Raw genomic sequence first — 72,089 nt, 5'->3', positions numbered from 1 at the left:
AAAACGTTTGAATTCGCATTGGCTTCAGGTACAACAATTGACAGCAGCCAGCAGGCAGAGCTGCAGAATGAGCGACAACGGTGGCACGACGTGCTTACAAGAATTTTGGATTGTGTAATGTTTCTTGCATTGCAAAATCTTGCATTTAGGGGAAGTGTGGATCGACTGTATCAAGAGAATAACGGGAACTTCCTAAAGCTTATAGAATTTCTCGCAAAATATCACGCGCCTTTAGGCAGACACCTCGCTCATGCGAAGACGACCCACTACCTTAGCAAAAACATCCAAAACGAGTTCATTGGACTCCTAGCTGAGGCAGTGTTGGGAAAAATAGTTCAGAGGGTCAAAACAGCTGGATACTACAGCATCATGATGGACTGCACACCAGACGTGTCACACAAGGAGCAGCTCTCCCTTGTTTTGAGATATGTCACAACAGACCAGAAGGTAGAGGTGCATGAGAGCTTTATTGAATTCATTGATGTGCAATGTACAACGGGTGAAGCTCTTGCAAATACTTTGCTTGACAGGCTGATTGAATATGGCATCAACATTGAAGATTGCAGGGGACAATGCTTCGATAATGGAGCAAACATGAGAGGTGTGCACAATGGTGTGCAAGCAAGGGTGAAGCAGGTGAATAAGCGGGCCTTCTTTGTGCCCTGTTGCCCTCACAACTTGAATCTGGCTATTGAGCATGCAGCCGAGTCTTCAAATGAAGCCAAAAACTTTTTTGGAATTATCAATCGGCTATACAAATTATTCGGAAAATCAACGAAGCGCTGGGCCATTCTCGAAAAACATGTACGGATCACACTGAAATCTCTCTCCGAGACCAGATGGAGTGCTCGGGCTGACGCAACAAGAACAGTGATTGAGCAGCTACCCGAAGTCATTGATGCGCTTTTTGCCGTCAGTGAGGACATCACCTGTGATTCTGAGACCAGCTCCAAAGTCACGAGCCTTGTGCAGGCAATTGAAACGTTTGACTTTTTGGTAAGCCTTGTTGTTTGGCACAAAGTGTTGAATACAGTCAATCAGGCCAGTGTTATCTTGCAGTCACGACACTTAAGCATTGGCGACGCAGTGAGAGTTGTCACCGCTGTTCAAGAAGAGATGGAACAATACCGATTGAATGGTTTCCAAGATGCTGTTGAAAAAGCAAAAGAACTTGCTGAGAAAATTGACATCCCACCCACTTTCCCAGAACATCGTACGCGACGCAGAAAACGGCTTCCCGGTGAAATGGCAATGGATGAGCCTTTGACAGGCGAGGAAAAGTTTCGCGTGTCCTTCTTCAACTGCCTGGTCGACACAGTAATTACAGAGACAGAAGAGCGCTTTTCATATTTGCGTGAGTGCAATCGTCTTTTTCACATTTTGGAAGACATTCGAAATGTACGAAATACTGACCACCACAGAGAGGCCTGTGAGGAGCTTGCGGAGTTTGTGGGGGATGTTGATGGTGGAGAACTGGACAGCGAATTTGGATTTTTGTCACACCTGCTGCCTGGGGATGTGAGAACTCCATCTGAAGTGTTGGATTTTTTAGTTGTCAGAGACATGAAATCGGCATTTCCGAACACAACAGCTGTTTGCCAGGTGTTTCTCACAATTCCATTCTCGGTCGCAAGTGCAGAGCGCTCTTTCAGCAAACTGAAATTGATCAAAACATATTTGAGATCGACGATGTCCCAAGAAAGACTGTCTGCGTTGGCCGTTTTGTCCATCGAAAACCGCACGGCAAGACAAGTGGACTACAGCGACATCATCTCCAGATTTGCAGCGGCCAAGACACGACGCATAAAGTTTTAAGGTAAGGCAATGGGGAATCAAGACAGTCCGCTGCGGCTGCATGCTTTCAGTTCAGTTGTGTTGATTTTGTGTAATTGGTCGGATTTAGACTAGGTTTTTTTTTTTTGCGGGGGGGGGGGGGGGGGGGGGGGGCTGGCTGTGCGATGTTGCACCCGGGCCCAGAATAGCGCCGGACCGGGCCTGAAGGCCGATGTGCCATGGGGGAGGCGGTGACAGGAGGCTAGAAAGTTCTTGCCCGTTCTTGAAAGGAGACTGATAGTAGGCCTACAATTTGTTGTAATAAAACGCAATTTGGTACACCATTTTAATATGGTGATATACCCTACTGTTTTTTGCAAAATGAAAGAAAGCATATAGGCTAGGTGCACGAAATACTCAGTGTGGGCTGTTTGTTTCCTGTTTAGCCAGGTGCATTTGAACCTGCCGCTATTCTGAATGTAATTAGTGTCTACACCATAGACATACATGTCTATACATCTATACATGTCTATGGTCTACACGTCCTCCTTTATCGTAATGCTGATTCACTAGGTGCAACACCCAACCAGGTCCGTGTAGACGCTAATTACATTCAGAATAGCGGCAGGTTCAAATGCACCTGGCTAAACAGGAAACAAACAGCCCACACTGAGTATTTCGTGCACCTAGCCTATTAGGAAACGCCGACTCGAGCCTATTAATTCCGAAATTTCACCACATATAGGCTATATAGCCTACTGTAACAACCCCAACACTTGCCTGCTTCCCTTGCAAATCAAAGTTTTCCGACTATTTTTCTTACCTTCTTTCTTAGCTGTTGATGTTTTCACATTTTGGAAGACATTCGAAATGTACGAAATACTGACCACCACAGAGAGGCCTGTGAGGAGCTTGCGGAGTTTGTGGGGGATGTTGATGGTGGAGAACTGGACAGCGAATTTGGAAGCTAGAATTTGGTGCTAGAAGTTTAACTTGTTCTGCATCTCGCGCTGCCAATGCCCAATGTCACTTCTGAGTCAAATCACTCCATCATCTCTTTGAAATTCCTTATTCCACGAGTGGTAGGCTACAATGACTGGCTGTTTTAAAATATAACTAATAGCCTAACGAAACAAAATAACCCAGGCAGTTTCATCTACGAGACGTTAAGGCTTCTTCCAATACTGACAGCTTACTCATAGCTTGCAGGTTTGCGGCGCTGCAGGGAGACGCGACATTTGAGGGATCGTCACTTAATTTAAACCTTTTTTGCTTCCGTTAGTGTGTGTGTGTGTGTGTGTGTGAGTGTGTGTGTGTGTGTGTGTGTGTGATAAGAGACAGAGAGGAATCAGTAAAACATCGGAAAACACCGTGTCTCGTAAGCCTTAAGCTATCAATCACCCCCACAATGAAATATGCCATTACAGTCGCGACAAACTTCTTGGCATTGTGGTGCGCCCAAAACGCAAGCTATAAACGTAGCCATCCTAATGTAACCAAAATATACCTCTGCTGATATGCCTAACCTTCGTTCTATTTAGAATTTGTCTTAGCACTATGCAGGAATAAAATAGCATCTATAGCTATGGCTTCTATAACGCGCCCTGCTGCACTGAAGGAGCGCTCACTCGCAGCACTTGTTGCTGGAACGCATATAATTCGTTTTGCAAGGTGCTGTAGTCGTGGGAACGACTGGCCTTGTTTCTCCCAAAAGGAAAGTAGATTTTCCTCTGCTGATCCCGCGTCTATATGGAAGTTTGTAGAGAGATTGCGGGGGAGTAAATGCTCCACGCCGAAGTAGATTACATGTTTTTAACTTCGGGGTTAATTCCCTTTCCTTACGTCTGCTGCTGGCTAGTAAATACAGACAGCCGGAAAGGTTAATAAACGGAACGAAATAGCTACACAATACACACGCTATGTTTTAATAAAACCCACGTTACTCACATACTGGTTAACACTGTTTTAGGGCTGCCGCGATTAGTCGATGTGGTCGACGAAGTCGACGGTAAAAATGCGTCGGCAACCATAATTTAAGTTGATGCATCTTTTTTTTTTATATGAATTGACCTTTTCACTTTCTAAAACGCCTCAGTTCGGTGTAACGAATGTGCGTCTTCCGTATCACTACGTAATTGCTGCGTGCCTGACGTCAGTCTTTTTTGGCACCAGTCATTGGTCGCGTTCAATCAACGCTTCAGTTTCTGAAAAATTATAGCGGTGGTCTCTAAGCACCTTTTTTCAGTGCTCCAAACTTTGCAACAGCGGAGGCAATTCATTCATTTATTTGTCCGTCTGTTTGTCTGTCTGTGGACAAGATTTCTCAAAAACTACTGGGCAGATCTTTCTGAAATTTTCACAAGAGGTGGATCTTGGTCCTGGGTCATCCCCATTACAATTTCAGTAATCACGTGCAGTGACAACGTATCACATACATTTAGTTAGTCACGCGAAGCACATGTCTCGGCCATGTTAGGATCAATATCGTATTGGGACATTGAGAGAAAGATCGTGTATTAGTCTTAACATCATTCCTTGTTTTGACAAATAACCTCATCGGGATTTTTCACGAACCAAAATCCTCACCCATACTACAATGTGTATCATTCGCCCCGAGAGATAGATCTTGCTTTACTATCAACGTCAACCCTTGCTGGAGGTCAGAAATCTCGGATTGCTCTTGCTCTTCTCCATAGTTTTGCACTTTAATATGTCAGCCTTTGTTTACATTTTGTTTTGTGCCGCATACACATCTCTAACACATCTCTGACATGTTATTAATATTTGAGTTACATTTTGAGCTGGACACACTTACACTTTAAACATGTTGCACTTTTACTTTTTTTAGGGGTTTAATAGAAACAACATTTCTTTTGGAGTTGCGCTGCTGACTTATAACAAGTCCTCTTTTTTTATCATGTTGGGAGTTGCTAGTTTAAACTTGCAGTTTTGCACTTTAATATGTCAGCCTTTGTTTACATTTTGTTTTGGGCTGCATTATGTACAAATAAAATGAATGAACTGAGCTAAAATGGTGAATTTTTTATTTATTTTTTATTTGGGAGGAAAATTAATCGTTTAGATTAATCGACTAATCGATAAAATAGTCTATAGATTAATCGATAGAAAAATAGTCGTTAGTGGCAGCCCTACACTGTTTGTTACAGCACATAAATGTTTGTAACTGCGTCCCGTTGTCCCTCCCTGTATCTGCTCAAGCCGCACCATTGTACTTGCAATGTGAATCATTTAATTTAAATATGCTTATTGGCATTTGTTGCACCTTAATCATTTTCTACAAACATGATATGCTATGTATGGTGTAGTAGACTGAGACTCTATTCACTACTGCACAAAAACTAGACACGTTTGCAAAACTAGACGTTTGCAATGAAGTAGGTGAAACAACTTTTGCCAATATCTCCGTAAGGGAGATGGGTTATGTGCTCAAATTTCCTGGGATCAAAGAAGACGTTAGTATTCATGTGCAAACTAAAAATCACGTCTCAGGATTGCTGCGCATGCAAGTTATTTCAGGTGTATCAACTGTAAAAAGTTTTAGAAAAAGTTCTACTTACTTAATTTTGTCAAGTTGATGTAACGTGTTCTTACTTTTGAGTAATTTTAACTAATATTTTTTGATTCACTAGAACTATTTCAACAAACCAATCACGCGCTAGCCAATCAGATCCGATCTAAAGATTGGGAACTAAAAAAAAAAAGATGGCGGCTCAAACTCCGTAGATGGACGTATTTGTACCTAAAAATTAGTTTGTTTTACTTTTTTTTGCTTATATTTTCATAAAGTTACAGAGAAATTCACATCGTACAATGTAAAAACCCCGTTATTGTAGCTGAAAAGTACGTCTGATAGGATTTACGAGTTTACTGAGACACCTAGCTAATGTTAGCATGCTTCTACTCACAAGGTAAACAGCTTGCTAGTGGCGTGATTGGTTTGTTGACCTGTCAGTCTCACTGACGTCTCCGTTACCAACACAAGAACCTATTTAGCAGTTGCTCTTCTTCTACAATGTATTCATTTTATTCATTTATTTTAATTCAATTAAAATTCAGTTTAATGTAGGGATAATTTTTTATTTCGAGTTAATCTCTGATTCGCTTTCCGTAGCAGAGGGCGGTGCTAATATAAGGAGGATACTCATCTGCCCTAGCTCTGGGGGGGGGGGAGTTTAAACGGTTGAGAGAGTTTGGCGCGAAGCAACAGAAGGCGACCTGCAGAAAGTGACTACCTACTACCTACACGACAACAGTCAGCATCACTGGACTACATGTAAGTTTTGAATGTTAATATTTATTCACTTTTATACATTTGAGGTGTTTGTCTCAGAGAGCAACCTTCTCCCAGCCCGCGCCCTTCACTGACTTATCACGGGAGTCTTGTAGGGCATTGGCAACTTGGTGAGTTAAGTCAGATATAGGTTAGCTGCTAAGGGACGAGCCACTTAGCAGACCTCTAACGTTACACACTCCAGTCACTAAACTATTACGTCTGCGGGCAACCATATTCTTCGTGAGTGGTCTTAAATGAATCCTGGTGACCCGAGCTGTGTTCGTCATGATTATATATGTTAAAGGGTTGGTGTAGATTTTTTTGCTAGTTCTACCCCCACCCCTCATTACGCTAGCGGCACAGCGTGTTTTGAGGGGCTTTCCCTTCATGATACAGGCTACATTTACTCTCAGTTAACTAATGATAGATGTATTTTGTATTGGGTAAAGTATTTTAACGTACTCAACGGAATTTGCACCTAATAGTTGGGAAGTGTCAATGTTAAGTTATAACTAAGTGTTAAGTTGAAACAATCTGCTTGGAACTCCGGGGCCATTTACATCCACCGTAGCCTAGTTTTTAAATGTTATATTAAAAGAGCATGAACGAGCATAATGGGGCCACTTTAAGCTCCAACTGAGTTCCTACACTGCAAGTCCATGTTCACTATAGCTTCTAGGGAAGCTTGTTTTAAATTCTGAGCAGTGAGCAGCACCGAGACAAGAGATTGCTGTTGAACACGAGTCAACTGCCCGCCATCTTGTACTGCGTCGGTTGAAAAAGAAATGGCAATATTGTTGATAAACCATGCAGTACAGTTGGATTCATTATAAATATTTTAACTTTACTGCATGTTTAATCAACAATATTGCCATTTCCTTTTCAACCGACACAGCACAAGATTGCGGGCAGTTGACTTGTGTAGTAAAGAGCTGCTGCTTTTCTTTTCTTTAGGCTAATGTTAATTTTGCTTGATGGCTTAAGTGGCTTGACACTTTGTGAATAAATGGAAAGATTATAAACAGGGAACATTTTTAAAATAAAATAAAATATTTATAATTTGACACGCTTTGAATGCTTTTAATTGTTCAGTTTCAGATCAGTTTATGCCTTTGTATCGCTCTGTTCCAGTTTTCAAGAAGTTAAGACCGAGTTAAGGAAGATAACTGGAGATGTAATAAAGGTAATCCAATGAATGTGAATTCCTCTATCAACCACCCCTCTTTCATTTAAGACATTTCATTCAAGATTTGTTAAAAAGTAATACGTTTATTTATGCTATTTTCCATCTATAGACATCATATAAAACAAATTGTTTTGAGTAAGACACGTCATTTTAAATCAGTGTTAGATGTAGTCCATGAACACGTTTTCGTAACTAATAGTGCAATTCACTTGTTATATTAAGTAGTAGGTATAAGCAATTCTGTTTTAAAGGTTTTAGATGGTGGTCTAAACTTTGTCATTTTTTTCTTTGCCTTTTAGGTTGCTGGTTCCAAAATGCTCTGGAAGTGTAAGTTGTGCGCAGCTTCTTACACCTCCAGAATACCGTTATTTAGACACTATAGGCTGCAGCACAGCCACTATTCCAGAATCAGCCCTCTTCCATGCCTCTACACTGATTGCATTTGCACATTTGAGACACTTAATGCACTGAGTACTCATTTGTCAAGATATCATACAGCACAACATAGCAGTTGTACAGAGCAGAGTCAGGGTCCTGTGTTATTTAAATGCCCTTTATGCACATTTCAGCAACCCTTTTCTAATTCTGCCATTTTCAGTCATCTCAGAAAGCATTTGAAAAATCATGAAACAGTGACGTGCCCATATAAGTATTGTAGCTACAGCACAAATGTATACTCCTCGTTCAATACTCATAAAAGTAGAGAACACCAAGCAGGTCTTGCATCTGACTTTCAAATTGATATTGTCAGTGAGGATCCCCAAGGACAGGATCCTTCAAGCCTCGAGCCGTTGAGGCAGACAATTGTTGATGAAGTAAAGAAGACCGAGAAGAACCTGCCCCTTATAAGAAAAAGGATGGAAACCACATTTCCCCTACGCCGTCAGACCATTGTGATGTCCTGCCCACCACACTGCAAAAATGCTTTTCTAACCTAGGGTGGCTTTACACGACAACGCTCCCGGGTGAAAACGACAAAATATTTTATCAGATGTGCCTTTCGTTTAGACGGCGACAGCGTTTTTGGGGCTTGAAAACGCAAAGAAATGAACCCACCCTCCAGAGTGGAAATCTTAAAAACGCTCCACCGTTGCGTTCCCGTCTAAAGGGTTGAAAACGCAAAAGTGTGCTCTGAGCTGCTCACGCTGGCTATCCTCGCATACGCGTTGACATCATATCCATGTGCAGTACAGCCAAACAACAACAAACATGTCGGATTATTTCCATTACTCGGAGATTCAAGCTGCCTTGATATCTATCCAGGAGTCATTTCAGCAAATAAGCCGAGTAATCACAGATAAAACAGAACAGAGAAGGCGCATTAATTACACTAGGTCTCGTAGCTAGACTGTTCTATCCCTTGTAGCCTACGTCGCTTTGGCCAAAGGCGTCTGCTAATTTAAATGACTAAATGTAAATGTACACGAACACTGCAAATGTAAGTGAATGAATACATAAATAAGCTCCCAATCGCGTTAAAATAGCCATAGTGGAATAGAATGGACACATATACATCCTGCAGTACCTCCACGTCTACACCGGTTAAGTTCAATTTCACACACTTTTGCGTCACCGTCTGCATGCAGATTTCCACCCAAAGACTCTCGTCTAAACGCGAAATTAAAAGTGGGAACGCAACGCCACTTTTGCGGTTTGTGTTCAGATCGTTGTCGTGTAAAGCTAGCCCTAGTGTTATTACTCTTATATTGAGATGAAAAAATCTAGTTGGTCTTGTTTCTAGCTAAATTGAACTTACCTAGTGCTCTTTGGTAAGGTTATTTTTGCCTATTTCAAGCAAATATTACTTATTTTAAGAAACCTTAACAAGCCAAATTTGCTTAACGCACTGGCAGCCAAATTTTCTTGTTTTAAGCAAAATCTGCTTTTTAAGTGTTGGTTTTTTTGTGATCAATTTTTTATTGTATTTTATATTTCATACAAGAAACAGTTACACATATACACAAGTAAGACAACATAACACATATAGTACTCAACCAAAAGTTAATATTTTTGGCTTGGGCGCCATGCATGCTGGCCACAGATCTCCCTAATTTAGCCAGATCTATGACTGTGTTCACCCAATGTTGGTAGGACAGGTCATGAGGAGCTTTCCATCTCTGTGCTACAAGCTTTTTAGCAGCAGTAAGGCCTACCAGAAACCAGCGTTGGTGCATCAGAGAAAGATCTAGACCCGTAAAATCACTCAGCAATAAGATAATTGGTAAGCAGGGGATGGTACGCCCAAGTACTAGACATCCTGTTGGATACCATACTCCAAAAGTCGCTCACCCCAGGGCACTCCCAGACCATGTGAACAAAGGTTCCTGTAGTACCTAAAGAGCATAGCTGGCAGTTAGGAGATGGATTTAATTTCATCAAGAATAATTTATGAGGAGTGCAGTAGAGTCTGTGTATGAAATTGTAGTGAATCATCTGATGGTTGGGATTACGCGAAGATAGGTCAAGCTTTGACCAGACTATGGACCAATTGATTGTAGTAGGTGCAATTGAGAGATCATGGCTCCAGCGACTATCCACTTGCAAAGGTTTTTCTGCATGTTTAGACATAAATGTGTATAGAGCAGAGACCAAGCCTTTGGTAGATGAACTACCACATATTTTGTCACCATGGCACCATGTTTTCACCCCAGGGGACTCCGTATGCCCGTAAGGCGCTGCGGAGTTGTAGGTAGAAGAAAAAAGAGGTGCCGGGTAAGTTGTAATGTGATTTCAAGTCCTGAAAAGATCTGAGCGCATTATCTGACATAATGTCGGAAAGGGTATTAATCCCTCTATCCCTCCACTGAGGGAAGGACATCGGGTGACCACCCAAACAAAGGGCAAAATGATTAAATAAATGAAGGTGAGGATGGAATTTAAAGTGAGTGCTGGAGTGTGATTCCACAGTTCTCCATATGGCAACAAGATGTGAGATTAAAGAGCCGAATTTGGATTTACACATTTTGAGAGGGATGTTTGAGTAAATAACATCCTGAAGCCTATGTGGTTTTACTAGATGTTCCTCTAATGAACGCCAGGCTACTTGAGCCTCTGGATCTAACCAGGTATGAAGAGGACGAAGGGTTGAGGACCAAAAATAGAACTGGAAATTTGGAAGTCCAAGGCCACCAGAGAGTTTGTGCCTCTGCAAAATGGACATTTAAATCCGTGGGCGTTTACCTTTCCAGACATACCTGGAAACAAATCAATGCAGTTTATCCCAGTGACCAGCTGGGGGGGATAATGGAAGCATAGAACTACAGAAGTTGACTCGCGGTAGGATGTTCATCTTTACGATAGAAGCTCTTGCTCGAAATGAGTTAGGAATGGACGACCAACGCTCCAAATCGGATTCCACCTGCCTGAGAGTCGAGTTATAATTAACCGATACTGTAGTTTGTATCGATGGAAAAATCGATAGACCTAGGTAGATAGGACCTTGTCTAGAGCTGCGGCCCACTGGAAACAACGAAGAACAGATATTGCCCGTCATTACCATGGCTGCAGGGGAGGCGTAGAGCGTTTTAATCATATTGATGAAATTAATGCCAAATCCCATATGCTGAAGGACAGCCCATAAATAGTGCCATTCAAGGCGATCAAAAGCTTTTTCTGTGTCCAGAGATAATACAGCACAGGGAGTTTGGACCTCAGCTGAAGCTTCGACAATGTGCAAAAGTCTGCGAACATTATCAGAGGATAAGCGAGATTTTACGAAGCCAGTTTGGTCAGGGTGAATGAGCTTAATCATAAGGGCCTAAAGCCTTAGTGCAAGCACTTTAGCAAAAAGGTTAACGTCAGCATTCAAGAGTGATAAAGGACGATAATTTGCACATTCATTTGGGTCTTTCCCTTTTTTATGGAGTAAGGTGATTGTAGCGGTATTAACATCCCTTGAAAAGGAACCACTTGAAATGGCATGATTGATCATGTTCAGCAATAGAGGACCAAGTTGAGACCAACACTGTAAATATAGTTCTGGAGGAATTCCGTCAAAACCTGCCGATTTGCCTTTATTAAGACTGCGTAAAGCTCTCTCCAATTCGAGCAGGGTAAATGGTTTGTCCAGAGACATGAGGAACTTCAGAACTATACAAGTTGGAATAAAATGAGCGGAATGTCTCATTAATTAATTTGGGGTCCGTTACTAGAGCGCCAGCTGGTGTTTTAATGTTTTAATTACATTTTTTAAGTGTTGTTGCTGTATTCTCCTCCTGTTACATTTCAATGTAGTTGTATGCAGAGTTCCAGCGAATTACAAATCAGAACCTGCCCAACACATTTTATGCTGAGCTTGACCGCTATATGCCACGACTGATGACCTTATTCAGACAGAATGCTTCAAAATCTGGGAAGACAGCAGATGCTCTGGCTGAAATTTTAAAAAGCCACGATGAACTGGTAAATAGATTAGAACACACTTCATAGGTTGAACCGCTTAAACTTCTAACAGTTACAATGACTCAAATGAGCTTTGTGAATTTTGCAAATATTCCACTTTGTGTTTGCCATTTGTCTTACTGCATTTAAGAGGTGAACAGGTTATTTGTGGACATATGTTCTGATTGAACTGTTTTAAAAAAATAAGCTTTATTCTGTAAACTCTTCAGTATGAACAATTCTGTTTTTATCTGAATAGGAAATACATGACATCCACACCAGGCGCACTACTGTTCTCCACGCTCTACCTGTGTATCTGCACGAGGACGTTTCTGGATTTTTCAGAACCTGCACAGTGAGTCTCCTTAAGTCACTAACAGATTCTACTTTGTATAATGTAAACAGTTCATCAAAATACTAATATATTTTAGGACTGACCTTTGTTTAGACTACCCATACAGTTTCAATGTATTGGCAAGTGATAAGATGTTACGTAAAACATTTTCCTGTAAATGTCCTTTAGCTTGGTTTCAGTCTATCTCACACCACTTAAGTTCTCTGGTAATTTGGCTGATTCGTTTGTGCAGAACATGGATCTTATGTTTTTCACCTCTTACAATGAGACCCATGACAAAGCGTACAGTAACACTGGAGATGAAAAGGCATAATATTCCTGATAAGGCCTAGCCTGGATACCAGCCTGAACTCCGCCCACAAATTTTTTGTTCTGGGAGATTCAGTCTGGAATCGAGTTAGTTGGGAGAGATTTAACGTTTCAAAAAGGTTGAAACGCAATCTAAACCAATCAAATTGTAAGGGCGGGCTTTATACGTTGATGGACAGATATAGATAGAATATACCGGAATATACATCGAACAAAGATGGCGCCGTCTCGGGAGCTTAGTGGGACATATTTTATATGATTTAAGCTATGTACACGACTTTTTTATGTCTACATTGACTCGGTTAGTTGTGTATACGCAAAACGAGTGTTGCCGAGGATTTTAGGTCCTAACTAAAGCACTCTAGACCATTATTGATCGGTTATGCTAACGCGTTGGTCAAAATAATCGTTGAAACTAATGGTAGCTTCTAGCCTTGAGTGCTAATTAAGTAACGTGAGCAGGCATTTCTCAGCAGATATTGACAGCGCATTCATTTTGAAAGAGGAACAGAGAAACGCGATCAAGGCATTTGTCGATTGAAAAGATGTTTTTGCCGTCCTTCCTACGGGAGCAGGTAAAAGTTTAATCTGTCAGATGGTAATACTACGTTGCGCTGATTGGTTCTAGGTATCCAATTCAGCGAAGAGGAATTTTCTTTCCTGGTTCGTTGAAACACGCCCCATAATCACAGCCCAATTGTCCGATCTCAGACTCATATTCTGACTAGAATTATGAGTATGACATCGTCAGGCTAGATAAGGCCTTCATAATAGTGTTTTCCCATTTCATAGTAGTGTTTTCCATTGAGCACATCAGTGTTCAATCAATGCTTAGAATGTCTACTCAAATAATGGTCTGTGTTTGTTGTTTGAAAACAAAATACCCTTTTGAGGTGACATAATAGTGTTTTGAAACCAAAGTGGCATTTTGCAGGAGATATAAAGGGTTTTTTATTTTGTGTGTGTGGTTTTGGGATTTGTGTTTAGAGCTAAGAGAAACCGAGGCATGCTTTGAAAAAAATTGTTTTAGGAACAGAGCAAAACTGTAAACAAGTTGTATGGCCCTGAACATTGTGCTTTCTATTTGGTACAGTAAGGGCTCAGATACACATACGCGTTTTTGTAAAAACGGGACGCGAGCAAATGCATTGATTCCTATGGTACGGCGCGTTTAAAGCGTGCGCCCCTTCTCCACCACGCGTTGCGTCTTTGAAGCGTTTTTTAGGTGCGCTTACAGTTTTTCTCAATCGCTTTGGCGAATTTTTCCATTCACTGTTTACTTTTTCAAAACAGCTCACACACAGCCCTTAACTGAAGCTGAAATGACCAAAACACTATATGATGGTTGCAGAATGACACTACCTTCTCAAAAACATATCACACACCCATCAAATCCAAACAATTCCTTCAAAACCTACAATTTGTGCTCAATTGAAAATGTATGTTTTCTCATTTATTTAACAATGGATAGCAAAACTCAAAATACAGCTTTCAATATCAACCTATGAAAGCATCACTTCAACTTTTGTGCAACACCCTCCCAGTATTGACTACTGTATTTTACCACTGACAACGTACTACAATTTGGGTTTTGTACTGAGCACTCTTGCTGAAGGAATACTCTCAGAAAGTATTCGAAACCTGAACATTTGTATACAGTCAAATTTTGATTTTTGTATTGCTAAACACTATACATGATGATATATATGACTACGTAACATTTGTTCTACTGTTTTTTACAGTATTGCAGTCCTTTTTCCACAATACATGTATATTCTGTACGTCAAAATGAGGTCAACTCTGTTCTGCAGTGAACAATCTCCCCCTGCCACCAGTTTGGACCAGTGTGTTGATTCTGTAAAAATAGTGCAATAGGCTGTAAATACTGTAAATTTACGTAAAGTATTCAGAATTCGACCGTATATGTTGTAAAAAACTTTAGTGAAACTACAGTATACATTGTATTGTGACAACATACTTTACAAAAGTATAGAAATTGTTGTTGCCAAGAGTGCAAATACAGTGAAACACAATACATTATATTGACTGTGAAGGCCAGCAAAGTGTCATTGTCATTGCTGAACGTACAAACAATTGATGCCACAGTATGACAGCTCAGGTTTGAAAGAACCCTTTGGCCAGCCTCTCTCATGGTGGTCATGATTCACTATAGATCAATGACTCTTGCCCTAATTTCATTTGAGCATCTTACACGAATGCCACATCCCCTGACAGGGGCCCCTCTACCTCTACCACAACCTCTTCCTTGTCCTCATCCTGGTGGCCTATTCGATACATGCTTACTGTAGTATCAACTTCGATCTATTGACCCTTTTTTAGAGGTTGAGAACTGCTTGATTAGTTTTGCACAGAGAGTTCACACAGGTGCTGACGATATTTAGAATATAGAGAGCAGTGCCAGTTGGCTGCTACTAAGTGTCTGCAATGTGTTGACATGGTTATTCAATTAGGTTTTGTGTCTTTCTCTGAGAATTGTGTAAACTGTTTTGAAAAGTGTGTTAAAACTCAAAGAAATTTGTGTGAAAGCAATGAGAAATGGTTAACCCATTCGCCAGAGAAGACTCTTGCTGTGCAAAGAAGATGTGAGCATTAGATGAAGTTGACCCATGATTCGCTAAATGCCTGAAAACGATTGGGAAAAACTGTAAAATTTGAACTATTCTCAACTTTCCAGCGCAAGGCAGGGAAGCGCACCGCTTCTGTTTTGGCCGCCGCACTTTGCCAAGGCGTTACTGAAGCGTTTCTGCCTGAAAAAAGACGTGTATGTGTATCTGAGCCCTGACAGTACTGGCTGCTCAATAGATTTTGACTGGTTGCAGGTTCATATCAACAAAGAACTAGAGTGAGTAGTGAGATGCAGGGTACAGTACTATAGGGGTACAAGAAGGAGAAAGAACCAACGCAAATTAGAGCAAAGCAGAGTAGCAATTTCTGATAGGCTACATTTGTATAGCTACTATGAGAGAACATGTTTTCATTCATCAAAAGACAATGACAGATAAATATGAAATTTGTTTTGAGATAAAAAAAATGTTTTACTTCTCCCTGAGAACTATATGTTTTGAACAATGTGTTTTCTATTTTTTGGTGTATTGTTTACTGACTGCTTAAAAGTGTATATCATTTTGATCACTTTGTTTATGATTTGAGAGCAGTGTTTGATTTTGAGCACATGTAAAACTGTTTTGAGGCGAAAGTTTCAATTTGCAAGAGGATTCAGAGGTTTTGTAAATAGTGCTTGAAGATGAGGTTTTGTGTTTAGAGTTCAGAGAAAATGAGTGACTGTTACAAGAAATGTGTTTTAGCAATTGTAAAAAAAACCTGTAAGTCTCTCTGTCCCTCAAAGGGAGTTCAGGGTTCTCCATGCTGCAGTGTGTGCGTGACATTACAGTTTTTAACTATTGCTAAAACACTAAAACCCATTGGCTGAACAAAGTTCTCAGTTGCCTGAACTCATGCAGCTAATTGGGCAGTCTGTTGTCAATACCTTAAACTATTTCACAGGGTAAAACACAATTTGCAGATCTCACAGACTTTTCAGCAAAAGTCTTAACACATTCTCAGTCTCAAAACACATTCTGCATTCCAATGCACATGTCATCCATACTGGTAAACACAAGTGGCAACAATCAAATACAAATAGAGAACAAATGTCATTGATTACAGTTTTTCACTATTGTTAAGAAGTAAAAAGCGAAAATTCGGCACAATCTGCACAACCTTCACGTCATGTATCAATCGCTCGCCCCAAGTGGGAAATACTTAAGATTCCCTTATCTACATTTGAGTCCAATTTTCCTTGTGAACACACTGATGTCAATTACACATCACGTTGTTGTCAAAACAGTGTACACAAAGTTCTGTTGTTGCACACAATTTTCAACTAAAATCTCAAAGCATCAACCTGCAAGCCACATATAGTCAAATCTCTAAACTTTCAGGTCTTTTGACCCATTTGCTGTGAGGACTGCACCATAAAAGTGTCTTGAGCCTCTGTTTTGTTTGATAAACTATTGAAAACTTTGAAAAGATCGACAACCAGAGAAGGAGAGGGGTAAGAGTGAGAGGAGGAGGAAGAGGAGGACAAGAAGGAGGAAGAGTAGGAGGTTGAAGAGTAGGAGGACAGAGAGAAGGAACTGGAGGACAAGGAGGAGGAAGAGAATGAGGACAAGGTGAAGAAGGAGAATGGTCATCTCTAATGAGATTTGGGCCGCTGTGGTAGACCATGTTTTCATGGTTTTTCATTAGAACCTTCAGGATGGAGAACAAGTACGAAATCTGTTTGCCTTGTGTACTGTAATACTGCATATCAATATAATATACGTAGTGTGCTCACAGTATTTGTATTTTGCAGGACTGAAAGAGAACCACACTGTGGAGGAAGAAAACACACTTTCAATATTTTTTGAAAGCAAAGTAGCATTTTCCAGGAGATATAAAGGGTTTTGCATTTTCAGTTAGTTGCTTTGGGATTTGTGTTTAGAGTTTTGAGAACGAGGCATGCTTTCAAAAAATGTGTGTAAGCAATTGAGAAAAACTATAAGCATTTTGTATACAATTTTATGTCAATACAATCTGGTGGAACAGGAGACTGAAATTGTAAATATGGTTTGTGAGAACAACGGTAGCCTATTGCTGTTTTATGTTTGACTATAAAAAATGTAGGGCTACACTGATACATTTTACAAAAGGAGAAAGGGCTCAATGAGTCATTGTCATTCATATGGTGTGTTTCGATGATTGTGTTTTCAATTTTGCACTTCTGTGTGCTGTAAATGCTTGGTAGTGTGCAGCTAATGCTTAGTTGTGTGTACTAAATGAATGTATGTGTGTGTGTTTTGAAAATATGGCTGTGTGTACCAAATGAAAACACGAGTTCCATTTTGTGAACAGTTAAGAGATTTGATAGTAAAGAGTCATCTTGCAAAGGGAGTGTCAGGTTTAGCATTTTGTGTGTGAGGTTTTCAATTTTCTGTGTGCAGTTTTGAGAAAGACGTTACTGTTTTGAAAAACGGGTTTTAGCAACAGTGAAAAACTGTAAACACAACCACTCAAAATTGATTTATTTCAAGTTGCTTCTATGTGAGTAACGAGTGGTGCAGCGATTCAACTGTCATCTCTGTATTATGCTCCCCCGACCTGGAATTACTGGTGATACACTGCAAACCCTTCTACTCACCTAGAGAAATTACATCAATTATCCTTGCGTGTGTCTATGTCCAACCGCAGACGCACGCTGACACCGCACAGCAACTTTTAGCAGATCAGATCACGGAGGTGGAGAACAAGTTCCTTAACTCCACTTTATTTGTAATGGGTGACTTTAACCACACTGATCTAAGAGCTGAACTTCCTAAATACCATCAGCTGGTGCACTGTGCAACCAGGGGAGAACGGACTCTTGATCATTGCTATTCCACCATCAAAGACGCATATCGTGCGTGCGCACCACTAGGCAATAGCGATCATGCTGTGATTAAACTCATCCCCACATACCAGGGGAGAACGGACTCTTGATCATTGCTATTCCACCATCAAAGACGCATATCGTGCGTGCGCACCACTAGGCAATAGCGATCATGCTGTGATTAAACTCATCCCCACATACCGGTCCCTACTCAAGAAAACCCATCAAGAGGTCTGTACAGAGACGAACACCCGAGGCAATTGAATCACTGCAGGACTGTTTTGACATTACTGACTGGGCAGCTATCAAGCTGGCATGCAATAACATTGATGAGTATGCAGACACATGTTCATCCTATGTCTACTTCTGTGAGGAACTCTGCATCCCCAGACATTCCATTGTCACTTTTGGAAACAACAAACCATGGTTCAAGAAGGAGGTGAGGCTATTGAGGAGAGAGAAGGAGGCGGCCCACAGGAGCAGAGACAAGGAGGCGTACACCAAAGCCAAATATGCCCTCAGCAAAGCCATCCAGCATGCTAAAGGGGTGTATAAGGCTAGGATTGAACAACAGGTTGGGGATAAGAACACCAGGGCGGTCTGGAAGGGCCTACAATCTGCCACAGGCTACAAGGAGAAGCCCCCCCCCCACACCTCTAACGACCCAAATCTACCAGACCAGTTCAACGTGTTCTGCACAAGGTTTGAATCACCAAGTGGGCCTCCACCACCCCCGCCTCCCTTTCCCCGGCCACCTCCTCACCTGCTCCACTAGTCATCACTGAGCATGAGGTTCGGAGGCTCTTCAAAGGCCAGAACATCAGGAAAGCGTGTGGGCCGGACATGGTGTCACCTGCTACCCTCAAGCACTGTGCCAGCGAGCTGGCTCCAGTGTTTACGGACATTTTCAATCAGTCTCTTCAATTATGCCATGTACCTGCCTGTTTCAAATCTGCTGTCATCATCCCTGTACCAAAAAAGCCCAAGATCACCTGCTTGAGTGACTACAGACCGGTCGCCCTCACCTCTGTAGTCATGAAAGTATTTGAACGCCTGGTCCTCTCCTATCTAAAAGCATCCACTGACCACCTCATGGACCCCCTTCAATTTGCATACAGACCCAACCGCTCAGTAGATGATGCAATCAACATAGCCCTTCACTACATTCTACAACACCTGGACTATCGGAACACCTTTGCAAGAGCCCTGTTTGTGGATTATAGCTCTGCCTTCAACACCATTATTCCCGACCTCCTCCATAGCAAACTGACCCATCTGAACATCCACCCCCTCACCTGCTTATGGATTACAGATTTTCTCACTGACAGGAGACAGTATGTCAGGCTGGGCCCGCATCTATCACAGCCCCGCACAGTTAACACCGGTGCCCCCCAGGGTTGTGTGCTGTCCCCCCTGCTCTTCTCCCTTTACACGAATGACTGCTCCTCCCGTGACCCGTCTGTCAAGACCATCAAGTATGCAGACGACACCACCCTGATAGGTCTCATCAGCAACAACAACGACTCTGCCTACCGGAGGGAGGTCGCCCATCTAGAGTCCTGGTGTGCAGTCAGCAACCTAGAGCTCAACGTCAACAAGACAGTGGAGATGATTGTGGACTTCCGAAAAAAGGTTCAGACATATCCCCCACTTGTCATCAACAACTCATCTGTCACTGTAGTCGAACATTTCAAATTCCTAGGCACAACCATCACCAACACACTAAAATGGGACAATAACATCACTCAACTTGTGAAGAAAGGACAGCAGCGCCTGTTCTTCCTTCGGCTGCTGAGAGGACTTCAGGTCAGCCCCCCCATCATGGTGCAGTTCTACAGGGCCATCATTGAGAGTGTGCTTACATCCTCACACTCGGTCTGGTATGACTCTGCCTCTGCCCGCTCTAAGGCCAGGCTCCAAAGAGTCGTACGGGCTACAGAGCGCATCATCGGCTGCCCCCTTCCTTCCATCAAGGACCTCCACAGCTCCAGATCCTGCAGGAAAGCTGTGAAGATCACAGCAGACCCCTCACATCCTGCCAACTGCCTCTTTAACCGTCTCCCCTCTGGACGGTGATATAGGGCCATCATGACAAAAACCTCACGTCACCTCAATAGCTTTTTCCCCCAAGCAATAGCCCTCATAAACAGCCCTTGCACATGAGCTTTATGGCTCCTCTCAGCACTTTATTTATTTAACTTATTTAACAACTGGTACTCTCTTGTATTGTTGTTCTGTCTTGTCCCTTTGTTCTGTTCTATGTTCTATTTGTAATGCTCCAGCCTGCATGGAGAATACCATTTAAAATTCCTAGTACCTGTGTACATGGCGAAATAAAGAAATTGAATTGAATTGAATTGATGATGTGACACAACCAATATAAGCCAGTTTAGAGAGCAAACAGGTTGTTGAAGGTGGGATGGGGAAAGCCTGAGAATGGATAGAAGAAACAATGTGAGAGGACGAGACGAGGACAAGTTCATATCAACAAAGAACAAGAGTGAGTTGTGAGTAGCCTACTGAGATGCAGGGTACAGTACTATAGGGGTACAAGAAGGAGAAAGAACCAACACAAATCAGAGCAAGGCAGAGTAGTAATTTCTGATACATTTGTATAGCTACTATGAGAGAACATGTTTTCATTCATCAAAAGACAATGATATAAAAATATGAAATTTGTTTTGAGATTAAAAAAATGTACTTCTCCCTGAGAACTATATGTTTTGAACAATGTGTTTTCGATTTTTTTTGGTGTATTGTTTACTGACTGCTTGAAAGTGTATATAATTTTGATCACTTTGTTTATGATTTGAGAACAGTGTTTGATTTTGAGCACAGGTAAAACTGTTTTGAGGCAAAAGTTTCATTTTGCAAGAGGATCCAGAGGTTTTGTAAATAGTGCTTGAAGATGAGGTTTTGTGTTTAGAGTTTAGAGAAAATGAGTGACTGTTTCAAGAATGTGTTTTAGCAATTGTAAAAAACTGTAAGTCCCTCTGTCCCTCAAAGGGAGCTCAGGGTTCTACAGAGAGATAGACAGGGTGATAGAGAGAGAGAGAGAAATAGAGAGAGAGATAGACAGGGTGAGAGAGAGAGAGATAGACAGAGAGAGATAATGTTGTATGAAAGGAGAGAAGGTTAGCACCCCCCTTGACAAGGATGGAAGAGGTCCCAGTGGCCTGCAACACATATATGGTTAAGGCACTGCCACCTACTTCGTGGCATCTGAACCAAGTTTTTACTTCTCCCTTTCCCCTTCCTGATGTACCCTGTATATAGATATATGTACTGTTTATGTGATCACTTATATATGTATTGTTTATTTAATCACTTTTATATATCCAACCCAAATGCTTTGGCAATACTTTACAAAGTTATGGTCATGCCAATAAAGCTGCTTTTGAATTGAATTGAATTGAATTGAAATAGACAGGGTGAGAGAGAGAGATAGACAGGGTGAGAGGGAGACAGAGCGAGAGAGACTGGGTGAGAGAGAGAGAGACAGGGTGCGAGAGAGAGAGAGACAGGGTGAGAGAGAGAGACAGGGCACGAGACAGAGATAGACAGGGTGAGAGAGAGAGAGACAGAGAGAGAGAGAGAGACAGAGAGAGAGAGAGAGAGAGAGACAGGGTGCGAGAGACTGGATGAGAGAGAGACAGGGTGCGAGAGGGACATAGTGTGAGAGGTTATGGAAAAGGAAACAATGAAGATAGTCTTAGGCAGACAGATTCTTGAGACTACAGAGTTTTTATGTGTAGCGGGCATGATTTTCTTTTTAACTGTGGTCTATACATGTCACTCACATATTTTAAGATTTTAGCAGTGAGAAGACATATTTTTGGACATTTGTTCCATTTCCATCTAATGGCTTGCATTAATGTGATGACATTGAATTTGAGATGAAGTTGAGGTGAAGAGCAGGAAAAAGAATGAAAAAGAAGGAAGAGGACTACAGAGCCTCCCAGCCAAATTAAATCTAGGTATTAAATAAGAGCTCTTAACTACTGTGTCTGAAAGGTCCTGACCTCAATTACAGTTAGAGTCTCCTGAGGCACTTACACTCAGAAAGCTCTTATAACTCTCAAAGTGTGTGTGTGTGTGTGTGTGTGTGTGTGTGTGTGACAAAGAGAGCGATACGTTAGTGTAGGACCAAGACTTCTGGATAATTTTTTCTTTGTATTAGTTCTATTTCTATTTGTTCTATTTCTTATTCTATTATTGTATATAACAGCACTGGCAATAACTGTGCCCTATTTATCATGCTAACATAGCCCTTTTTGAATTTGGATTGAACTGAGAGAGAGTTGGTAAGTGTATATAGACACTGTTAGTGTATGACTGCATTACCACCAAGGGGCCTCCTCAGCACGCCTCCACACGTTCAACATCTGCATGCCAGTGGAACACTGGGACCTGCACACTTGCCAGGGGACACATGGCCATAAGACATGGGCTACTCACAAACATGCTCAGGGGCCACATGGAGTGAACATGGCCATACGACATGGGCTACTCACAAACATGCTCAGGGGCCACAGGCTGTGAACATGGCCATATGACATGGGCTACTCACAAACATGCTCAGGGGCCACAGGCTGTGAACATGGACATAAGACATGGGCTACTCACAAACATGCTCAGGGGCCACAGGCTGTGAACATGGCCATATGACATAAAGGCTTATCACAAACATGCTGTTTATTTTCAGAAGTGACTGGCCACTCTTTCACCCCTGGAAATGAGCAGAGCAAGTTATTCCAATGCAAGTATACATTTTTCCCTTAAAGGAAAACATTTAATGTTTAATGGGATTAATGTGTTTACACAGTTGATGCATTTTTCTGTGACTGAAAAGGAAAATTGGCACTACAAAATATGTAATTCTGACGAGAGTTACATCAGCGCATGAAAGTTTGCTTTGCTGTTACATCATACAATCCAAACTTGGCAGCCTTGCCCTCAGCCCGAGTCAAAGAGCCCATTCTTCCTCTGCTCCACGCAGCCGCAGTGCTCCCTCTAGTGGAGACAACGGTGAGCAACTCCTGAGCTGGAGCTGTATGCTGAGTCTCCTCTAAAGGGTTGTTGTCTGACACATTGTGCAGTGAACTCATGAAGTGGAGTAGGCTCTCGTCTGCCAAGCTAACAGGAAGTGGACTGTTTAGCAAAAGACCATCGCTGGTATAAACAGCTAACAGACTGCTGATTTACACTTGCAAATACATACATAGGTATTTATGATGATTGGGTGCATCAGCACTGGTACATTTTAAAAATGTAAATGTAAATTTCACTTAATGGTAAATAAATGTTCCTTGTATATATGTATACAGGTCATTACAGGTCATCATTTAATTGTGTGTTTCTTTTGCAATCTCACCTAGGTTCAGAGCTCAGTCTCAGAGAGTGTGCAACTCCATCTTTAAAACACCCAATGTAAATGTTTAGTGGATTCATGTAATACTGAGGAGAAGTTCTTTAGTGGATTCATGTCATTCTGAGAAGTTCTTTAGTGGATTCATGTATTACTGAGAAGTTCTTTAGTGGATTCATGTCATTCTGAGAAGTTCTTTAGTGGATTCATGTCATTCTGAGAAGTTCTTTAGTGGATTCATGTCATTCTGAGAAGTTCTTTAGTGGATTCATGTCATTCTGAGAAGTTCTTTAGTGGATTCATGTACTACTGTGGTGAAGTTCCTTGGGACTTCCATGACTACTGGCCACTGTTTATGTTTGTTAGCCTCATTAAATATTACATTTAGCTGACGAAGCTCCACCTCTCTTTAACGGATTTACATGCATTTCTATACCTTCAATTCATATTCCCTTTTTTTGCAGTGATGCTGGCTTGTCTGGTAGCTGGTGGCATGACATGTCTATACAACTGTTGAGGAATGTCAGTGTTTATCCAGTGTGGAATGACAAACATTCCCTGGGGCTAGATTCTCATGGACCTGCCTAGGAAAGGAGGTGTAGGTGCGGGGGTTGTGATTTCTGCAGTTGTTATATGCCTAAAAGCCAAAAGCACAAGTACCAAAGAACAGGCCTTGGTTCATTAATAGTTTACAGCTGTGGTCCCGGCACCCCATACCCACACCCAGAACAACCCAGCAATCATGGCTGGAAGCGTGAGATGAGGCACAGCGAGAGAGGAGGAGAGAGGAGAGAGGAGGAGGGGAAAGGGTTCTGAGGGCTATGCAGGAGCACCAGGACGAGATCAAAGGATAAACCACTGCTTTTACATATTAAACAGCCATATTACATATTCACCAAGTGTCCCTCTCATTAATTAGTCTTACGGTAGTCAAGCGTCCCTTTCCAAATCTCCCATCCCAGCTGTGAACAGCTGTGAGCAGCTGTGCGCTGACAGACGAAGAGAGCTCCTTCAGGCAGTATTGAAATGTTCTGCACTTAACTCTGGATATCTTGTAGATTTGAAGCGCTCCATGTTGTTCTGGGCACTAGGGGAGAACTAGGCAGTCCAAATGGGCTTTAGGACCCTGCAGAGAAAGTGGAGGGTCTGAGGTCACTGGATCCAGGGGGAGGTCTCTCTCCCATCCTCCCAAGGAATGTTGAATAGCCTAATTTGCATATCCCTCTGCCCAGCTTCCAGAAGTTTCCATGTGGCAGTATAAAGGTTTGCAGTGGGGTTCAGTTCTCTACACCTCAACCTAACTGAGAAGCCAAGAGGAGACGTGCTGTGATTGTTCTCGAGGTAGGACTGCAAGAGTCATTGGGCTTTTCTTTTCTCTTTCTGTGGGGAGTGTTTCTGTATTTGAGTGTGAAGTAGGTTTTTCTACTGTTGTGTATGATTGGTATTCTGGGGAAGTGTCTTCTTTGTCTTTCTTCGTAACAAAATTGTGTTGATTTATTTGTGCCATGTAATATATGCATTAACCACTTTCTCTGAATGATTACTTTTGCTCTGAGTCATGGTATGAGAATCTAGGGCATGTTGTCTCATTTCTCGTTTGAGGTAAAAGAATAGGTGTTTTTATATAAGATAGGGAATATGAGAATATGTCATTATGAGTGCTGAAGATTTTTAACAGTAAACAGCAAGTTTCTCTTCCACCTCATGCATGTTTTTAACCTTACCAAGCACCCTTCACTTCTTGCTCTCAAAAAGACAAATGAGGCAGGTAACCCAGGGAACAAAATGAAATGATATTATGGGATTGCACAGGCATTTGGATCTTTTAGACAAGTCCAGGGAAACAGACAGGCAAACTTGGTGAGGATAAAGTTAGGGAGGGGCTGTTTCCTTCCATAAGACCTCCTCCTGCAGAACAAGGATGCTGGGCCACTCTGGCACTGCTGATTGGCCAAAAGTTTGAGTTAGAACTTGCTCCAACCAATCAGAAGTGTCTACGTGACTCGGCCTGAGTGTATGTGTCCATGTGGCAGTTTGGGGCAGATAAAATCACAGCCTCTAAGCTAATGCATGGGAAGAAGCATCGCACTCAAGACATCTTTCAATGGATTCAAACTATGCAATCATTTTTGTACCCATGCACCTCTTGTCTTTCAGAATGAAAATCGCAAACGTTGACAACACTATGAAAATCTATCAAGGTATCTAAAGATGGTGCATAGCCAATGATAACTAAGCTATGCCAGTAAATACTTCAGTAGTGTGTGTGATTATTAGGCCGGTGCACATACACTTCCCACGATGACTCACTGATGATCTCCCAGGGCAGCTGCCACTCCTCACGCTCCCTCACTTAAGGCTACACTCTCTGCTGTGGTTTTTGTCAGATGTACAAACGCTCAACACTCTTCTTTGGTCTCCATCCCTGTACTCTACCTAAGAAGACTTCACTTTATTTATTTTCTTTACCAAAACTTTCACATCATTCAATTCGCAACCAACTCTCTGCTGTTTGCCTCACACACTCCAATCAATAAAGGCTCAGGGATAAAGAAGAAAAGACAATGTAACAGATGTCAGGGCTTAAACTGATTTATTCATGAAATAAGTGCACACTCTTGACTAGCCCTCCCCCCCCCCCCCCCCCCCCCACCCGCTGCAGGGGAGATCAAGCTGCTGATGTGGCAACGATCTAGTAAGTGTCTAGTCTAGGAGACTCACCAGGCCAGCCAGCCAATCAGCCTGCAAGATGTCATGTATAAACATGCTCACACAGCAGCTACACATCGTCACTGACGACCATTACAACTGGCTTTTGACAACTGACCTGCTTTTTGTGTTTATTTTATTTTATTTACAGTGGCTTTTGGGCCTTTTCTTTGAAACCAGGTATTTAATTTCATTTGATTGTATTCTTCCCTTTAGACATCCGCTGTTGCTCAGGTGCTCAGACAGAATGTGGCTGACCAATGCTGTAGTCCTGCTCTCTCTGGCTCTGGCTCTGGCCATCTCCTCCGAGGAGCCGAAGCTCAGCCGCCATGCCACCATGCTGGCAGACAACAGCGCCAACCTGGCCTTCAGCCTGTACCACAACGTGGCAAAGGAGAAAAACCTTGAGAACATCCTCATCTCTCCCGTAGTGGTGGCCTCCTCTCTGGGCATGGTGGCCCTCGGGGGGAAGTCGTCCACGGCCTCCCAGGTGAAGAGTGTGCTAAGTGCCTCGCAGCTGAACGATGAGCACCTCCACAGCGGACTCTCTGAGCTGCTGTCCGAGGTGAGCGACTCCGACAAGCGCAACGTCACCTGGAAGATCAGCAACAGGCTCTATGGTCCTAGCTCCGTCAGCTTCGCCGATGATTACGTCAAGAACAGCAAGAAGCACTACAACCTCGACCACTCTAAGATCAACTTTCGCGATAAGCGCACTGCTGTCAATGCCATCAATGAGTGGGCCTCCAAATCCACTGACGGCAAAATGCCTGAGGTCACTAAAGATGTGCAGAACACAGATGGAGCCATGCTCATCAACGCCATGTTTTTCAAACGTGAGTACCTAGTGTATTATTCTAGTTCCTTCTAGAGAGGCATTTTTATTCTCAGTTAAAATGTAATGTCAAAAAACAATAAGCTCCTGTTTTTTCACAACAGCTCACTGGAACGAGAAGTTCCATCACAAGATGGTTGACGACCGTGGCTTTATGGTGACCCGCTCATACACCGTGTCTGTTCCCATGATGCATCGCACTGGTGAGTCTCTCACCTTCACCCTCTCTGGACTTCTGAGATCCTGTCCTTCTTGATGAGCGTCTGCATTTCTAGAAACATGATTCAGATATTTGCTGAATGCACGGCATATGCTCATTACCAGAACATGATTCAGATGTTTGTTGAACACATGGTATATTATGCTCATTTCTAGAATTTGATTCAGAAGTTTGCTGAACACATGGTATATAATGCTCATTTCTAGAACATCATTTAGAAGTTTGCTGAACACATGGTATATAATGTTCATTTCTAGAACATGATTCAGATGTTTGCTGAACACATGGTATATTATGCTCTACCACAGGTCTGTATGAGCATTATGAGGACACTGAGAACAGGCTGTTCCTGCTGAGCATGCCACTGGCCCATAAGAAGTCCAGCGTGGTCTTCATCATGCCCTACCATGTGGAGCCTTTGGAGAGGATCGAGAAGCTGCTGACCCGCAAGCAGCTGGACACCTGGATGAGCAAGATGGAGGAGAAGGGAGTCGCCATCTCTCTGCCCAAAATCAGTATGGAGGTCAGCCACAACCTGCAGGTAAGCAGTCAGCTCTGTCTTTTCTTCAGATGCAGCTGTACAGATGAGTAAGAGGTTGGATGGAGCTGAGTGAAGTAATTAATAGGGTAAACATGAATGTTTGCCTGTGTTCATGTTTTTTTTTCTAGAAACATCTTGCTGAACTGGGTTTGACTGAGGCTGTGGACAAGAGCAAAGCTGACCTATCAAACATCTCTGGCAAGAAAGATCTCTACCTCTCCAATGTCTTCCATGCTTCTTCTCTGGAGTGGGACACGGAGGGGAACCCCTTCGACCCCAGCATCTTTGGTAGTGAGAAACTCAAGAGTCCTAAGCTGTTCTATGCTGACCATCCCTTCATCTTCCTGGTGAAGGACAACAAGACCAACTCCATCCTCTTCATTGGCCGATTAGTGAGGCCCAAGGGGGAAAAAATGCGTGATGAGTTGTGATAAACTGTTAACATTGTTCATGGGTGTCAAGTTTAGGGTTTACTTTAATGGGTATGTCTGTTACCTGAAGAGCTCATTCCACTAGATTATTCTGTGGGCTGTGAAGCTTAGCCTTTTGATCTGTGGATGCACAACATCTGATAGAGCCCTGGGATGTGTATGGCATTCGGTCCCATTCCCCTGTGTGCGAATATCAACCCTTAAATGAATAGCTCACTGTTTTCACCATTTTGAATCTATAGTTCAGCATGAGGTCATTACTGTTATTTGTCTCTGTGATGTGAGTCAAAGCCTTGCCAGACAGCATGCTTATATTAAGTAAGATCTCTTCTGTTTTCCTCCAATTCCACAGCAGCAGCTTATGATGTAGATTCCTATTTTGCCTGCTGTGTTTTCCTTTTTACCCGTTTGTGACATCTCCATGTGCCATCTTACAGTATCTTTAATGTTTAAAGACAAGGCTTTTGCGCATTTGCAGACTTATGAGGTCCTCACTCCAGTTTAGGATCTGTACCCCCTCTCCAAGTCACCACTTTCCTGCATGTTCATTGTTGTCTGTCATGCAGCACTGATTAGGTCCTACTTCCTCTGCATTAGAAACAACACACAGATGTAATGCTCCACAATCACAGGCTGCTGTAACTGAATATAATGAGACACTAAGATACCTTTGGCTTTGCCACAGCACCTGTGTTGGAATGATGTTTGTATGACATTTTTACAATAAAAACCTTTGAAAGAAATATCTGGCTTATTTTCTGATTATCAAGCAAAAATAATTTTGGCACAACTTAGATATCAAAGCAAAATTATGAAAATGATGCTAGTACGGAAAAAGATTCAGGTCATTAATTTCTAAAAGCCTGAGAAAAAATAACTGAAATTAACCTGAACGTGATGTTTTACAAGACAACTTTTGTTGCTGCTGTAGTTCAAAGTTATTGTGTCCACCAAAGATTTTTATCACACATTCCAATCCCTCTCTCGTCTGTCAGAGGGAGCACATTACACTCATTGTGGGAAAGAGAAAGTTCTCCACACCTTCAAGGCATTGGAGCTACCGCATGGTCCTCAGGACCTCCAGGGCCCAAGGCAAGAGTCTCAAACTCAGGCCCTGTGGCCCCCCAAGCGATTTTATCCGGCCTGCAAAGTTCCATTGAAAAATTTGAAAAGTTCCATTGATTTAAATGGGCCACCCCAACGTTTACCGTAAAAATCTGGCCCCCCAATAACCAGACTGGACGCTCATCGGCCTCCGGGTAATTTGAGTTTGAGACCCCTGGCTTAAGGTACCAGAGCTCATTTACTGTCTGAGTGCATGGAGTGTAACTAAGATGGCACAGAACAAACAGTGAAGACCTCTGAAGACTGGGTGAGGAGGCCACTTGAACCAGGGGCTGGAGTGTAGGGTTGTCATGGTGAACCAGGTGAGCGGCCTAAGAGCTCTCAAAAAAGGAGGGCTGTTGGCTAGTTATTTCACAGCTGTGTTAGGATTCACACGGTGGCAAGTTTGGACCAAAAAAGGATCACCTATAAACCTCTTTGATCCTGTTGCCAGCACCTGCTTTCAAATGATGCCTTCAGTAATCTTTTAATTGATAGTATTGTTAAATCCCACAGGCAGATGCACACCAAAGGAGACATGGTTTTGATGCCATCTGCTGGTCAAATCAACCAAAAGTATACCAGAGAGTAATGTTTGTTACACACCAAAATTGGCATGCTCCTTAAAGGCACCCAGTGCAACTTTATAGGCTTGAGACTCGAAAAATAAACATTCAATTTCTAGTCTTTTTTACACGTAGTACGTTTCATTACATACCATTACATATCGACATTCAAGGAGCAAAGATGAGATGTTTGTGTGATGAGAATTGATAGAAAATCGTACACAATAACAATCGCCGAAGGGGAGAGGCTATTTTTCCATTGACTGGAATCCTGCTTTATTTATTGGTGGCACCAATAAATAAAGATTTGGGGGGAAAATGGCGGCGATTGTTGTTGTTTACGATTTTCTATCAGTTCTCACCACACAACGACGTCTCATCTTTGCTCCTAGAATGTCGATATGTAATGGTATGGAGTTATTGAAACTTACTACGTGTAAAAAAGACTAGAAATTGAATGTTTATTTTTAAGCCTCGAAAGTTGCACTGGGTGCCTTTAATAGGTAACCTAGAAACATTTATAAATAAATGTCCACATGAATATAATCTTGGCTCAAAAGCATTAAATAATAACTACGCTACAAAAGTACAACAGTTACAATGACCAACCCAACCATCTTATCATCTTTCATATGAACAGATAAGAAACTCTGAGCAAAATTAATTGTTTTATTTAATGTCATGGGTCTTCTACAGTTAAATATAAGTTCCTCCCAACAATTTTTTTTACTACAATACTGCCTACAATTATCTTTTCATGATAGTTCTCTTGAATAAATATCTACTATATATTTCCATTACATTCAACAATTATATACAATCTTGTTTGATTTTAAAAATAAATACAGTAGTATATATACAATGGACCATGTTGAGGTGCCTTCAAGTGCAGCAGAGAATACCATCTCTTAAATGTGGGCGTGGCCTGTAATCTCTGAGTGTCATTAGTTATCAGTCACATATTACTCTCTTGAGACCTGACTGGACAAAGCCAGAGGGCAAGTCTTTGTACAAGTACTTGTGACGACCCTACACTGTGCATCAATCAAACAGGCATATGAAATTTGAATTCAATGTAAATTTCTAACTTAACAATTCAGACTTTATGCATGACGTGTACTGGCACTATACAGATGTGCTTTATTCATGTTTGATTAAAACTCTATTTTCATCAGGTTTGCAATGTGAAGCCCTCCCACACAGTGGCACTAGAAGCACAGCCCAGTTCTTCAACCTAGCGCAGACATCAGTGACTCTTCAGGCAATTCACTGCCAACTCCAGTTACAAGCCAAACATATATTTAAAAGCAGTTTAGACAGTAGCTTTCCTTTCCTGTCCCTGAAGATGCTGAGCGTTATAGTGAAGGGCCAATAGCTGGACCAGAAGTTAAGACCCCCCCATATGACAGAAGAATAGAGTGCCTTAGAGGCTCCCACAGTAGACTTGCTGAGCCACGCGGTGGCCAAAGGTAGCAGCTTGTAATGTCCATTAAGAAGGCATTCAGGACACTCTTTCCCCCCAGTGACCCTATCGCAAGACAACTTTCATTTCATTAGAGCAGTGGCTTTCAGCTGCGCTGGACAGAGGGAGATTAGTGAGACCCATGGTCAATCCTATTACAGCGCTCCATGTAAGCCACGCTGATCAGGCAGGGTTTATGCATGCTGTTCTCAGGTCTGTGTGCCGGACAGGCTCCTCCATTAGGTCAGGTGTTGGGTGACGTTCACCCTGCACCCGTTCCCCTGCTCTCTCTTCTTCCTGTTTGTCTTGAGCTTGTAGCGTTGTCTCCACCTGTCTGTCGTATTCTCAGATCTTGGGCTTGTCCACTTGCCTGTTGGCTTTCCGGAACAAGGTCTTGATCTCTTCCGTCACCATGTCTTGCCAGTTGTCTCTGTAAGATATCAAGTTTTTTCTCAAAATGATTCCTTGAAAGGAAATACGATTCCTTAACAGTTATTCACAGTGATAATCAGATTTGCTTAGCTTTGTCGTATGGGAAAGGGCTTCCAGACCAAGATGATGAATGTAACAGATGTTCTACACGGTGTGCTCTAATTAACACCATCATTATAGTTTGTCAAACACGCAATATGAGGAAAGAAGCAACAACACACACAACAAAGCCAAACACAAAAAAGCACAAAAACACAAATAATACCTCCTTAGCATAAAGATCAAAAGCTGTTTGGGCCCATAAAGCACAGAGCTGCTATCACCAGCTAACACATCACGACATCACAACAGCACACGCTAGGCACTACCTCCTTGCTTTCGATTTTGAGAATCTGCTAGTCTTTTTTCTGCTCTCCTTTTCTTGTATGCAGCAATATCCTCTGGATGAAGACCATGATTATCTTCCCTGAGGTGGACATGGTGAAGATGCACGCATTGCATGCGAATAGAGTTACATTACACACCCACAGACATGTCTCATTAGAATGCACAAGGTAGGTGGACAGTATTCAGTTGAAACAGTATAGTTGTTTTTCTCTCTCAACACTCTGAGTGAATAGGACAGTATTGGTACAGTTCTGTGTTATGATGTGTAACTTCACATTGAGAATCTGAATGCATTAATTCTCTTACCCTGGTTTGATCTCTGGTGGCTTTGGCAAAGGCTTTGTAAAACTAGATTGCCCAACAAGCCAGAATGTCTCCTCGATACCTTTGCCCTGCGTTGGAAAAACATAATGAGGTTATCTTTGGCCGGTTGAATGAAACTCCCAGAAGCAATGCTGAGCACAGACGGAGCATGTGTGCACCTTTAGCTCCGTCTTCCCCCTGAGGTCAATCTTATAGCCCTCTTCCATGGAGCGCAGGATCTTCACAGTGCTCATGTTCACATGGATTCTATAAGCTGATGATAAAGAGAGAGAGAGAGAGAGAGAGAGAGAGAGAGAGAGAGAGAGAGAGAGAGAGAGAGATAGAGAACATAAAGCACCACAGGTTTGCAAGTACCCAGGAGATGGTTGTAGAGTTGATGGGGTTAAAGCATATTGAGAGTGATTGTCCAACAGCTCTACCCAGCTATGTCTATTGACAAGTTTCTCCTCATAACATACATGAACTATTCATTATCAGCAGTAGTAGTTACTAGGACTTGTTACGAGTCTTCACTGTTGAGTTACTGAGCACCTGAATGATAGAAGTGATTAGTTACACAACATTCTCACAGTCATGCTGGTCATGTCAATGCAATAGAACAGATTGGAATAGAATTGAACAACAGAACAAAGCAGAATGTGCTCACGCAGTCCTGTGGATTCCATTCGAGAGGCAGTGTTGACTGTGTCTCCAAAGAGACAGTATCGAGGCATGGTCAGACCCACCACCCCAGCAACACACGGACCTGCACACAATGCAAAAGGAGCACACAATGCACTCAAAGAACACACAGCACACATAGCACCAACGATGAATGCAACAAACAAAAGGTCTAAATCTATTTAAAAAAGGTATTCCATACTAAATTATCTAGAATTGAAATGGTTGAAATGAAAAAGAAATGGCCTCTAAATCTGTTTTATAGCCTGACGATGTCATACTCATAATTCTAGTCAGAATATGAGTCTGATACTGCTCCATTGAGCTGTGATTATGGGGCGTGTTTCAACGAATCAGGGAAAAAAATGCCTCTTCGCTCAATTGGATACCTAGAACCAATCAGAGCAACGTAGTATGACCATCTGATAGGCCTACATTAAACTATTACCGGATCCCGTAGGAAGGACGGCAAAAACATCTTTTCGATCGACAAATGCCTTGATCGCGTTTCTCTGTTCCTCTTTCAAAATAAATGCGGTGTCAATATCTGTGAGATATGCATGCTCACGTTATGCTTATTAGCAGTGAGGCTAGCTAGCTACTATGTGTTTCAACAGATTTTTGGTCTAAACGTTAGCAATAACCTAAAAAAAATGGTCTACAGCTTCAGTTAAGACCTTCAATACTCTGCAACATTCGTGTTGCACATACACAACTAACCAAGTCAATGTAGACATAACAAAAAGTCGTGTAGATAGCTTAATTCCCATAAAATATTTCCCACTAACAGGCTCCCGAGACGCTGCCATCTTGGTGCGATTTCGAATCTACCGTTAATTCAACACAAGCGTTAGTTGATCATCTGTCCATCATCGTATAAAGCCCGCCCTTACAATTTGATTGGTTAGGTCATTTTTCTGAAAACTGATCATTTCTCCCCAACGGCGCAGTGCCAGACCGAACTTCCCAGACCTCAAATGTGGTGGGCGAGGCTAAATTCAGTCTGGTATCCAGGCTATCTGTTTTATCATTCATATCAAGAAAGAGCCTCAACTACACTTAACCTATAATGTTTGTCCTAAGAGCCCCTAGTGACTGTTCAGATGTCAGCGCCCGCGCAGCTGCCCTGCTCACCTGAGTGGATGCCAATGCGGATCCTGACTGGCACCTCGGGCATGTGTCTCATCTTGAAGGTGCCCACTGAGCTCAGGATGTTCAGGGACATGTTGGCAATCTCTGCCGCGTGCTTGTTTCCATTGCGCTTGGGGAGACCTGATGCCACCATGTAAGCGTCACCAATGGTTTCCACCTACAGGAACAAAACAACGCCTTATCTGGTTGCTATGGTGACAGTGAGGTACACTGAGCCTGTCTTTCTCTCTTTGTCATATGTTCTGTCTGTCTGCTTCCCTGTGCTCCCAAGTCTCCTCCACTGCAATATAATCTGCCTTAACAGCTCATAGGGCCCCATCCAACCACAATATACATCCCTTTATCTAACTCTGTCAGAACTGACCCCATGCCTCTCTACCATCCCTCCATCTCTCTGCCTCAGCTCCTTGGAGACTAACCTTGTACACATCATGGTTGCTCAGCACAGCGTCGAAGAGTGAGTAGAGGTCATTGAGCAGGTCCACTACTTCGATGGGGTCACTGAGGGAAGAGATGGTGGTGAAGCCCACGATGTCGCTGAAGTAGATGGTCACCTGGTCAAAGTACTCCGGCTCCACAGTGGCACCTGTCTTCAGTGCTTCTGCCACAGAGCTAATGAAGGGAAATGTCATGTGTTTGGATGCTTTTAGGACATAGAGCAGAACTATAAAGATGTGCCTTCTAGGAATATGTGTGGAAAATGCAGCCTAGACCAAAAGGGAAAAGTGAAGACTGAGGTTCCATCATGACACTTTGAGACAAATGTATGTAGGTGAATAATTTGAAATCTGAAATTAATAAATGAAATGGAGGTGAATAATCTGGGCAGTCATATTTATTTATGGGTTAGGGTTAGGGTTAAGGTTATATATTTAAAGGAAGGAAAGGGACAACTTTCTTTTGTGTCCATTCACAATGGGAACCAGTCCAAGGCTGTGTCTAATCCTTGACTGACAAAAAGTGATTAGAGAGTATGTCTAATCCACCGGGTTATCTCTGGCCTCAGGAGAGGTGAGGTGAGCAGTGACTCACGGCGGGAGCATCTCTGAGAGTAGCTTCTCTGTCCTCTGTTTCTCCACCTCCAGCTCCTCCGTCCGCTCCCTGATAAGCTCCTCCAGGTTGGAGGAGTACTGCTCCAGCATTCGCAACATGGAGTCTATGATGTTGGTCTTCTTGCCCTTGTTGATGAACTTGAACTGAACACAAATCGTTATGGTTTGATACATTTTTGATGCCATTTTCACGGAACATGAAGCAGAGCACCATTTTTCGTTTAACCATTGTGCTCTTGCATGTTCATGTCTACCTGATCAAAGATCCCATTCCAAGGTGCTGTGAGGTGGATAGTCTACCTGATCAAAGATCCCATTCCAAGGTGCTGTGAGGTGGATAGTCTACCTAATCAAAGATCCCATTCCAAGGTGCTGTGAGGTGGATAGTCTACCTGATCAAAGATCCCATTCTAAGGTGCTGTGAGGTGGATAGTCTACCTGATCAAAGATCCCATTCTAAGGTGCTGTGAGGTGGACAGTCTACCCAGGAGGCGCTCCCATTCTAAAGGGTTTGTGAGGTGGATAGTCTACCTGATCAAAGATCTCATTCTAAAGGTGCTGCTGTGAGGTGGACCGTCTACCTGATCAAAGATATCATCAAAGGTGGGCCGGCGCTCTGGCTGCTCGCTCCAGCACTGCTTCATGAGCTGGATGCACTGTAGCGGGGCCTGGTCGGGGGCCACCGTGGGCCTGCACATGGGCGGAGGCTTCTTCACCTTACGGATGATCTCTGATGGGTTCAACACAACAAGAGGCCCATGGCAACTTGTATTGATCAGTAATGCATCTGACACTACGGCTTTAGATAGAACAGTCATGGAGACTGCATAGCAACATCAAATGTATGCAGGATCTTTATGATTTTTATAGTCAGGGCAGGGCATGGTTACTGCTTATCATATATATAAAATGACAACTATCATTGCCAATACTTCACATAATAATAGTCCCAACTCCATAGATGATTCACAAGTCCGGGCTTAGTTTATCATGTCAAACCATGACAGTGTCTTATGTTTTTCTTAATCACAAACAAATGAATCAAATCCACCTCCTGAATGGGCTGAAACTGAATATGATACTAATATTTGCACTCACTAACTCTTGAATGCCCTACCTTCTGGAGACAATCCCAGCATGCAATACGGAGCTCCTCGGACCACCACCTCTTGCAGGATGATGGCAAAACTGTACACGTCCCCTTTGCAGGTCCCTTTCCGTGAATGCTCTAAGTCTCGGAGGAGCTCAGGGGCCGTCCAAAACAAGTCTGAAGAAAGGACAAGTATATGAGACAATGACAAATATCAATCTTATTCATCTCACTCATTTGTACCCAAACATGTGTGTGTGTGTGTGTGTGTGTGTGTGTGTGTGTGTGTGTGTGTGTGTGTGTGTGTGTGTGTGTGTGTGTGTGTGTGTGTGTGTGTATGTATGTGTGCGTGTGCGTGTGTGTGAATTTTACCTGCTGGTGGAGCGATCTCTTTGGGGGCTTTCTGGTTGTCTAACAGCTCATTGAAACCATAGTCTGTTATCTTGAGGACAAAGCGGCCGTCGACCACACAGTTCTTAGACTTTAGCCTCCCATGGGGAAAGTCTCTATGATGGAGGTATTTAATGCCCTAATGGAACACAAGAATGTCATATATCTATACGTTTGTATATACTCAACATCTCCTATTGGCCCTATAGGTCTTACTCTTTGGAGAGCAAATCCACTGCTACATTCGCTCCTCCTCACCTTTATGAGATCTAGTAGTAGTGAAGACTTAAACATCCAGTCCAGCTTGACATCATCATTTCTTAACAGGTCATGGAGGCTCCCACGAGAGCAATGCTCTGTCACCATGGCGAACATGTCACAGTCTATGAAGAAGCCCAGGAATGGGTTGACGTTCTCATTCCGTAGATCCTTCATCTGTAAATCAACAAACATAGTCATCAAGAAGTTACTGAGGTGCTTTCCCAACAAGAGGCATGTTGTATGTAGAAGAAGAGCTGCTAATGAAGAGCTTGAGAATTTACTTTTGTGAAGATCTTGGTTGTGCTCTGTTTCACTTCTTTAAAATGCCCGTCTTTAAACTTCTTCATCCACACCCAGTCACCCTGAAATTGAAAGAGATGAGTTGAGATAGTTGATCTTTCGACAACTAAGGGTAATGCAAACGTAGAGTGTCAATGGAATGTCCTACATACCTCATAGACGGCCACATTTGATGTCTCGTGTGTAACTGTTGCTACGCTAATTTCAGAGTTAAATTGACTCTTGTCTTCAATAGCACTCCTTGAGGCAGTGAGATCTTCTAAAGTGATTTTCTGCAGGGAACAAAATATTCCATTCAAGACCCAGACAGAGGCTAACAGAGAAAAATAAGTGAGCCCATCTCGCTTGAAAAGTGATTTAAAGACAAATGTGGGAAAGACCTGCCTGCTTGCTTAGCTGAGGGTCGATGAAGGTCAGGTCCTCCAGAGTCAGCAGGATCCTGTTGGGCCCTTTCACCAGCTGGATCTGCTGGATCCTCCACCTGACACACACGCAGACAGCACAGAACACACACCTCTTTCACCTGCTTAGATTCATAATGTTGCCAAACACTCCAGATAACAAACCAGGTAAACTAATGTACCTTATGACAAGGGTCAGGCCAAGGGCTCCCAGGCCCAGCACCAAGATAACAACAAGCACAATGATGACATAGATGATCTCCACACCTACAACACAAGAGACAAGCTTTTAGTTACATTTGTATTTGTGGAGAATTATTATTCATTATCTATGTATTTGTTTGTCTGTTTGTTTGATTTCTTTGTGTGTCTTTTGAGGGGGGAATTGCTTGTGTATTTGGTTGATTATGTTGCTTCATGCCATCCATACCTCCAGTGCAGACTGCATCCTGGTCAAACCAGCAGCTTGAGTCAGGCGAAGGGGGAGATCCTCCTGGGAAGTGGATTGACCTTCCACCAAACTGCAGCGTGCCGGTGCTGAGGTCCACCAGATAGCACCGATACATCTGGCTCCCCCAGCCGTTAGTGTCCAAGATCACATAACTGGTCTGGCTCTCTCCTTGGCTGTCTATTCGTATGTTCTGGTTGAAGCCTTTGAAGGTCATGTTTCGAGTGAAGTATGCCAGGTTAGTGCCGCTGAGCCACTGGCCAGCCCTCCGGGCATTGTGTATCGCTTTGGCAACCAGGTACAGCCCGTTGTAGATGGTTCCAAACAGAGGGTAGACCTGTGGCACAGTGCAGGTGGTCAGTATACACAGGCAAAATGTCAAGTGCTCCTCAGAAATGGATGACTGAGAAGGCAATATGCTTATAGTAGGGGAGTGATTGTAAGCTGGACACAGAACGACATCACTTTGTGCATGTATTAACACTGTAATGTGGTTGCATGGTTTCCCTTCAAATGTTCAGCATTTACAGTATATGACATGAACTCATGTGCAGCCCTCACCTGCTCTGGGTCATGTGACACAGTGAGCTCTCCAGATCTCTTGGCCATGTTGAACGCTTCACTGAAGGACATCAGGTCTGACGCCACGGTAATAGTCAGCACAGCGTCGTAGGCCTGTAGAAGCTTTGTGTCGTTTTGCAGAGTGAAGTAGGAGGTGTTCGAGAAGGGCAGGCTGTAGAGGAGGGCGTCATAAGGCACAAAGACATACTTCCCTCGGGTCAGACCCATGTCATGGGCCTTCAGCAGGAAAGCTCTCTGTTTCGCCCCACCCATTAGCACAGAGTGCATGCACATTATGATGACTGCAGAGATAACAAGACAGACAGTTAGTGATCAGTGCAATAAGTCATTGATCTGTGCAGACAGTCATTGATCAGTGCAGTAGGTCATTGATCATTGCAGACAGTTAGTGATCAGTGTAATAAGTCAATGATCAGTGCAGACAGTTAGTGATCAGTGCATACAGTTAGTGATCATAGCAATAAGTCATTGATCAGTGCAGTAGGTCATTGATCAGTGCAGACAGTAAGTGATCAGTACAGACAGTTAGTGATCAGTGCATACAGTAAGTGATCAGAGCAATAAGTCATTGATCAGTGCAGTAGGTCATTGATCAGTGCAGACAGTTAGTGATCAGTGCAGACAGTTAGTGATCAGTGTAATAAGTCAATGATCAGTGCAGACAGTAAGTGGTCAGTGCATACAGTTAGTGATCAGTGTAATAAGTCATTGATCAGTGCAGTAAGTCATTGATCAGTGCGGACAGTTAGTGGTCAGTGCAATAAGTCATTGATTAATGCAGACAGTAAGTTATCAGTGCAGTAAGTCATTGATCAGTGCAGTAAGTCAGTGGACAGTGCAGTAAGTAAGTGGTCAGTGCAGAGAGTAAGTCACCACGGCACAGGCAAAGCTATTGGTCAATACAGGTAGGGTTAGTAAAGACCAGTGGCACAGTTAGTAAGCAGTCTAAATACTGGTGTGTATTAACTCGTGCACACTGAGTCCATGACCAGTACAGCCAGACGCTCAGTGTGTAGAAGGAAAAATACACTCCATGGTATTATTCTGATGTCATATGCTGTCAATCCCAGTCATATTAGCAGGAATATGGTCAACTTTCACTGGTTTATTGACAACATCTGTTACTCTGCCTAAGGCATGCAAGAAGATTATCAAGTTATTTAATCTAGAGGAAGGGTTAAGCTTGCTTTAAGAGTGTCTTAAATGACAAATACAACTTCCCATCCACCTTAAAATATCTTGCGTAATCTTTTTCTCCAAAATGAATACAAAAAAATATAGCAGCGCTGTATGAGTCTGGTTTTGGAATGGATCGGTTAACAGCTTGCATATAAAATGTTATATGCCAAATGGATACCTTAACAGCTTGCATATCAAATGTTATATGCCAAATGGATACGTTTAACAGCTTGCATATCAAATGTTATATGAAAGATGTAAAGGGCTCTGGTCCTATGTCATGTTCTGGATAACTAGAATCCTCTGCTCTCCAAAGATGTTTTCAAGAAAGAAATTAGTCGGCTAACTGTTGTCCCGGCAAATAGGCAATCAAAGCACTTACCTTTTATTTCCCCTGCCCTCTGAATGTCCCCTAGGGTGCCCTCCATCTCGGTTTCATTGCTCCCCACAGACGCCACTATGCCAACGGGGAGCCCCTGACTCCTCAGAGAATTCGCCACTTTGCCAGCCGTGTCTATCCATATATCCTCATCGGAGGAGACTATGCCAATATTGGCCCACCTGAAATACTTTAGCACAGTAAAAAGCACTCGCGTTGGAGACGGTAAAGTTCGTGCGAAAGTTGGATATCCTTCCATCCTGTCCAACTCATAATTAATGCAAGCCCAAGAGAAAATTGCCTTGTTCCAGTTTTTACCCAAAAGTGAAGCGGCATTGCAGTAACCTGGATTTGCGGGTCCTACGAAAGCATCGACGTGTTTCTCGTAGTTCACAAATGCCGACAGAGCCTTCGATGTTTCGCAGGGCTCTTGGAGAACCATAAAATCTATTTGACATCCCAGATCCAAGCTGAGATCTTCGTTTATCCTGCTCACAGCCAATTTGGCTGCAACCGAAGGGAGAGATTTCGAGTGTATTGGGTCGCAGTTCCAAGGCCCAAGGACTCCCACTTTGAAAATTAAACACTGAACACAACATGGAAACGTCAGAACTCCTAGCAGTATCCATAGTGAAAAGTTGTAAAATGGTATAATAGTTCCAAGGCTGTGTTTGCTTCTCAAAACTGGACAACAGGGATAGGCTGACAGTTCCCATAATACACCTCCGAAATGGAGTGGTAACTGGTGCATTGTCTCTCTTGGGTATCCGTGCTGGTAAACCTTGCCGTTACATGAAAGTCTTGAAAGTCTGTGAAATGAATAGTTGAATAATGATTTTGTTATCCACAAAGACTGGGTCCATACGCAGTTCTATTCCCACTGAATTAGGGAGCATCGCTTCTGACACTGCACAGTGCTTTTATGCAGTACTGTTACCCGAATGTCATACTGAAATCAATTAATAGTTGGTCCTAAGAAAAGAAACAACAAAGAAATGACTTACCGTGGTGTTCATAGCTCGCCCGTACTCTGAAATCCAATTAGGCGATGTGAAACTCACTAAAGCTCACTTGAACATGTTTTGTTCAACACTTGCCTCTAATAATACTTTAACAATAACCAGATACCGAAACTTCAAATTCAGGAGTAAACCGAGATAAGATAAAGCGTAGTTGCCCTGCATGGAGATGGCACACCATAACTAATTATCTTCCTTGAGCTTCCAATTGGATGAGAGTGCGCACAGGCTGCTTTGCGCCTACAACAATAAGAGACAACTTCAGAACCCTGGAGAGTTACGGCTTCTATTATCAATATTGGTATCACCTCACAAGCCGTCCAGACTATATTAATGATGATCAATAAATGTGTGGTTTATCTCAAATCTATCCGTTTGTGAAAACAACCTGTTTATTACCTTGTTTCCAATGTACTGTCACACATCAGATGATCAGATTGAATGCCAAAACAAAAACACATTTTAGATAGATGTAATAATCTTCTATGCTCTCATCCTGTGTTTTAAAATAGAATTAAATGTCTATTAACAGGCCATTGCCCCTTATGTCCATACAATCAAAGCCCTCTCAAAGTGACCAGTAGGTGAGACGTAATTGCAACGCTTGGACCTAATCCATATTTGGTAAGGTGCAATCTAAGAGGATTGCGGTCATGCGTCCATACTTCTGAGGCATGTATGGCTTCATAAACTAAACCCCGCTCACTGATAATTAATTTATACTCATCGGGCATCCATTATTTGTGATATTTGACTTTCATGGTCGAGAAAAGAGCCAACATATATTTTATTTCCAAACGTACGCATTCAATGACTGGATAAATTCGGGGCAGCGCGTTAAAATAAGGTTATATAAATCGTAACATGCATATCCTCTGCCATCAACTCAGCTTTGCCATGGAGATACCTTGGTCGCTTAATAAGAGCTACGTGCTGTAATTGGACAAATGTGTTGGCGTGATGGTGACAGGCCCAACAGTTCAATTGAATCTGCAAGCAGGTGTAGTGGGAATAATTAAAGATAACGAGGGGGTTCTCCTTGGGAGTATTCCCGGAGTTCGTGCACAATTGCGTGCGTCAGATAAACCCTTTGTTTTGAATGCGAACAGGGATTCTCAGGGCTCATACAAAATACAGGAAAGAGTTTGGGATTTTAGTTTATAACCAACTGTTGGATAAAATATAACGATAGCAGATTGGTAAACTATATCGTATTCCAAAAATGCCTACATTTATATTTGACTTTAAAACAAAGGGTTGAACCAAAAGTAACAGAACACAGGCAAGCTGTAATAGATTTGTTTTTTAACATTTTTTTTACTATCTATTTGACTCGTTGTGACCAGAAGCACTGTCTATCGTTTTCCGTTTTACTGCATTTTGCTTCTTCCTTGAATGTATTCTAAAGCATGCTTGCAGTGATGACCCATATCTCCTAAGCCTATGAGCCTCTTAAACGTTACACCTTGACACCCCTGTCCTGTGCCCAGAATAGTGGATGAAAATGCAATCTCAGCATAGGCCTACCTGGGGATATCGCAAGGGACTATAATGAACTGGAGTCTCTGGACACAAACCAAAAAATAATTAACTCTAATTAAAACTGGAGAGTACTTTTTCCTGCTGATTTACCCTCGCATTGCATGGTCTTTCACCACTTTGCCTTATCGTCGTGGTCGTGAAAGGGTAATTATTATGATCCAAGTCTCCAAGTTTAAATGACTTACATGACAATACAACATGTTATTTTGAAACGGTACATGTTTCTCTGGTTTGTGCACTTTTATGACGAACACCTCTCGACTGTTCTTTCTACTGCCTCCAGATGGCGAAGGTGACCCACCACATTTAAGCGTGTGAAGCGTGTAAAATCTGGCCTCATCTGATGCCCTCCTGCCCCGCCCACGGTTTACCGATGTCAAACTTGACTATGCAGAAATAAAACAGTTATGGATCAGATAAATAGCCTCGACCTCTTCATTTCAAATTCAGTATAGTACCCGTTTTGCAATATGATAAACAGACTAAAGGCACAGTGATTGCTTTTCGTTGTGAAATAAATAAAATGCTTCAAGACCTACGACATACTTTTCAAGGACGATAACTGATGATTGCGCCTGTGCGCTGATAAACAAATGCATAAAAGGACAAAACAGAGACTAAATATGTGCAGTGTTGAGGGGCACTGCTTATTTACTACGTCTAAGCATAATTTTAAGTCCAGAAGCATTTTCATTAATTTAACAACAAAACCTATGTTATATGTAAGACTATTGGTGACGCTCTCTGAAAGTTTTTCCAAATAACACAACGTTATTCTAAAACCAAACGAATTACCCAGAGAGGGCTATTCAAATCATTGCCCTCCGTCTAAGGCAGAAAAGGCCCACCTGATGCAGCAACAGTTCATTTAACTAAAACATATTGTGGGCAAGCGCCTATGAAATCAAAAGCACAGCCAATCCCTGTGATTTCTCTTCTTCGCATTGTTTATAGACAACCAAGTTTTTTATTGTATTGCGGGCATTAAGCATGTGCTTTCTCTGTAGAAAATTCTGGCCATCCATTTCAATCCCAATACTACATGTTATTGCAAATTAAATTAACATGTTATATTTTATTCAAAGATGTTCTGATATTTGATCCTGTTCTATAAAAAAAAGACCTCGCTTGAGCCAGTAACCAGTAGGGGGCACAGTACACCCTTAAGTAGGGTGAATGTAGCGTCCAGACGTTCTGGGCGCGGATAATCATCCTGAAGTTGCTAAAGTGACGTCTATCATGCTTGCCCAATGTTTAGCATTGTATTTGATTCCGCTGTCCTCCTTTACGATGGAACGAAGTGTCTGTGGGTAGTGGAATCCTACTTTAAAAGATTTACCGTGGAACAGTGTGAGCCTCTGAAAATGGGAGCCGGAGTCGACTAATGCAGGACTTGGAAAACAGCTAAGGCTTCCCGACAAATCAGACCCAACATTTGGACAAACAGTGCACTGTAAGTTTAAACTTATAATACCAAAATCCTTTACAGAATTCTGTTTGACGTCTGCTCGAGGTAAGGGTGGAGATTTCGATGTTCACGCACACTCTTCATTGGGTAGATATTGGTGACAACGACTTTTGTTACGTTAGTCTGTCATCAGAATTCTTAGAGTTACTCTCGAGAGTAGGGTTAGTAGAATACCCGACTTGATAGCCTTTTAGTGGAGAGTGGCTTTTCTAATCTATCGTTATATTTTCACTGGTGAACAGTAGTTTTTCTAAGACATCTGGATTCATCAGTGGAGATATAAGGATCCGTGCCAGTTGTTGGATTTGAAATTAGGAATGTGGAGTTGCCTGTCCATCCATGACTAAGAATACAGGAACTTGACCTTCAATAAGCGGCATGAAGATGTCTGTATGGTTAAACGTACTTAGTTTAACTTCTTGCTGTAAAGTAAGGGCGCTACAAATTATATGTTACGTATTCATATCCTTCACACTGTAGACTAATTCCACATTCCCTTGAAGCTTTCACTAAAGCCGCAGCCTACAGAATGGCTGTGGGTGTACCGGTGCCCAGCTTGAGAGAGCTCCTGTGAGTAGCTGTTCGTGTTGATTGGACTGAAAGATAACGTCTTCTCGATCAATTTATACGTTCGCTACAATATGTTGGATTTATGTTAATGTAAATTTAAAGGGAATAAATACAATTCTGATTCGGAAGACATTTAAATTTGTGGAAAAAAAATTGGTTGAATTTTAATTTTTTATTATTTTAAATATTAAAAAAAATTATCTTGTCAACCAAAGATTTCGCGAACCCCCTGCAGTAACTCCGCGGACCCCCTGTTGAAGACCCCTGCTTGAAGGTAACTGATAATAGTACTAGTAATTGTAAAAAAAAAAAAAAAACACTAGTAATTGAACCTTATACCGTACACTGTGAAACCGTGACATTTCCAGAGATGCTTATTGTACCATGAAAATCTTATACCCCTGCAGGCGTACTGTCTAGTTACCCACCTCTCCCCACAGGAGTAACCAAGGAGGAGCAAGCCCATGGTGTTACATCAGTACGACACAAGTGGTGTTGTTACCATGTTAGCGTAGCACCGGCCTGGCACCAGTTCTCACCACTCTAGTGGTGTTGCTAACATGATAGCGTAGCACCCGCCTGGCACCAGTACTCACCACCAGTGGCGGTGCGTCAATACAGGGCGCTGGGGCGCCGCCCATCCTACATTCAAAAAAACATTATAAATCAAACTAGAATGCGTTTCGTGAACGAACTGCGAGAGTGTGCTTGCTCTGCAGTGCAGTGGCCGAGTGCGCATATGTTGTTGAGGGGCCTCACAGACTGATATCTGAGAACAAAATCTGTATAGTACTGTGTTTTCTGTGTTCAGTACAACGTTGAATGCAGGTTGTAGGATGAATCTGCCAGCCTTCCAGTGTAACCGTCTGCAGTGACACTGAATACACCTTTTTGTTTTCAACCAATATATTTTAGCAAGCAACCAAGCTCAACCATTATATTTTGGCTCCACTGACGTTTAGACATATGAGGGTATCTTTGTTGTTCTGTTTTTGTTTGTTTGTTTGCTTGTTTATTGTGAAAGGGTCTAGTGTGTTACATTTAGCTTGGAGAAGTCTTAAAATAGGCTCCAAGTGACATTATCTCTTATGGGGTGTAATTATTCCTCCAAAGGTCGTGTTAATCAATGAGTGCACCTGAATTGTGCGGTATTTGTTGAGGGAGACTTGGGCTTGTTTTGATTTTGTATTGGTTGCGGATGCAATAAATCTTGTCTGTGCTTCAAATGTAAATATATGTATTGTCTCTCTGTATTATGAAACTTACATATTTACTAAGCACAAACATTTCAGGTGTCATGGTCATAATAGTTCCAGAGTTTCGTTATACTGACTTACTGAGCTAAGTGAATTGTTGAAATTGTTATCTTGGTAAAAGGAAACATCTCTGCAACAATATTGGAATGAATGCGGTTACATAGTCAGCTTTACTTAAAGTGTATTGTAAGATATAGCTTGTTAGACTTAATGCACTTAGAGTTAGACTGTAGGTCTAGTATCTAACGTAAGCAACACTTTTACTGTATAGATAGAGAGCACGTGTATCACATTGGTTTATAGTCTGTCAAAAATAGTTCTAGTTATTGGTGTTCGTTGGCATAAAAAGTTAGTCTTCTCTTATAAGCCTAGGTAGTACATCTGATTAGAGCTAGCAACCATGAATTGCAGATTAAGGGGTCCCCTATCTCAGTGTTCATTTTGGCAGCTATTTTTAGATTCAGTCTTAAGACAAAAATGCATAATAGTTTTAGTCACATTTAGTCATAGTTATCCTTCTTAGTTTCAGTCTAGTTTTCGAAAACTCATTACAATTTAGTCTAGTTTTAGGCACATCTAAAATTCCATATTATACATTAAACTCCTTCCCTTCCCTTCTCAGGCCCAGGGACCTCCTGTGTTGTGTCAACTGCATAGTTATCTAGCTTGCAGTACTTAAATTGTGGATGCAATTAGTCTCCAAGATACAGATCTCATGCCTACAGCTGAATTCGAATTTGTTTGTAATAAATAATCGAATGTGATGATGAAGTACGGTACGCAGCGTCTTAACTGAAGCTCAACTCAAATATTACAGCAGCTAGCTTGCCGCTAACACTAACTGAAAACACACTGGAACACATAGTGGCTAGGTAGCTAACTGCTAATAAGTAACATATATAAGTAACACATCAGCAGTAATGAATCAAGTGTACTGATATTAAATGTACTACTAAATGTACTACTAACATGCCATTCTTAAATTAAAGCCAGTGACATGATGGTTAACGATTAACGAGTTAATGATGGATACCGACAGTTAGCATACCTAGCTAGGTAGCATTACCATTGGATTTCAATGGCAGTTATGCTAGCTCTGGCTATCCAGACAAAGGAGCCTTGTTTTTGGACACGTATCACTTGACGAGCGGGGGCAATACAGTCATCTGGAAAGTTTAAAATGATACTAAACGAAGGGAAATCTACTGTATGGAGATATTTCTGCTCAGTAGACAATGCAGATTCTAATTAGGCTGGTGGATATGTCCAATGTAAGAAGTGTGAAGTTTTAATGAAATATGATTGATGCAACTCTCGTTCTCCACAACATGGATTAACCTGGATGGCTGTATGTAGTTTCAGAACGAACGTCAAAGATCTTCAATGGTAAGACTTGTCGGTTGTGCCTCTGTTGGTGTCTCGTAAAACGTGAGTTTTATTAAAGCATAGCATGTGTATTGTGTAGCTATTTCATTCCGAGATGGCATGGGAGTAAAATGCTCCGCTCTGCTGCTGGTATACAGACAGCCGGAAAGGTTAACAAACGGAATGAAATAGCTACACATTACACACGCTATGCCTTAATAAAACCCACGTTACTCACATACTGGTTAACACTGTTAGAGCGGGTGTATAAACTGTACCTGAAACTGTTGCCACTACATTCGTTTTAATATTTTGCACTCTCTATCTAACCACTCGTTCAGGTGTTTTCTTGAGTTGGTACAGCCAACTACTGCACACGTAGTTCCCGAACCACTTTTCCTAGTTAAGTTTTCCATCCTTTTTCACACTGTGTCTCTGCGTCGATATCGGAGATACCTAGCAAAATAAACCTGAGCCTGGGTGAAGGCTAAATAGCTCGCTAGCTATCATCACTATATTCACGATTGTATCAATAGTATATCTAGGTTTTCTTTGGTGACTGTTGTCGGGCCTTTTGAACTGTCTGTGGGTTGTGAACGTAAACAACTCGATAGCTATTACTACTACTGTATCATGATATAAAGCTTAATGGTGGTTTTCGATTTACATGATTTTTATGGCATTTAAGAGATATAAACCTTGATGGTGGTTTTCGATTAGCATGATTTTTATGGCATTAAAGAGAGCTTCGCCTTCTCCTATCTCAGAGTGGGTGACGTCACAATGGCTCAACCTTCCACCATGTTAGTCAATGAGAGAAAAAGGTGATGAAAAAGAGGAATAAAAAAGGAGTGGCAAGTACCGCCACGAAAAGTCATAGCAGGTTGCACCGGATCGGGCCGGACGTTTTGGTGTTTGAATGGCGTCTCTATCTCAATCGGGCGAGGAGTAGTTAGCTGCAAGAAAAACGGGGAGAATAAATAAATAAAGAAAACTTGACGATAACAATACTGTGCTTCCCTTCGGGCAAGCACACTAATAATTAAAATAAGAAATGTACTGTTTTAACGCGTTAAATGTGTGCGGGAGACCGTAAGCCCCTGCCAACAACCACTTAAATGTGACCAAATATAATATATTGCCATTCCTTATCACTGAGAGAAGCCACTCTGGGCGCCAGCCAAGTTGAAGTCTATGAGAGCAAGAAAAATGGGCAGAAACATTTGAGCAAGGACAGCTTCTCATTGGCGGATGACAGTTTGTTCTTTGGGCGCATCTCAATGCGCCCAAGCCAATGACAGGGTTTCTTATATAATCGCGCCGGGAATGGTTGAATCAGAGACCTTTTGTCATTCCCTAACATCCCATATAAATATCACATATCTACGGGAGAATCACAGCCAGCAGAGAGTTAGCCTGTATGCTAACCGGAGCTGTTGGCGGGCTGTTCGGTGAGTAATGCCTTTTCAAGTTACAGTTGATAGTTGTTATTGGATAGTGTTGAGCACTGTGTGTTCTTGAAATAAAGCTTCGTTTTTTTGAATATTGTACGAAAGACTCCGTTAGTAATGGCGTAACGTGTGTAGCCCCCACAGTTAAGATTAACAGTTATATATCGATCCATCCATTGGTAGCCAATTCAGTGGCAGTAATAGTTAATTTGTTAAACATATTGAGTGCCTAGTTTTTCAATCATCATTGTTTCAATACGTATGTGAGGCATTGTGTGCGTACCTGATTAAGTAAGTGTGTTTCATGAAGTTATAGTGGGCTTTACATTGCTATTAGCAGCGATTTGCGGTGATCTCATATTGACTTATGTAATAAGGATGAGTTCATACTGTTTATACTGTAAATATAATACGAATGAGATATATGTTGCTTAATGTAATGTCCACTATGATATGTGTCTTAATAATATTGGTTATGTGTAATTGTTATAGTGTAACAATCATTCATGTTGATGTAATCCAGTGCAGTGCTGATTGGTCCCTATTCCCATTGCAGACCACACCCATATGTACCATATCATGCAGTGTCATGTAGTGAAAGCAGAAATATACAGTCCTAACATGATAGCGTAGCATCGGCCTGGCACCAGTACTCACCACTCTAGTGGTGTTGCTAACATGATAGCGTAGCACCGGCCTGGCACCAGTACTCACTACTCTAGTGGTGTTGCTAACATGATAGCGTAGCATTGGCCTGGCACCAGTACTCACCACTCAAGTGGTGTTGCTAACATGATAGCGTACCACCGGCCTAGCACCAGTACTCACCACTCTTGTGATGTTGCTAACATGCTAGCGTACCACCGGCCTGGCACAAGTACTCACCACTCTAGGGGGGAGGTGAACAGACAGAATTGACTAATTAGGTGCACCTTGGGGACAATGTAGGGGGCCATGATTTTGAATGAGGCAGTTTGGGCCAGAGACATCAAGTTTATAACCTCTTAACAATAAGTGTCTAGGGATTTTAAGACCTTGGTTTCACATCTCTTCCAACGGATGGCAGTCTACAGTCTCCAACAGCTCTTCCAGCAGCCAAGTTATCCCAGGAAGTGTCCAGTCCAGGACAGTGTGTTTAAGACACAACACGACTCACACTACAGTGTGGTTAAGACACAACAAAGGCATTTCTTAACATTATTTACATGTGCATCTTGCTTCTTTATGTTTTTGCATTAGTTTGCATTTTTGGTCGGTACATATATAAAACAAAACAAAGGGCGATGCTTTAAAACCAAAACACACTCTGCACATAGACCTAATGTACATGAATATCAATGCCTATAGAATAACATTACTGTGGACCGTCTGAAAGCCCTTAAAGGCACAAAGTTTGAACTGCTGATAATGTAAATGGCATGTTTATCTACATTAAACATAGACAGGGAACTTTTTCATTATTTCTTCATGTTTAAAAAAACAGTAGATCTCAATGTGTCGTGGAATCCCTTGTTGATCGTATCAAACCATCGTCCACAGTCAAACCATGCGTACCTTAACAATAACATGACAGGTCACTCAACCCCATCCTATTACAGTACAATCAAATAGAAAACACCTTTTGCATTTCAACTCTTTCATGAGTGACACACACTCAAAAAACATCTTGCGTTACCATGACAGACTGCATTCTTGAGTTTGGATTGATAATACTATGTTTGTGTACAGTGTGTGTGTGTTATCAAATAATTTGGGGGTGGTGAAAATGTCCTGCTCAGAGTCCCAGAGCTCTTCTGGGAGAACTGGCAGAGTGGGTTTGTTGGAGAATGTATTGGACACCTGGAAGGTTCACGGCCCCCAGGCAGAGTGCAGATGTCAGAGCGGATGAACACCGCAAGAGGAAGAGGAAGAGGAAGAGGAGGAAGTGTTAAGTCCAAAAGGACATCTGCTGAGCTCTTCTGTAGATCTCCAGGGATGAACTGGTGGTGAATGCCCAGTGAAAGACACATTTATCTCTGAAACTTATTTTCTGGGCATGTAGTGGAAGGGCAGTATTAAATCAAAGGGCAATAGTGATCATAACCCATAAGAAGAAGAAAATGAAGGAAAATACATTCTCCGGAAGGTCCCACCAAAGAATAGCGATGTAATTAAAACAACAAACCCGAACAAGCCAAGCATTCACCATGGAACCCAATCTCCCCTCCCTTGAAAACGTGCTATGTTGCATTCCACAAAAGTTATTAAGGATCATCGTATCGTGGTGTTCAACCCTAGTTAAACCCTGTACTAATAGTTATAGTCAGCTCGACCGACATGCTGATGAATGCACTGGATTTACTTTATAAAGATGCTTTGTGTAGGCTGTTTGTGGAGTCAACATTGAAAAATGAGTTTTATTCATTCATTTATTGATTGATTGATTTGGGGTTGGTCACTGTAGCAGTTTTCATTGCGAAGCTGAGAGCAGCCCTTCAAACAGGTTCACCTTGCCTGTTGCACAAGAAACATATTATGTAAGAGAAAAGTGCGTGCCAAAGGCCAGTGGATTGTGTGAGTTTGCTGATACGTTAACTTTGACCTGCTGTGAAGGCCAGTGGATTGTGTGAGTTTGCTGATGCGTTAACTTTGACCTGCTGTGAAGGCCAGTGAGGGTCATGCTGCCTCTCTCAGTTCTACCTGCTTAACCTGTGTGATTATGGAAGCGTTCTATGCATGCAAGCAGGCATATGTGGGTGTGTCTATGTGCGGCTTTGTGTCCATAAATCAAGACGTTTAACCTATAATATTAGCCTCATTTAGTCAAACGAAGGCGGTGTGGAGGGCAGGTTTTACAACAGAAGTTTCAGCTGTGCTCATTTGTCTGTTAGTTTGTTGTGAGCGAGCGAGTGACCGGAGGGAACCTTGTGTTGTGAGCCTTGACAGGGAGAGCAAGAGAGCAGAGATCATTCAGGTGTGCTGTGTTATTTAACAGACGTGTTATTTATCTGCAATAGTAAATGCGTAGTACTATGTGGCATTTTAAATGTATCATTCATTAGCGCAAGGAGATTAGATTACAGTATTGCAATTCCTAGCCAAATGTCTGTAGAGTTCAAAGCCTCTGGTGCTATGGTGACTGGGCATTTTAAGGGATTTCATCATGCTTCTCTATATCTTTAATTTGAACACAAACTGTTTTGTCACTATTTAACAGATTTTTAATTGAACAGAAATTAATCTGTTCGAAGTCAGCATGCAGATATTGCTTTACACATTTTAGAAAAAAAGAGGGGCTGATCTTTTGATCAATTAATTAAGTAAAAACTTATTTATTTTTAAGGAATTTAAGGATGATGAAAACTAGGGCAATTTGTGTTTGCTGCAAAGGTAAGAAGGAGGACTGACAGGGGGGGGGGGGGGGGTGGTACTGAAAACCATTCAGACTCTGGTTTATAATAACATCTTTCAGGATAAATGTCATATCAAATATATGTTTAGTTAAATAATTTGTATGTCCTCTATACACGGCTATGTTTTATAAAGTGACTTGACTTGACTTTTTGTTCATTTTCAGGGATTCAACATGACTATTTGTTGTTGACTGATTTTGCTGTGTAATGTCCTCAGTAATGTGTCATAAGCTTATCTGTTTGCTTCTGTGAACACATAATGAGGTTCAGGCAGGAACAGGGCGGAGAGGCCATCGGGGATACCAGGGAAATCCCTAGTGGGCCGACTGGGTTTTGGCCGGTCCAATACGGGCCCACCTCAGGGGCATAACTATATGGGGTGCGATTGCACCTGGGCCCGTGGGTCTTTGGGGCCTGTAGTCGTGGGCCATAGACATATTTACATCAATATGTGCGCGGGGGGAGGGGGTGTTGCGGCGGTGGTTAGTGATTCACCCTGACAAGTTCCAAGTGTTATATGCAAAATATGTGCGTGGGTGAGGGGGCGTGGCAGCAGATACGAAAACATGTTACGCCACTGCTCCAGGGCCACTTTCTTTTCTCCAGTCTACCCCTGGGTTCAGATGATAGTTAGAAGCATACTGAGTCATTTGTTTTAGAGTGGTGACGGTGTACAAAAGCAGAACAGCTCACATGAACAGAGTTGTATTTATTAAGCAGATATATGTCCTTATGCCATGCAGATATGCCTCTTGCCATTCAAGGCCTCTACCCAATCCTCTTTTCTTCCCTCTTCTCTTAGGGTACCATGCTGTACCTCCTGGGTGTGACCGTCCTGACAGTGCTGTCCCATGGCGCCGCGGGGGCGCAGACGTGCCATCCTCAGTGTCGCTGTGAAGTGGAGAGCTTCGGTCTGTTCGACAGCTTCAGCCTGACCAAAGTGGACTGCAGTGGGCTGGGACCCGGCACCGCCCCCATCCCCATCCCGCTGGACACCTCCTTCCTGGACTTGTCCTTTAACGCTGTCGGTGCCATTTCGGATGCCATGCTAACGGGACCGGGCTACACTACCCTTGTGAGCCTGGACCTCAGCAACAATGCCATTAGGAAAGTGGGTGCTAAGGCCTTCTCCAAGCTGCGCTACCTGGAGACCTTGGACCTGAGCCACAATGCCCTGGAGAACCTCCCTGAGGGTTGTTTCACAGGACTGCCCTTAGCAGAGGTAGATTTAAGCAATAACAGATTTCATGAGTTCAGCCTTGATGTTTTCACCACCAAGGGTCAAGAGAAGCCCTTGACCGTTGACCTGTCGAACAATTTAATAACGGCCATCACTACAAAAGCCCAGGGACCTTCTCAGTCCATTAAAAGCCTGGTGCTGGCAGACAACAGACTGAGGACTGTCCCTGATCTCTCAGGCCTTCCTCTGCGCTACCTGGTGTTGGATGGGAACTGGATCTCTGTCATAAAGGAGGGGGCTTTCCAGACACTCAGGGATCTATCCTATCTTAGCCTCAGTGGCCTTCCAAAGCTCTCAGTGATCGAGCCTAAGAGCTTCAGAGGTTTAGAAAACCTGCAGGTTCTGGATCTTTCCGATAACAAGAAGCTGACAGCACTAAGCCCAGAGGTTTTTAGCAGTCTAAACTCCTTACAGGAGCTCAACCTGTCCAACTCTGGAATGACACATCTGCCTAGTACCATTCTGAGCTATTTGCCAAATATCAAAAGCATAACTCTCAGCCCAACCATGCACTGTTGGAAGACATTGAAACAGGGCCAGTTTCACAGGCAGATGGGAGAAGCCAAAAATGATTATGTAATATCCTGTCATGACATCAGCACTGTGCCTCTTAATCCTGTTTTGTGATGATATCAGCGCTGTGCCTTGCAAACATTTTTTGAGTTATCATCAACTCACAACTTTTGTCCGAAGACAACTAATCCACCAGCTGCTTGGGCAGTGCCTTGGCAGAACTTCCTAACCCCTCCCAAACTTGACAAGGAATATCATGGTATGATGATACTCTTTACTGATGGCATTTATTTTGCACACTTCACATTTAAATGACCAAGAATACTGATCTTTTGAAAGACATTCCATGTTGTGGAAGTATGAGCACCAGTATGTTTCGATGTGTCTGTTCTTTTAGCAACATTTTAATGCCAAAGGAACATTCTAGGTGTAGTATATACCCAGTGGAGATGCTGCGTGGAAAGATGAGCAGGCCAACTGCTGGGAGTTGAGAATGGATGGATGCTAGACTTGACAAGGTTGCTAGATCATTGCTGAAGAGTATCATAACAACATGATTTTGAATGCACACAGATGCAGTAGTCTTGGTGTCATGATGCTCTCTGTAAACTGGACCCATATCAGGGCTTGCTCATGGGCAGGATGATACCATAAAGATGACCATCAGATGGCATCACTCATTCATACCTTTAGATTAAAGAAAGAAGAGAGCAGAATGATTCCATCATCCATTATGACTGGCTGTTCTCCATCTCTTTTGTGCTTTTCTCTGCCTGGCAGAGAAAGACACAGAGGTATTGTGTTGTGTTGCACATTCTTTCATAATATTTTCATTTTTTGATGAAAAATGTATATAAGGGCTATGGCCCACGGGGTTCAAAGTATGCGTGTAGGTGTTTCTATCATGTCGACTGATGTTCCTACAGTATGTGTGTGTGTGTGTGTGTGTGTGTGATTGTGTGTGTGTGTGTGTGTGTTTGTTTAAGATCATGTTTAATACAACACGTTTCAGTGGAATTGTCTGCTTGTATGTACAGAAGTATGTATATGTATATGAATTCACTGATGGCTGATCATTCACAACCACTTGCATTGACTGTGAAACAGTTTCCATTGCCATTATAACTCTGTGCCTTCCATTTATACTTCGCAGATGAATAGCAGCTAATCACAGCAGCATTTCCTATGATTTTTAAAGATGTGAAAACCTATTTTGATTCTTATGTAAAAAAAAAAAAAAAAAGAGAAAGAAAGAAAACCAATGAGACAATCTGTTTTAGTCATCCAATGTACACGTTGTCCTTTAACTGTTTGTAGGCTACCTTTGTTTATAAATAAATAAATAAATACATTTAGAGTCCATGATTTGTGTTCTTTCGTTTGGGACAGATGGCAAATGGCATTATTCTTCATTAATCAGTTCTCAACACAGATCTTTTTTAACTAAAGCCATTCAGCTTGTGTCATAGAGTATCTTAGAGTCATAAAGGAATTCTTTTGAAGTCTAAAGCCAACTCTCCAGTCTTTCAGGTTCTTTAGTCAAATGTCACCTCTTAGGAACTTTCACTTTCTCCCTGACATGTTCTGAAAGTAAACTCTGCAGCTGCCCAAGTAAATGCCAACGAAGGAGAACTACATTTTTCTTTACCTTATGGTTCTCATACTAAAGTGAATGTCAATGAAGGAGAACTACATTTTCCTGTACCGTATGGTTCTCATACTAAAGTGAATCTCAATGAAGGAGAACTACATTTTCCTCTACCTTATGGTTCTCATACTAAAGTGAATGTCAATGAAGGAGAACTACATTTTCCTCTACCTTATGGTTCTCATACTAAATATTTAAAACTTCCAAAGAAATTCATGAAGGATCAAATCTCAAAACCCTTTTTTGAGTGTTTGGGGGGGGGGGGGTTTCCCCATATATATTGTGTTCTATTTGAGGATCAATGTTCTTTTAATCATATCAATAAGCTGCCAGAGGGTGTTAGATGTGCCCCAAATGTAGCAATTTTTAATTTAACATTAAGAGAAAAACATTTCTCTTTTCATGTGCCTATGATTGAGATCTAACTTGCACGCTATTCTTACCGCCCAAGAGGGAAGTTCCTAAAGAGATGAACACAGTTGGGGCTGCTGCCACTTTGTCTTTATTCTACTTAATGTACTTTTCTTTTGATTATATAATTTGTCTTTAAATGTTTTTTACACTTAAGTGCTTTTAAGCACTTTGTCTTAATTTTTGTTTTGGATATTTCTTTTGCTGTTATTTCTGTAAACTCATTGAATTGCCTCTGTGTTAAATGTGCTATGGAAGGAATGTGACAAGCATGTTAATTGTGTGTCTCTACCTTCAAAGCATACTCTGGCACTAACTTTGCCACCAGGGCAGCTGTGAAAAAGTCAAAAGTGAAAGACTGGAGAAGCGGAAGAGTGATGTCATGTGGTCGTATGAATATAGAGGACTGCTCTGTTATTATAAGTACTCTGTAAAGATAATATACTACATAATAATTTCTCACTAAGCTTGTTACCGTTACTTGGTGCGTGTGTATGCATGTGTAACACAAAGAAAGGTCAGTCGCTCCTTTTTTTAAAGGCTTTTGTTTCCATTCAGAAAACTGGAAAAACCCTCCCACACAAGCCCTTTGTCTGAGTCACAGGGTGTGCTTTGGAATGACAGAGCATGTTGAAACTGTCACAAAAAACAGATATGGATAGACGAAGAGGGTGGGAAACGGTGCTAACTTTCCAAACATACAGGAGGATGGCCTGGCCCAGAGGTGATGAAGCTCCAGAGCAGGAGGATGGCCTGGCCCACAGGTGATGAAGCTCCAGAGCAGGAGGATGGCCTGACCAAGGGGTGATGAAGCTCCAGAGCAGGAGGATGGCCTGGCCCACAGGTGATGAAGCTCCAGAGCAGGAGGATGGCCTGGCCCATAGGTGATGAAGCTCCAGAGCAAGAGGATGGCCTGGCCCACAGGTGATGAAGCTCCAGAGCAGGAGGATGGCCTGGCCCACAGGTGATGAAGCTCCAGAGCAGGAGGATGGCCTGACCAAGGGGTGATGAAGCTCCAGAGCAGGAGGATGGCCTGGCCCAGAAGGGTCCTGTGGCCTGTCCACTGTGGGTGGGAGCCCCAGCCCAAGCCTGAGCAAGACAACTCAGAAGCTGTGTTGGTGTTTAGTACAGACACAGAGCAGGAACATCAATGTTAGCAAACAGAAGTTTCAAACCTCTATCTCTCCCTGTATACGCCTTCATAGAACACATAGGTCCCCACAGGATACTTTAGCCTATGGAACACATAGGTCCCCACAGGATACTTTAGCCTATGGAACACATAGGTCCCCACAGGATACTTTAGCCTATGGAACACATAGGTCCCCACAGGATACTTTAGCCTATGGAACACATAGGTCCCCACAGGATACTTTAGCCTATGGAACACATAGGTCCCCACAGGATACTTTCAGAAATATCTTGAGGGTTAGAGCCGAAGTTCACAAGTTTGAAATTCTGAGAGGTTTATAATGTACCTCAGCCCAAGGTTGTGCCTTCTGGGATACGAAGGGTATATTTGAAGTAGTTTCTGATGTAGTAGTGTCATTGAAGAGTGCTGAGGAGATGGCCCTGGGGGCGCCTATAGAGGCCGCACTGAAATCGAGCCAGATTACATTATCAGCGCATACTTGCACGAATAGCGATTCACACAAACTGTCTGTGCCTTCACAAAAATTCCTCCCCGACCCTAGAAAATAGTTTGTGTGTTGACTTGTTATTACACAAGCCTCTCACCCATTTAGGAACTGCTCTGTACTGGCCTGATGTGTGCAGCTAGGGTAGGGATCATTGAGTTTTGATCTGACCTTGGCGTGCAGCGTAATCCTCTGACTTCTCATTATCTCTTCTGAATCCACACACCAATTATGCCATTAGGATTCACACTAGTCAGCAGGACATTAAAGAACACAGACACATCTTAAGAGCAGTGAGGCCGCCCCACCCACTGTCCGTTAGGAAGAAAGAGAAGACAGATGGGAAGAGGCAGAGAAAAAAAAATCAATGTGTGTGAATGTGCTGTGTAAGGGTGGGTCTGCTTACCTTCAACTCACCAAACAGTGAATACACCTAAACACACTTCACCCAGGAGCCTCTAAACGCACTTCACCCAGGAGCATATAAACACACTTCACCCAGGAGCCTCTAAACACACTTCTCCCAAGCACATTTGCCTCATAATGAACATATTACCCTCTGGTCCATATCAAACTCAGCCAGTTTAAACCTGATGTAAAAGTGCTAAATCATGGTAGGACTTCTTACTGGTGCCAAAGGCACTGACCTTCAGACTGTCCACTCATTTGTCCCTGTAACATGATGACATTGAGCTGCTCAGGATGTTCCAGATAAAAAAAGAATTATGCAAATTGAATCTACTTTAGGGTTTTGTTTGTACGTATATGACCAGATCAATAACTCATGCACAGTACACACTTATCAATACCCGATAAGAGTGAGTTCATTGGCTAAGCAGTGTGAAAAGGGTGTTGTTTTATTATTGTTGTTATATCACTGAAAACTGAATATTGTTCCTTATCTTAATTAATTGGGTTTTAAAATGCTATACAGTTGCCAGTGTGTGTGAGAAAAGAGATCACCAGTTAAGCCTGTTAGAACCAGGGACATACAGAGCTAACACACACAGACACACAGAGCTGACACACACACACACACAGACACACATAGCAGACACACACACACACACAGACACACATAGCAGACACACAGAGCTAACACACACAGAGAGATACAGAGCTGACACACACAGACACACAGAGCTGACCCACACAGAGACACACAGAGCTGACACACAGAGAGATACAGAGCTGACACACACAGACACACAGAGCTGACCCACACAGAGACACACAGAGCTGACACACACACACACACACAGAGCTGACCCACACAGAGACACACAGAGCTGACACACAGAGAGATACAGAGCTGACACACACAGACACACAGAGCTGACCCACACAGAGACACACAGAGCTGACACACACACACACACACAGAGCTGACCCACACAGAGACACACAGAGCTGACACACAGAGAGATACAGAGCTGACACACACAGACACACAGAGCTGACACACAGAGACACACAGAGCTGACACACAGAGAGATACAGAGCTGACACACACAGACACACAGAGCTGACACACAGAGAGATACAGAGAGCTGACACACAGAGAGATACAGAGCTGACACACACAGACACACAGAGCTGACACACACAGACACACAGAGCTGACACACACACACACACACAGAGCTGACACACACACACACACACAGAGCTGACACACACAGAGACACATAGAGCTGACACACACAGAGACACACAGAGCTGACACACACAGAGACACACAGAGCTGACACACACAGAGACACACAGAGCTGACACACACACACACACACACACAGAGCTGACACACACACACACACACACACACACACACACACACAGAGCTAACACACACACAGACACACAGAGCTGACACACAGAGACACACAGAGCTGACACACACAGAGACACACAGAACTGACACACACACACACAGAGCTGACACACACACACACACACAGAGCTGACACACACACACAGACACACAGAGCTGACACACAGAGACACACAGAGCTGACACACACAGAGACACACAGAACTGACACACACACACACAGAGCTGACACACACACACACACACACACACACACACACACACAGACACACAGAGCTGACACACACAGAGACACACAGAGCTGACACACACAGAGACACACAGAGCTGACATGCAGCTTTGCAGAACTATGGCCTGTAAAAGAAACAGGAAGATATCCAAGATTAGAAACGATAAAAAAGTTAAAGCAAACTGGTCTGAAGGAGCACACACATCAGATTTGTAATGGATTTGATCAGCTAAACCAAACTAAACTGATTCCCACAGATCTTTAGAACTCTCTCCTGTAATGATTGTCCACAACACCAAAACATTAACATAGGGAGCACGAGTGCAGCTCATGAGAGGAGACACTTGAGACTTGTGTGTTCACATAGAAGCTAGAGGGGGTTCTCATATCTGGTATGGGAAGTTAGATGCTAGCAGATACTGTATAGCTGGTATTCTTGACACAACCCAGCAGCAGTGAATACAGGCTCCTTACAGTCATGTGAAAAAGAAATGTGATAGCCATGTAGCCACAGGCTAAGAGACTTCAGAGGCGAGGGCTGGTAATCACTAACCAACAATGCTCATTGTTTAGCTAAGACTGGCAGCACTTTCTACTGATGGCCTTTAATGATGGCCTTTTGTTCAACCCTGCCCCCTTCCACCATACTTTCTCTCTCTCTCTCTCTCACACACACACACACACACACACACACACACACACACACACACACACACACACACACACACACACACACACACATTACAAATGAAACACTGTGCTACTGATCTGAGACTGCACTGTTGTCCAAGATGAATTGTGTAATGATAATGTTCATTCTAATCATTCTCTAGTGAGTGGTCATTTCAAGGTAATTGTGAAATGAGGCTGTAGAGATTGAACAAATCCATAATTTATTTCATAGGATAGTATAGTATTCTTTGTATCATATACTTTAAAATGTTCTCAGAGCATTGCATTGTCTTTTTTATCTGTATAGAGATCAAGCAATGCACAATAGCATATGTCTTTGTTAGCATTATACTTACAAGTGTGTGTTCTCTTGAAAGCATCATACGTACAAGTGTGTGTTCTCTTGAAAACATCATACTTACAAGTGTGTGTTCTCTTGAAACATCATACTAACAAGTGTGTGTTCTCTTGAAACATCATACTTACAATGTGTGTTCTCTTGAAAACATCATACTTACTATGTGTGTTCTCTTGAAAACAGCATACTTAAAATGTCAAGTCATGTCAAGTAAAATGTATTTATAAAGCACATTCAGCTCACGCTGACCAAAGTGCTGTACAATTAAATTACAATAAAATAAAATATCAAAACAAATATATAATAAAAAATCAAATAAAAAAAACAGAAGCAACACACTCAACTAAGCATCTGTATTCACATCAAAAGAACAGAAACACCTCTAACAGAAAGCAAATATACAAATTATCAACTACAATCAGGGGGATCCAAATGCTAATGAATAAAATAGGTTTTGAGCCTGGACTTGAAGGAGTCAATAGAGGGGGCTGATCTTATAGACAGGGGATGCTCTTCCACAGTCTAGGGGCTGCAACAGCAAAAGCGCAGTCACCCCTGGATGTCAGTTTAGATTGGGGGACTGCCAGGAACCCGAAGTTGGACGACCTGAGGGGCCTGGTGGTAGGAGGTTAGGAGGTCTGTGATATAAGATGGAGCCTGCCCACTAAGGGCTATAAAAATGAACAGGCGCACCTAAAAATCATAATAATAATAATAATATCTTTATTTTGTATTGCGCTTTATCAGATACCCAAAGTCGCAGATTACAGAGTCATAGAGGAGGGGGGGGGGGGGGGGGTAGTACAGACAGGGGGGGACAGTACAAGCAGGAGACATTTACATTTACAGGCAAAGAAAAAAGGGGGGGGGGGGGTATTACAGACAGGGGGGGACAACACAAGCATACACAGCACAAAAAGAAAACAGAGTTATTGAGATGTAACAGGGGGTAGAAGTGTAGGCAGTTGGGTAATGGTGGCTAGGGATAGGGAAGATCATAGGCTTGGGTGAAGAGGTACGTTTTGAGGCGGGACTTGAATGTTGTGAGTGAGGGAGAGTGGCGAACAGTTTGGGGGAGGGAATTCCAGAGTCGGGGTGCAGTGCGTGAGAATGCTCTGTCGCCAAAAGTTTTTAATCGGGATGTTGGTGTAGTCAGGGTGAGAGTGGAGGAGGAGCGGGTGGCTCGGGAGGGGCGGTGGGGGAGGAGGAGGTCAGACAGGTAGGGGGGGGCTAGGTGGTGAAGAGCTTTGAAGGTGAGGAGGAGTATTTTAAAGTTGATGCGCTGCTTGATGGGGAGCCAGTGGAGAGAGTGGAGAACAGGAGTGATGTGTTCACGGGACCGGGTGTGGGTGAGGAGGCGGGCAGCAGAGTTTTGGACCATTTGGAGTCTATGGAGGGAATGGGAGGAGATGCCAGTAAGGAGGGAGTTGCAGTAGTCCAGTCGAGAGGAGATGAAGGCATGGATGAGGGATTCAGCAGCAGGGGGGGGGAGGCAGTGTCTGATTTTGGCGATGCGGCGGAGGTGGAAATATGAGGTCTTGATGATGTGGCTGACATGGGGAGTGAAGGTAAGGGAGGGGTCCATGATGACACCGAGATTGCGTACCTGGGTGGAGGGGGTGATGGTTGAGGAGTCGATGGTGAGTGAAATGGGACCAGTTTTATTGAGAGTGGATTTGGTGCCAATGAGGAGGAGCTCAGTTTTGTCACTGTTCAGTTTGAGGAAGTTGTGAGTAAGCCAAGTTTTTATTGTGGAGATGCAAGTTTCGATGTGGGTGAGGGGAGGATTTTGGAGGGATTTGGTGGTGACGTATATCTGGGTGTCATCGGCGTAGCAGTGGAAGTCCAGGTTGAGTTGGCGGAGGATGTGACCAAGGGGGAAGAGGTAGCAGATGAAGAGGAGGGGGCCGAGGACTGATCCCTGGGGGACCCCCTGCGTAACTGGGGAGAGGGTGGATGAGTGACCGGAGAGGGAGATGAACTGTTGCCTGTTTGTGAGGTAAGATGTGAGCCAGTCGAGTGCAGAGCCCTCAACACCCAGTTGGCGCAGCCCTGAAAATCAACCCTGAACCGCACTGGAAGCCAGTGGAGAGAGGCCAGAATAGTGCTAATATGTTCTCTTTACCGGGTACCGGTCAGGAGCCTTGCCCGGCGTTTTGGACTAGATGTAGGCGGGACAGGGACGAATGGATAATTCCCATATACAAGGAATTACAGTAGTCTAGCTGGGAGGATATGAAGGCGTGGATGACCTTCTCAAGATCTTTGGGTGACAGCAAAGACTTGATTTTGGCAATGCGTGTTCTCTTGGAAATTAATGAATGCCTTTCTCACAGGTATATATGTCACAACGTGATGAGTGGGAGAAGGAAACAGACTAAACAAGAAGTATTACAATCCTTCAATGCACGCACGCCACTAAGTGTAAGCTGAATACCCTGGAGACAAATCCCCACATTGATTCAGTTCAAATCCACAGTATCATGAGACAGTGACATGGGGGGGTCTGAGCGTGCCGTGCTGTAGAATGCTTGATCCTATGCCAGGAGCAGCTCTTAGGGCTGACAGCATGGGCTCCTTCACACAATAGGTGCCGTGCTGCAGGCGGTGAGAGGAGAGCATTGTTGGGGCTCAGAGCACATTCACCCTGGCCCTGCAACCTCAAGAGACAGCGCATACTCCAGGCAATGCATGCTATTTCTCTGACATACACAGACAAACACATATGTAAATGCACAGTGTTTCTAGGTGATATTTCCACACGTTAGAGTTTCCATTGATGTGGTTGTGCTTGGCACAAACAGGTGCAGCCTGCTTACCAAGAGAGCATCTCACCCTTGGCCAAGTCTGTCCCAGATCCCCAGCAGACCTGTGATGGCACATTAAGGCCAGACCTGGGCAGACCTGCTGTGGCACATTAAGGCCAGACCTGAACCAGACCTACTGTGGCACATTAAGGCCAGACCTGGACCAGACCAGGACCAGACCTGCTGTGGCACATTAAGGCCAGACCTGTGATGGCACATTAAGGCCAGACCTGAACCAGACCTGCTGTGGCACATTTAGGCCAGACCTGGGCCAGACCTGCTGTGGCACATTTAGGCCAGACCTGGACCAGACCTGCTGTGGCATATTAAGGTCAGACCTGGCCCTCAGCTGGCCCAGAGTCGCATCCCCCTCCCCGCGCTGCTGGAAGGCACTGGAGCCTGTGAACCCGCCACAGTTAATGAGCATATCACTGAATCACCAGGACTCCCCACAACAGAGTTCCCACAGAGCTGGCTGCACACTCATACTAATGCGGGGAGGGTGACTTGATCCGATTAGATTATCCAATCTACTTGATGGGGGAAACTGGAATGATCTTGTCTGGTTTAAGGAGTGAGCCTTGGCAGATTTGTTATGTATGAAACTTTGAAACAATGATTCTTTAACAGGGCAAATGTGTGATCATGCTGGGTTCATGACAGTGGCACGTATTTTGAACTATTTGTCTGCCTTTGTAGCTGAACAATAATACCACTTATAAGAGGTTTATAAGAGGGTCAAAACAGGACATTGATATTATAAAGCAACATGAGTTACAGCAAATACATTAAATAAAAGCTTCCCAAAGCGTACAGTTAAGAGGACAACACATCTGTATTAAAACTCATTTTAGATTGGTAAAACTGACCCAAGGGTCATTATGTTGTTGTTTTGGGGATTAGACATTTGAATCTGTTCATCTGCAGGAGACTTTCTGAGATTTGAGCAGGAACTCTACAGGGATTCACTGTAATGAGCAGGAGAGGCTGAACCTGTTAATCTCTCCATTGGTGCGTTGCTTTTCTTTTTTCAAGATCTCTTAAGCAGAATGGAGGGAAGTGCGATGGAGGCCTCTGTTAAGGCAACACCGCGCCAACAACACTGCGCCGACCGTGGTCTGGGGTGTGCAGTGCTGCCTGTTATGAGCGCAAGCGTAACTCCTTGAACTGGCCATCTACTCTGTTTTTTTGTTCTTTTTGAGGAAAAGGGACGTATCCTGTAAGTTTCGCCCTCTCTGACGCTTTCGTATAACATCTGGTTCCCATCAGTGGATGAACGGCTCAAGTTACTTCTGGAGAGAAACAATAGCACAGCTCACGTTAACAGTTTGTGGGTCTGTGCCTGTGAGTCTTTCATTCTCTCACTTTTCCTCCTTTTTTTCTTTTTTTGCTCTTTTATTCTCTTGCTTTATGAGTTCTTTCCTTCTTTTCCCCCCTTCCTGTCGTCTTCCACACAAACCGCAAAATCCGACCTACTCAAAAAGTGTTTTTTTTACAGTCTTTTCAAGACTGTTGTAGCTTTTACAACGCTTTGATGACACCAATCTCACCTCCTTGTGGATTAGCACAATTTGCCACAGCTGAGCACAGCATTTGCTTTCAGAGAACTGCTCAAGGTGCCAAAAGCAGTGAAGGGCCATAGTTTTATTAAGTGCTGCTCAGCTCAGCTCAGCTCAAGAGCAGTTACTCGGGACTGTTCCTTTACACTCTATTCTCTCCAGTAGCCTGCCTGGGAGACGGCCTGGACGGAGACGGCCTGGACAGGACTATCTCACACTGATCTGTGACTCACTTCAGGAGGAAATGAGACGTCCGAGGGAGAATGCCCTAATTACCAACACATGTCTGTACCTCACCATCACTGGCCCACCAATGTCATATGAGATTTAGTTTCTCTGCTCAAAAAGATATTTGTTGCTTTCACATTTACTTTAGTATTTTCGAAACTATTAGTTACATATTCATTATGTTTTACACATCAGCTTTATCAACCCCCCTTACTCTCTGGTCTTATGTGCTTTACAGAAGGGTCTGATATGAATCACACATTTCTTGTCAAATTTATGTCAAATATTTAAGTACAGTAAAATGCTAGCTGCCCCTTCAGAACAGACTGCTACCTGTGAGATCAAGATTGGTATTGCTCATTGATGCCACCCTGTGGTGAAACCTTGCCACAAACCTTTTGGCTCTTCTGCCAAAAATGTAGTACCTCTGTCTAGGTGAACCTCTGTGGACAAACAACCTCAATTAAAAGTAAATCACAGTTCCAGGTGAATGTTAAAAAGACTCCACTTTATGTGGAACCATTGGTGTTACATTACTGCTTTTTGTGGAGGTTTGTTGTAAATACAGTTTTTTGCTGTTGATATGAATTATATTTGCTCCCACCTAGTGGTCGACACAGACCTGATCAACTGTTGGAGCATGAAGTACCAGCAGAGGGCAGAGTAACACTCTTTTTAGTCTAGTGTAACAACAACTCTGCCCGCAGGAAATTATGTCACAGTGTTCATTTCTATGGGAGTCTTCAACACAATATAGGCCTCTCCCTCTGGATCATTTCTATGGGAGTCTTCAACACAATATAGGCCTCTCCCTCTGGATCTGGTCATATCAGACTTCAGATGTCCTTCCCTCAGTGGCAGCACACTTCATGTCAGACACACACACTCTACTTAAGGTTTTTTATGTCATTCTGCTTTTGGTAAGGCAGTGAGGACCTGTCATATTCTATTTGTGTTAGAGTCAGGCTGTTTGTAAGGTTAAGGGTTTGGACAGATTGTTGACAAGCAGTCAAGTGTTGATACAGTTTTGTTTGGAAGGTCTATCAAATGAAAGCATGACCACCATTCATTTCACAGTTTGAAAAACCTCTCCTGTTGTAAGAGTCAACATACCAAACCATAGTGATGGAAAGGTGGTTTTAAATGTTCTGTATCCTGTATGTTTAAACCTGTGATATTCTCAATGTGATGTGTTATTTTTATTATTATTATTAATAATAATAATAATAATAAATGTTCTGTATCCTGTACATTTAAACCAGTGATATACTCAATGTGATGTGTTATTTTTATTAGTAGTAGTAGTTGTAGTAGTAATAATACATGTTCTGTATCCTGTACATTTAAACCAGTGATATACTCAATGTGACGTGGAAGACCAAAATCATGAATAAGGAATGTAACACTTCATTAGTTAATATTGTGTTAATGTGTTCATATTTTGTGTTTGGTCCCTACTCAAAAACATGACATGTATGCACACAGACAGATTTATTTTGTATGAATAATATAATTAAATAAGTAATAAAAACATTCAGTCCATAAGACATGCATCTCCAGTGGCACCCTGTTCTGGGTGATAAATCACATTTCCATCAGAAAACAAAGCTGTACCAGCAGATGAATAAATAGAGTAGTATTGCCCTGCATACTTCACAGCTCCATCAATAGAGTAGTATTGCCCTGCATACTTCACAGCTCCATCAATAGAGCCGTATGGCCCTGCATACTTCACAGCTCCATCAATAGAGTAGTATTGCCCTGCATACTTCACAGCTCCATCAATAGAGTAGTATTGCCCTGCATACTTCATTCTCTCCCTTGTTAGCACACTGCGTTGAGAAGAGAGTTCGGTCTCAGGACACGAATTACTTTCCGTGAGTTGTAGCTGTACTCAAACTGAAGGTTTTTGTGGAAGAAATTCAAATATCCTGTGGAAATAAAAGATTGGGTTAGGATCCATCAGCCACAGTATGTATGGAGACAGGTGACAGATTCACGTGTAAATGTGTGAGAAGGTGTAGGCTACCATAATGGTATCCAACAGCATCCACTTCTTCTCCTATTCCAGGGAAATCACTTTCAATGGATCTTGGATATCCGTCCTCCATCTTGCCTGAGTTGTCATCATAGCTGTGAACAACATTTATATCCAGTTAGTGTTTTCCATCAGTACATGCCGTGATCCTTGAAATAGATTCCATGATCTCTTGTAGACAGAGGTAAAACAGAGACAAAGGACAGGGAAATGGAAAGAGAGAGAGAGCTCACCTCCAATACTCTTCATCAGTGAAGAGGAGGGTCTTGTCTGTGTCTGGAATGTATACGGCAGCGTCTACCTTTCTGATGGTCTTAGGCAGGCCCAGTTTATGGATGTACTTTGGGTAGCCCTCCACCAGGTCATAGCCAGAGAGGGCCCACATGCGGATGCCTGTCAGAGAGCACAGTCATGAATTTAATCGATTTTGAACCCTCCATCTAGTCACTCTATTCAAACCACCTGTAGGAAATAAGGACAGCCTACCACTGAATATGATCACCCTGTCGGTGTGCGGGTTTTCAAATGCAGCATCCACTTTGTTTGGAAGCATTGGCCATGTGGACTTGATCAGAGCCAGCTCTGGCTCGGCCATGTTGGGATGCACTCGCCAGTAAAACCTGCCCAGGAAGAGCAAAGAATAAAAACAAACATAGTCAAATCAAGGCACCAACGCAGTAGTCCCACCAATAAACCAAAATATTAAGAAAAGTATAATTGTATACAGGCAAACATTTACATATAGATATTTTTCTTTAAACAAGTTATCACTGGACACACCTCCCTTTGAAAACCATTGTTTCTCCTCTAAGCTCTGTCACTGCATCAAACGTCAACATTGGGTCACATTTGTTTGGGGCCACTGGCTTGGGTTTCACTTTGCGTGAATCGGGGTTCTTGCCTTCAGGATAGAGGGGTTTCATTAATGTCGGGGTGAAACAGCAGCAACACATCGATCACAACATAAGAAAATCAAAGCGCCAAACATCACTGAAGAATGGGACTAGAGAGAAGGTGCACGTACCATAGAAGAATGGGACTAGAGAGAAGGTGCACGTACCATAGAAGAATGGGACTAGAGAGAAGGTGCACGTACCATAGAAGAATGGGACTAGAGAGAAAGTGCACGTACCATACAGGAACTGGATCCCCTCCACATCGTCCTCAGACAGGGGGTAACCCTCAGAGTAGGAGTAGATGGGGAACATCAGTGCCCCGGGGTCATTGGAGTGAGAGAGGCCCAGGGCATGGCCGAACTCATGGACCGCCACCCGAAACAGATTATACTCTAGGCGAGAGCAGAGCAGGAGCACACAAGTGTTAAGTGGGGGCATCCTAACACATACTGGCTGAACACATCCAGCGCCTTCATGATTTACCCTCTGAGTCTAGTGTCCACTTTTCAGCTTCATCAAAGTGGGTGTCTCCACCCAGGCCCCTGCCAGGGGGGTAGGCGTGGGCCAGCAGACCGTTAGGGCCGTCAAAAGGATTGAAGTCTCCGTGCTCTGAGGAATGGAAAGGGAACAATGACGCACTGACAGGAAGATGATGTCACAGTGTCAGAATGATCCCAATCTGATGTACTTGTTTGCATAAGCAACTATGAAGTAATAACAACATGGATATTTGACCTCCGTTCCCGAACTGGATCATGATGTCTGCCGTGCCCTCTCTCATCCTCCTGAAGGTCAGTGGGGTCACACCGCTCCACACGCTCAGGGCTTTATGGAGCACCTTGTCCACTGCTGATTTGGGTAAGTCAGGAGTGTAGTTGACAATTCTGTAGGTGAAGACAAAAAAAAACATCCAACACGTAAATAAGGACAGCTATCTCTTGTTTGATGCTAGTCACTTTACAATTCTTGTTTTCTACTTATTCCCAATTGCACCAGATGTGCTGACAATGCACTCATTCAAGGTTGTGTCATGTCTGGAGGAACTTACCTGTATGTCACTTCCTTATTTTCCCATTTAAGGTTTCTGGGGAAAACGTTGTATTCAGCCACATCCGGAACTCCACACCTGGGCTTTTTCATGAGTTCCAGGGTGTTGCCATCAAGGCTTCCTGTCACCTCCAGCCCAAAGAACTCCTGCATTTCCCTGACTTTACTCTGGAAGCCGTCCGAGGGCTTACGGGATCCCTGGAGTCCATTAGGCAGGTGGTAAAACTGACGGAGATATTTCTGAAGACAAGGAAATACAAGGAAAGGTCTTAAGTCACTGGACCCCTAGTGCTCAATGAGATGTATTATTCTTTATCCACTAAAAACTCAATTTTTTACTAGTGCAACAAAGATCTGCGCTTTTTCCCAGAACTCCCTCACACTTTACCTTCTTAATTTCTCACTAATAATACAATTATTATTTTTACAACTTAATTTGCTGTGCTGCTGTAGTCCCAGATAAGGTGACTTACTTCAGCTAACAGGCGCTCGTCAATCTCTTCAGAGGAGAGTGGCATTCCAGAGGAGAGGGCCACTGCCGCCAGGAGGAGGAGGATGCAGGTAGGCTCCATGCTGAGGGTCTGCTGTCTGTGACAAGCTGAGGCAGTCGTAGCCTTATATCAGGCTTCCTCCACCAATCAGAGGAAGGCACTGGTGAATCATGAGAAAGTACCTAACCACTTCCACTGGGATCGTGGCAGGGCCAATGTGCTTAGTCTGATACTGGGATTTCTGTGGTCCAAAGGACTCCTGAGTCTGCAGTGATATCACCACACAGTGCAAAGCTGTCACAATTTGAGCAGGAAGTCTGTGACGCACTGGGCAGGAAGTTGAACATCTGAGATGACTCTGTCTTGGGGGGCGGTGGGTGACTGAAGGTTGAAGCTTGATGCTTGTAGAATGGTACATGGTACTCAAATAAAACAGGTTCAATGTGGCAGAGCATTGCTTTACAGTAACACTGCAAAGGTAATGTTTCAAATACACAGCCAGAATCTAGGACAGTGACAATAATCTATGCCCTCCCAAGACTGAAATTTGAACAGAATAAAAGCGCTTTTAGATTGGAATTCTTAAATTGGAAAACTTCATTGCCCTCGGGGAATTTGTCATGCACAGTATAAGCCATAAGGTTAGCGTGTGAAACATACACAATACTAAAAGCCAACAATTAGTCCCTACACTAATGCATCAGATTCAACAACAAATAAGCAGGACAGAGTGTATGAAACCTGACACCCTTTTCAGTACAACTGATTAGAACCAATGTAGACTTAGTCTGTTTAGAATTGTAATGTGTGTAGGTACAAAAGAACAGTGCTCTTTCTGGCAGTAGTGCATACTGGGTATGCAAGGCAGCTGGAATTCTATTAGAAAGATTAAGAACATTTTTATGAATTCCTATACATAAGCTCTCTGGTGGGGGCTCGTATGATTTGAAACAAGTTTTAGGAAATGGCCTGACTCATGGGAGGCATGTGAATGTACCTACGGGAACTGGGTGTCTATTTAAGGGACCTTGATTTTCCAGACAGAACTGGCATCCCATGATAATGATGTGGCTCCATGCTTCTTTGAGTAACCCTCCCAGAATGCAACTGCCTCTGGATGGCATATGTCCCCGACCTGGCACAGAGCAGGACAGGAGTCTGTTCCACAGTCAGTTGCTATCAGGGGCTAGATTCGGAAATAGATTCAAATCATGTCTTATCCTTCCCATAAAGGATGAATTGAGAGTTTCTTTGAATGTGACGAAGACATGCAACTGAGGAAAGCACAGTTGAAAAACAGAAATTGATACTGTCACTGTTTTTGGACTATAGTTTTCTCTCTGTTTTTCTTCGTGTGAAACAAGGTTGTGCCCAGGAATACAAGCACAGACAGGTCCCTTGAGTGATGTGTCTTTCCGTGCCAAAAAATTCCTCGTGTGTGACTCTGGCCCCTTGAAAGCTGTAGTTTGACAATAGGGTAACCCCATCACATGAACTACCATGTATTTATACAGGTATGTCAATAAAAAAGCGTATTCTGCACCACTTAAGTCCAGGCCCATGGTCAATCAGAGCCAATGTCAACTGGGACATTTGCTGCACTTATTTTCCAGACATTATTTACACTTCCATGACAAAAAATAAATTAAAGTTCATCCTGTCTGGCTCAGCTTTGTGTGTTTTCTGTGTAAGTGAAGCACAATCTGAGAACCTGAATTTAAATATACAGTAGTTAATAGTGATTCTAATACTAAAGCAAGTATATTCTTGTAAGAAAAGGCATGTCCTTATGCTCTGAAGTGTATAACTAAGCACAGCTGATTTAAGGGAGGGGTTGAGTTGAATATGGAAGGGTAAAGAGGGAACTGCTGAGGCACCATGTGGTTGGTAGCTCCCACCAGATTCCTGAGTCACCTCAGGAAGTAAGGAGGGAATTTTTCTAGCCATGGGCAAAACATAGGCGACATAAACATGTTCAATGACTTGAAAAGGTATCTTGTAAAAATCAAGGAGGTGGTTAATTAACCTCCTGAAAAGATTTTACAAAAGGACCTTCAAAACCAAAGTGTAGATCAAGGTACTGTGTGTGAGAGATATCTGCTTTTCTCATAGGAATGGCTGGAACGGTTTTAAACAGGTCTGAAGACAAGATATCTGACTGGAAAGCTCTGTGTATGACAAATAGATGACGCCTTGGATCAGCTCATTTCTGGAGTTCCTGTTCAAACGCACACATACTCACACACACACATACTCACACACATACACATGCACCTGATGCTTCACACCCAACTCATGAGGCCTACTTGAGGGCCAGGAACTGCTTTATACCTCCAGGACCTTCATCCACTTCAGTTTCATCAAAGGCATTTCTTTGATCCCAAAAGTCAGAGTAACAACAGATGAATTCTACATCCCTATAC

General features: G+C 42.8%; 4 protein-coding genes across 5 annotated transcripts; 2 read left to right on the top strand and 2 right to left on the bottom strand.

The window, feature by feature from the left end:
• The first annotated feature begins 24,342 nt into the window (after positions 1 to 24,342).
• serpinh1b (serpin peptidase inhibitor, clade H (heat shock protein 47), member 1b) lies at positions 24,343 to 28,512 on the top strand. 2 transcript variants are annotated; one of them, XM_080845223.1, is made up of 6 exons: positions 24,343 to 24,434; positions 25,251 to 25,294; positions 26,019 to 26,638; positions 26,742 to 26,840; positions 27,166 to 27,398; positions 27,527 to 28,512. In XM_080845223.1, the coding sequence occupies exons 3-6, from the start codon at positions 26,050 to 26,052 to the stop codon at positions 27,827 to 27,829; spliced, it is 1,224 nt and encodes a 407-aa protein (XP_080701349.1). In that variant the 5' UTR covers positions 24,343 to 24,434; positions 25,251 to 25,294; positions 26,019 to 26,049; the 3' UTR covers positions 27,830 to 28,512. The 2 variants fall into 2 exon arrangements, with proteins under 2 accessions (XP_080701349.1, XP_080701350.1); XM_080845224.1 differs by lacking the exons at positions 24,343 to 24,434; positions 25,251 to 25,294 and adding an exon at positions 25,721 to 25,788.
• Positions 28,513 to 31,306: 2,794 nt separating this feature from the next.
• Positions 31,307 to 40,749, bottom strand: gucy2f (guanylate cyclase 2F, retinal; the record flags this gene model as incomplete). The annotated part of the gene is made up of 18 exons (XM_080845191.1): positions 31,307 to 31,391; positions 32,087 to 32,172; positions 32,263 to 32,357; positions 32,751 to 32,849; positions 33,899 to 34,073; positions 34,336 to 34,528; positions 34,949 to 35,112; positions 35,550 to 35,698; positions 36,086 to 36,235; positions 36,431 to 36,587; positions 36,707 to 36,883; positions 36,991 to 37,071; positions 37,162 to 37,281; positions 37,394 to 37,490; positions 37,593 to 37,677; positions 37,841 to 38,195; positions 38,420 to 38,721; positions 40,002 to 40,749. The coding sequence occupies 18 exons, from the start codon at positions 40,747 to 40,749 to the stop codon at positions 31,307 to 31,309; spliced, it is 3,318 nt and encodes a 1,105-aa protein (XP_080701317.1).
• A 3,169-nt stretch (positions 40,750 to 43,918) lies between these two features.
• On the top strand, positions 43,919 to 54,659 carry tsku (tsukushi small leucine rich proteoglycan homolog). Its single transcript, XM_080845351.1, has 2 exons — positions 43,919 to 44,012; positions 52,864 to 54,659. The coding sequence occupies exon 2, from the start codon at positions 52,870 to 52,872 to the stop codon at positions 53,926 to 53,928; it is 1,059 nt and encodes a 352-aa protein (XP_080701477.1). The 5' UTR covers positions 43,919 to 44,012; positions 52,864 to 52,869; the 3' UTR covers positions 53,929 to 54,659.
• Positions 54,660 to 67,018: 12,359 nt separating this feature from the next.
• On the bottom strand, positions 67,019 to 69,657 carry LOC308370453 (collagenase 3-like; the record flags this gene model as incomplete). Its single annotated transcript, XM_080845102.1, has 10 exons — positions 69,649 to 69,657; positions 69,177 to 69,415; positions 68,864 to 69,012; positions 68,612 to 68,737; positions 68,365 to 68,520; positions 68,013 to 68,133; positions 67,719 to 67,852; positions 67,466 to 67,625; positions 67,224 to 67,327; positions 67,019 to 67,125 (listed from the first exon to the last, which is right to left on the bottom strand). Exons 2-10 carry the CDS (start codon positions 69,326 to 69,328, stop codon positions 67,019 to 67,021), a joined length of 1,209 nt encoding a protein of 402 aa, XP_080701228.1. The 5' UTR covers positions 69,329 to 69,415; positions 69,649 to 69,657.
• Between the last annotated feature and the right edge of the window lie 2,432 nt (positions 69,658 to 72,089).

This window comes from Sprattus sprattus (genome assembly GCF_963457725.1).
Source record: "Sprattus sprattus genome assembly, chromosome: 9".
NCBI classification, from domain to species: Eukaryota; Metazoa; Chordata; class Actinopteri; order Clupeiformes; family Clupeidae; genus Sprattus; species Sprattus sprattus.
Note: the sequence above shows the minus strand (reverse complement) of the source record. Positions and strands in the feature narration are given on the sequence as shown.

Excerpts from the sequence above, each read along its gene's own strand:
- serpinh1b (XM_080845223.1), top strand. The coding sequence starts at position 26,050 with ATGTGGCTGACCAATGCTGTAGTCCTGCTCTCTCTGGCTCTGGCTCTG. Across the intron at positions 26,639-26,741 it reads CAACGCCATGTTTTTCAAAC|CTCACTGGAACGAGAAGTTC; the intron begins GTGAGTACCTAG and ends TTTTCACAACAG. Across the intron at positions 27,399-27,526 it reads AGGTCAGCCACAACCTGCAG|AAACATCTTGCTGAACTGGG; the intron begins GTAAGCAGTCAG and ends TTTTTTTTCTAG.
- tsku (XM_080845351.1), top strand. The coding sequence starts at position 52,870 with ATGCTGTACCTCCTGGGTGTGACCGTCCTGACAGTGCTGTCCCATGGC.